The sequence below is a fragment of the Ammospiza caudacuta genome, chromosome 6 (genome assembly GCF_027887145.1).
Source record: "Ammospiza caudacuta isolate bAmmCau1 chromosome 6, bAmmCau1.pri, whole genome shotgun sequence".
NCBI classification, from domain to species: domain Eukaryota; kingdom Metazoa; phylum Chordata; class Aves; order Passeriformes; family Passerellidae; genus Ammospiza; species Ammospiza caudacuta.
In genome coordinates this window covers 10,942,624-11,013,324 of record NC_080598.1, presented here as the reverse complement: position 1 = coordinate 11,013,324, position 70,701 = coordinate 10,942,624, and the positions used below count along the sequence as shown (strand labels likewise).

Genomic DNA, 70,701 nt, shown 5'->3' with positions numbered 1-70,701 from the left:
TGAATCCAGGATTTATCCCGGGATGTACATAGCCCTAAGCAAAAATGGAAGAACAAAGAAAGGCAATAAAGTATCTCCCACAATGACAGTGACACATTTTCTTCCTAGAATCTGAGACATCTCCCTTCAGACCTACCTCAGCACAGGGGAAGACACAGAACAGAGCATCTTTGGGGAAAAGAAACATGGTGCACTTTTACTGGAGAGTTTTATGCAAGAGTAGGTGTAAGATATTTAAGTTAATTATTTAAATCTGTATATATTGTCACAAAATTTATTTATAGTTACTTTTTTTTTAAATTTTAATCTCTGGAAACAAAACAAACCTCCAACCCAAGGTCTTTCATTTCATGGTGCAACAGTAGAAGTCTTCTGCTTGGTGGTTTATTTAATTCAGCTGAGTTATCCCAGGTGTGCTGCTACCCCATGTCCTAAGCCAGGTGACATCCAATTCCGCTCTCCCAACGTTTTGCACTGTTTGTTTGTTGTTTATTGCTGTACAGGTGTGGGTTTGTTTCTTTGTGTGTTTGTTTGTTTGGGTTTTATGGTGGCTTTGTCCTCCCCGGAGCGTTTCCCAAGCCGCCGGTGGCTCCCGGCCGGGAGCAGGAGGTGCCAGGGTGGGATGCCAGGGTGGGATGGATGCCAGGGTGGGATGCCAGGTGCCAGCAGAGAGCCACACACAATGCCAACGATCCCCTGTGCTATTTGACTGCAGCAGGATCGCTTTACCCGGCACGGGAGCTGCGCAGCCACCCCGCAGAGCTGTTTTTAGATCCACCAGCGCTGAACTCTGAACTGCCCTGCAGCCCCTCTGCTCCTCCGAGAGGCTGAAATGCCTCTGCCGGGGCTGGGGATGGCGTTTTCTCTGCAGATAAACCATGGCCCTTAATGGGAGCTTTTATTTGGCACAATTGCTTGTCATCAGGCTAAAATATAACACCCATCCTTCCCTCAGCAAACGTGCTGTGGAATATGGGACAGTGAACCAGCTCTGCTTCACTCTAACCAAATTCCCTTTCTCATTTGGACACTATATTAATTTTTCAAATTGTGGGGAGCTCTATAACCTTCCAAAGTTTTCTACAAGGGAAGAGCATTCACTCTTTGTAGCAAAATACAAGCTCCGCATTCACTCTTTGTAGCAAACACAAGCTCCACAGAAAGAATTTAGATTGATGATGAGGAATTGAGGTTGGTTTGTGCTATTTATTGTTTTTGCTGCAGTATTTGGAAGGAGAAATATGCTGCTTTCTTTTTTTTTTTTTTTTCTGTCTCATTCCCTGACGAAGTTGATTAATTTCTACCTCACTAACTCTCAAAGCCAGTCTTGTAAAACAAGTGGGCAGGAAGGTGCCCACTTTCCTGCTTGGGCTTAAAGTTCTGGAGGAGGGCCTGGGAGAGCAATCATAATCCCAAATCTATCTTTTTTCCATATGTAGCCAAAAGTATTCAGGATAGAGTCGGTTGCATCCTATTTGAGCCTTGTCACGTTTGAGCTATCTTTACCCAGTGGTTTACTTTTAGTAAGGGTAATCATGGTGAAAATATTTGCAGGCAGCTGTCAGGCTGCAGTACTATATGGTGATGAAGTAATCCTATATTTTTCCTTATATATTTTGCAAGTGTAACTCATGTCTCTAACATGATGAAGGAAAAGATAGATTTGATTATAGAGGAATCACTAAAAGGATTCATGTGTCTTTGTTTTTTCCTTCTTTTTTTCCCCTCTTTTTTAATTTTTTATTTAAAAGATCCTTCACCTTTGGGGCATCAACATGTTAAGTGGGAACCAGGACTAACCACAATGTCTGATGACTTAGAGGATGTTTACAGATCATCTTCCAATCCAAATTAATTATTTCTGACTACACACAAATCTTTGATTCAGCTTTTTTCTTTTCCTCTTTACATTCCTACACAAAAGCCTTGGTTCCTTTGTAATGGTATAGACCTGCCTGTATCCTCTGCTTACACATGACCTTGAAGATAAACTCTATTCACCAAATTTCAGTAACATCAGAGCAGACCAGGACCAGACCTTAAGGCAGCTGCCCTTGTAGCAAAAATAACTAAGGAAAAGGAAATGTCATGCCTAATAGTTTTTAATTTTTGTTTTCAATGTAAAACTGGGAATTTTCTGTACTTTCTGTGTTTTCTATATGTGAGTAATCATTGTGTATTTATCACCACTACCTCTGACAACTGATGATTTTGTTCCAGATTTCAGATAGCAAAATCAGACCACAAAGGTTCTCTCTGGGAATGGTTCTTTGCCACTTTTCACTTCATTAAATCCACAACCAACCGCCTCACACGAGATATGTTCAGAGGTAGTTGTTGTAACTTTTAAATATTGTGATGCAACCTTGTTAACAATGTTACATGGTATGAGCTTTCACCATTTACCAGAATCTGTCTGTAGTTTTATACAGGTGCTGTTCAAGACTGTGGTGTATGTGCTGTGCACACTTAAATGCATAATAAATGATGAACGTTTACAATGCATGACACCCTGATACTGATTTTTAACTCTTTATAACAGAAGGCATCCAGCAAGGAAAGGAAGAAAAAAAATGCTATTTCACTTTCCCAAAGCCTGGGGAGCCTTTGCACCTCTGCCAGCTACTCCAGGACTGACAGCCTGGATTTCTTACTCAGCTAAAGTTCCCCCTGCCAAAGCTGGAAGCTGTCCAGGAAAGCTCAGCTCCAAGCTCAGTAACAGATATGCACTCTTGCATCTGCCACATGCTGCTGCTCTCACTGGTGTCCTTTCCCTGGTTATTAACAATGGCAGCATCCAAAATTAATGGTCAGGGACACAAACCAGCTGCAAGGTTTTTGTTGCTCATTGTTAACATTGCAAACAAGCCTGATTGCCTGGTTTTGGCTCCACTGAGCGCTGGTTGCTCTCTCTGCGAAGTGTGACAGCTCCTATGCAAGAAACCTGTTTGGTTTGGGATGGGATCTTTATAAACTGTGTTCATACTCAATACAAATGTACAGAAATCTGAAGTGCTGTGTGACATCATACGGTGAGATTAGGAAACATTTATTCATTGGAAGAGCAATCAAAGCTCCCAAGGGAAGTGGTGGAGTCACTGTCCCTGAAAGTGCCCAAAAAATGAGTAGATGTGGCGCCTTGTGCTGTGGTTTAGGGGACGTGGTGGTGTCTGGTCTAAGGTCGGACCTGATGATCTTGGAAGTTTTTTTCAGCCCTAATGACTCTGTGATTCTTTGGCACAACTTTTATTTGTAAATACTCACACAGGTGCACTTGCACACACATGTGCACATCATGTCCAATTCCCACGCTTTCAGTTTTACCCCTTCCCTATGACTAGGAAGGGTTTCACAATGGGACAGACAAAACTCAGCTCTGATTTTCCACACCCTGACAGCAAAGAGAATTTGTCCAGCTCAGTAAGGACCATGCAAAACAGAAATCCAGATCCCATCATACAGACTTCTCCACATCATTTCCTACTGAGTGATGCTCTTTTTTCTGCTCCTGGCAAGGGGAAGGCAATGGATGAGCTGGGAATGTCCAGTGCCCTCTCTCTGAACAAGGGCAATTTCTCTCTAAAGTTGTACAGGCTCTATAAATACGTGGCACAGGTGGAGTTTTTATAACTGCACAAGTATAGCTGCAGTGTATTTAATGCTGCTATGAATAGAGCCAGAATAAATAGGCAGGCAGACATAAGAATTTCTCATAATTAACTTTTTTGTTTACTACGTTCTAAAAAGAACAAACACAAATTTATCACTGCCAGGATGGCCAAAATTACAACAAAAAGTTGTCGCCAGGGCTAAAAAAATTTTGCAGCCTTGGGGATGAAATTTTATCAATTACAATTTTAAGACTGGAGATAAACCCCAAGGCTTGGCTGTTAGGAAGGTGAGACTTCAGGGCAGTAGCTTTGCAGGTTCACAGGACCTGGAGAACTGGTGCTGCGCATGTGTCCTACCCACAGGAAAACACAAGGGCCACCAGAGATGGAGCAGCTTGAGATGTCACAGAGGACTCTGGAGAAACTTTCCCCCTCTGGCATCACCCATTTTTAGCTTCAGTGCTAAGCCAGCTTTCATAGAACCATAGAATCATCATAGAATCACAGAATCATTGAATTATTGAGTCATGGAATTGTTTGGCTTTGAAGGGCTCTCAAAACCCACCTCATTCCAAACCCTCTGCCGTGGGCAGGGACACCTTCCACTAGACCATGCTGCTCAAAGCCACATCCAGCCTGCACTTGAACACTTCCAGGGATAAACTTTCCTCACATTACCCTTTGAGGCAGTAAAATCAAGGCATTAAAGGTAAAAATCAATTTTAACCCTCCAAAAGAAGGCACTGATGTGTCATGGGTTGCAACGTTTCTGAGACAACTGAAAGCATTGCCAAGGTTCCTGCCACCCACCAAACATTTACCTGCAAGGAACAACCCAAAACCTGTCCTGAGGATGGGTTCTGCCAGCCAGGCAGATTCCTCTCCACCCAGGGATGATCCAGCCTGTGGGATAACCAAAAAGGGAACCCCTGCACCGCGGAAAAGGACAGAGACTCCAACCCCATCCCTCCTTTGCAGCCTTGCCTGTTTTAACCAGCCCGTGCTGAGCATTTTGTGACTCACCCGCGACATGTCCCAAGCTGTCTGTATCTGATCTGCCCTAGTAAAAATCAGCATGACAAAACACTGCCTTGTATATAAATAGCCACGGGTTTTTCAGAGCGGTCACCGAGTTTATGGTGCCAGAGCGGGTTGTTCACACTTTACCACTTGGTTTCCACCGCAGCCTGTGAACTGACCAGGCAAGTGGCCAATTAAAGGCACTCTGCTAAGGGCTGAGGCGGCTTTTAATAATGACTAGTGAGCACCGCAGCGAGAGAGTTGAAAGGAATTCCCTCAAATGCTGTAGCTCACTTTATATGACACTATGCTGCTGCTTGCCAAGCACAGATGAGAACAGATTTTTAACGTGGAAAAGCCAGTGTGGAGTTAAAAAACAAAGCAAAACAACCCCACCAAAACAAAACCGCCCCAGTTCTCCTTCTACTAAATAATCTAAAAAGGGATGGCACAGTGCAAAATCGTCATGCCAAGCTGCTATCAGGAAATGCAACGTGCAAAAGAGGGACACAGCACAATTTCTGTTCCCTGTATATGAGTCATGAGTTCCAGACTTCAGACAAGAAACATTTCCCTGAACCGTCTGGTTTAAAAATCTGATTACTTAAAAATATCATCCAAGAAGTGTCTACCACATATTACTTAATGCAAAACAATGTTGCTTGCTTACATCACAATTTTCATCATGAGTTCCAAGGCCGGGTTGGATGGGGCTTGGAGCAGCCTGGGATAGTGGAAGGTGTCCCTGCCCATGGCAGGGGGTGGGATGAGATGGGCTTTGAGGTCACCTCCAACCCAAAGCATTCCATGATCCTGTGCTCCTGAGCACCACCCAGCCCAGCACCATCTCAGGGGCAGGGACACCTTCCACCATGCCAGGTTGCTCAGAGCCCCTTCCAACCTGGCCTTGGACGCTTCCAGGGATGGGGCAGCCACAGCTTCTCTGGGCAACCTGTGCCAGAGCCTCAGCATCCTCACAGGGAAGAATTTCTTCCCAGTATCCCATCTAACCCTGCCCTCTTTCCATTTAAAGCCATTCCTCCTCGTCCTGCCACCTTGTCCCCTTGTCCAACGTGCCTCTCCATCTCTTCCAAAGCCCCCTTAGGTACTGGAAGGGGCTCTAAGGTCTCCCTGGAACCTTCTCTTCTCCAAGGGGAGCAACAGCAAGGTCCAGCCTTTCCTTCCTGAATGCTCAACCAGATTCCACCAAGTGTGACGAGGATGGTGAGCACCCAAAACTTAAATCAGCTGTGGCTGTGTGGTGGGTATAAACATCTGACATTGACAAACACTAGAAAAAATTGTGCCAGGAAGGTTTGAACCTGGGCAGTTTACATTAATTCAACTTTTTGACACTAATATCCCTGTGCTTTTAGCTCCTTGTTTCCAAGCTGTCATAGTCTTCAAAATATGTTCATTAATACATCAAAATTTGCATGAAGACATGAAGATTCTGGGTCAGTCAGCTTGAGGCTGAACAAAACAAAATGAGGAACTGGTGCTCATTTATTGAACAGCCTCCATACTGGGCACTGAAAGAGGCAGGACTCCTGAAAAAAAAAAAAAAAAAAAAAAAGGTGGTGCATGACAGATTTTAGTTTCAAAGCAGGTTTAATTGAGTTTTTCTTAAATTCTGAGTGCTGGATTGACCTCGGGTAACTTCTAGTGTCATTCTCTGTGTGTACATGCAATTGCATTTTATTAGTAACCATACTATTTTATTGTGGGTAGATACAGGAGTACCCATCCTCTATGGCTCCCCAGGCTGTGTTGACCTCCACTATCGTTCATTCACACTGCTCCATATAGGTTAAAGAAAGTGATTTAGTGATGTTTGTACCAATTACCATATTCCAGACTCAAATTGGTTGCTAATCAGGTTACCTCTGAAGTACAAATCAGATCTTTATCAGCTTAAAGGTATTTGGCAAGTGTCAAAACCACTTGGTAAAGCTCGGTGCTTTCTGGGGAGCTACTATTTACATACTTTTTCATTATCTCTTCAGCCACATCTGTTTGCTTGCAGTGCCTTCAGGAAAGGTGTTTGTAGTGCTGGCTGGGGCCCATACAGCTGGGGAATGTCACTGAGGGGAAGGGTGCCTGGGAGAAGAAAGGGATGAGAAGCACCACGAGCATCCCTTAGAGACGGGAGAGATGCCAGCCTTTCCCCCAGTCCTGTGGGGATCGCTGTAAAGGAGATTAGAAGCAATGTCCAGCCATGCACCTCTGAGTGAGGGCTGCTTGGCAAGCTGGAGGGCTCACCCATGAGGAGCATTTTGGACCTTTTGGTGGACAAACCTTTTATAAAGTCTTTTTCTTGGCCAGATGGTAACCAGATCCCCTCTCTGATCCCTGTCTAGGGTGGGGATGGTCCCATGGCTGAGCAGCACAGTGGGATGGAGGCCCTTCTCAGGGCTCCTTCATCAGCAAGCCAAGGCTGCTCCAGAGCCTCCCCATGCCCTGTACCAACACTAAAACCCAGCCCTGTGATGGCCTTTTCCCATCTCAAGCCCCTCCTGGCCCCGTGGCAGGACAGCCCCAGCAGCCAGGAAAGACTCAGCTCCTCCACCAGGAATGAGTACCACTGCTCTGCCAGGCTGGGACACCTCTCTCCTCCTCCTCCTGCTGGAGGGAGGGAGACCACTGTGCTCCAGACCTGTCCCCTTTCTGGGAATGGGCATACACAGCCCCTCAGTGCTCACCTTCCATCCTGAATCGCGCTCCGAGGCACCCTGATGCTGCCGTGAGCAGGAGCTCAGCCACGAGGAGTTACACATTAACCGGGGCAGTTAGCTCCCTATCTCCCCTGTGTGCTCTCACTCTGGAGCCAGGGTGTCTTTCTGTCGGTGCCTTTCCTTCAATGAGCTCTGAGATAAGGGCTGATCTGCCCTGGGGTTACTCCCGTGTAACGACCCCAGGTGTCCTGCGGTGTGCTCTGGAACCTGGGCAGGAGCGACCTGCCAACAGCCAGAACTATAGCTGCAATTTATTACAGCTTCTCCACACCTCCTCGGCAAGATTACCTTGCTTTTTGCCGTGGTTGCGACCTTCCTCTGCCAGGGCAGGGTGACTGGTACTGCCTTTCCCCAGAAGCCCTGCCTGTGCCCAGCTTCCTCCTCACATTGAGCCCAGAAACATCCCCCATCCGAGCCAACACCCTTCCTTCTTCCACATCCTGTTCTGACACGTTTACACACTCCTCTTTTGATTTTCTACCACCTTTCCTGATGGTTTTCAGTTGCATTCTCTCTGATCGCCTCTCCCATTTTTTTCTACACCTTGAACTCTTTTGTGTAGATTTTATTCTGGAGACCTTATGCACCATGTTAAGGCCAAAGACAATCAAGGACAAAGACACTTAAGCTTTACCCAAGCACTGGCCTGGACCTGCCTGCTGGCCAGGCAGGGTCAGAAGAGCAGTGATGCAAACTCTGCCAACGTGGGAGCGACTCATACCTGCATCCAGCCCCGTGACTCAGATTTGTTCCTGCAGATGTTAATATGCATGGACTGCCTGCGATGTTCTTGTCAGGGTGGGTTTGTTTTCACAGAATCACAGGCTCATGAGATGGTTTGGGTTGGAAGGAACCTTTAGAGGTCATCCAGTCCAATGAGCAGGGACATCTTGAAGAAGGTCACGTTCCTCAAGGCCCTGTCGACCCTGACAGGAATGGAGCATCTACAGCCCCTCTGGGCAACCTGTGCCAGTGCTTCACCACCTTCATTTTAATGAAGTTGCTCCTCATATTTAGTCTGAATCTAGCTTGTTTAAGTTTACAACTCTTTGTTTCTGCTCTGGTCAGTATCTGTATCTGCCCTCAGTTTTCATCTTCTGCGTTAAATTCTCCTTTTCAGTTTAGCACAGAGCTTCTGACTTGCCCCTGTTTCATTTTGGCCCATGTATCTCCTTCCCCTCAGTCCTTTGCAGTTTCTCTCCCCACATCTCAGGGCTGCAGAGGTGACCAAGCCAATTTTGAGCCAAGCTCAGCCTGCCAGGAGTTCAACACATCCCTGTGAGGAGCAAGGGTGTACCAGTCACGAACCCTGATGGAAGGGGAACTAGAACACCCAGTGTCTGCTTACTAGCCAGAAGGGCATAAAAACCAGGTTGTTCATGCTCTCTGATAAGCTATCAGATGTGATTCACTGGGCTGTATCTGTTTTAGCAATCACAGCATGGGCATTTCAGCACAGGGTTTTTCAGCATGCTTGGGGTGGTCAAGGAAAAGCACTTAAGTGCTTTAGAGATATGTAGTTGTAAATATAGCTGTGATAGTCTCATGCCCTGCAGAGGAGGCATGCCCCCATGGAATGATGACAGGAAAGTCATTATATCATATCTTTCATCAGAAACATACCTACATAGATGGCCACCTCACATGGCTTTGTGTTCAATAGGGATTGATAGTGATTGTGTGGGAAAGAATCTGATTGCTGCTGGAGTCAGATCTATAAATGGAAACCCAAGAAATCACAGAGTAAGATAAACTCTTACTACAAGGTCTTTGACCTTGAGGGTCATAAATTTAGCATCTTCTGCAAATCTTTAGAAATACGAGCCACATCCAAGGCAGTGATTTATTTTAAATGAATTCTTGATATTTACTTTGCTCATTTAAATATACATATAAACAGAGACACACAGTTTAAATTATTTAATGGGTATTGTAGCCATAAAATAACATTGACAAATAATTCATGGAGTTGATGTTGTGGATTAATGGTTCGTGAACAGCAAAGAATGTGACTTCATGGAATAAGATGATGCCATGTGATTATTCCTCAGAGCTTATTCAGTAAATGTTATGATTTTGGACTATATCTTAGTCCATATGGATTAAAGGAGTAAACACAAGCACAAAGGTTAATGTGATGAAAGTCTATCAAAATATTCCCTGAGGTTACAAACTCAGACATTTCATTTCAGTCTTGAGCTTTTACATTTTTTATTATCAAATAAATACCACAATGGCAATCTTCACATTAGAAATAAGACTGTAATTACCACACTTCTAAACAAAGTCCTCCTCTGCAACCTGGGTGACTCTAATAAAATCATTATCACATATCATTTGGATTTAATCAGGACCCTGGAAGCCTCAACTTACTCTTAGTCACAGGTGTGCAGCAAAATGAACAACAGGAAAAATAAATATATTTAAAGCACTTTGCCCATAAAGGCTGAAGAATCACTGAATACCCATTCAGGTAGATCTGGTGTAAAAAGGAACTCCTGGTATTCTGTGCTTGCAAGTCAGGTGAGAGTGAGGTAGTGACCTCACAGAATGAGGGAGGGCATCTGCTTGGAAGCATTATTAGTTTATTAAATTGTTAGTTTAAATCTCAGTTTCTAAATAAGTTATGCTCTTCTGCTTAATGATGACAGAAAATAAATAAGGCACTGAATGGCCCACACTGAATTAGAGTTTAATAGTCATGGAAACATTCTACTGTTATTGCCTTCTGACTCTGACAGAAAGGCAAGCAGATGCAGAAATAAGGACCAGATATACATTTATTAAAAAGCTGTGGGTGCTCATGTGGATGTCAGAGCTGCAGACTGAAAGTCACCACATTCCCTTCCCCTTGTGACATAAATCTGAGGTTCCTTTCCATCAGATTTCTGGAAGATGACGCAGTATAAATTTGCATTTATTCATTGTTTGCACTCTCCAGAAGTTAATTAAGAAAAATAAAGAAGCAAACATGCATTTGCCTTGCCAATTTGTTCTGATTCTATTCATAGGAGCACCAAACATGCTGTCCCCTTGAGTGTGCAGAGCCCTTTGCAGGTTTGGCAGGGACAGCTGGGCACTCACAGCACAGGGTGCTGCATTACCAGAATTACCTTTGCACGTGACCATCAATAAAAATATTTCTTTGTGTTGGTGGTGGGAGTGCACTGAAGGATACATTCCTTGATAAAAGGGAAGAGTGAATGAACCGGCAACCATAAATCCATGTTTAAGGCAGATGCAGCACAGGTTCTTTGTACAGGGTCACAAAAATGCAAACAGCCACAGCCCCGTGAATGTGTCTGTAGATGTAAATATACATACACCCACTTAAAAACACCTCTGCTACCTATCAACACCTATTCCTTTTTCACCTATGACATTTCACTGAAGTTTGCAGTTCACAGAATTTTTTCAAAATGGTGGCAAATCCACTCAATATTTCTGTTAAAGAAAATGTTAAAAACAAATCAGTGCTAATTCATTTTATATTTGACACAAGCACTCAAAAAATTGAGCTGTTCTAGAAGTCTGTATAGGGACACATAGCCTCAGGAGATTTTTGTGTCTTTCCCACAAAATTTCTGTAAATAAAATCCACTTGGAAGTTAGTGGAAATAAAAAGAAAGTCTAATACAGTTGGTTTTTTTAAGAAATAGAAGGCCACAACAATGTTGGTAATAAGATGATGCGCAACAAAGAATAGTCAGTGGTAAGAACACTCCTTTTTTTCCTGCTAAGGAGATTACAAGGTTATAATTTGTAAAATAAGCATATTCCTGTTAATTAAATTAAGGACTTGGGCTGCATAAGCAAATATCAATCACAGGAGAGAAAGAGAGAGAGGGATACTGAGTTTCACACATAATTTGTTTCTGGCTACTTAGCAGGGCTATGACAGACATTCGCTAAGTAGAAAGCAAACATTTACTATTTAGTTCTCCTTTGCAGCTAACACCTACAAGCCTTTATTAGCAAAAGCCTCCTTTGGCAGAGAGGATGGTTTGTTGTGAAAATTTTTCCCTGTGATGGCTTTAAGGGAGCATTTGCTGCAAATTCGAAGATGTGACAGCACCGATTAATTAACAAACATACTCTTATGCTTTTATACCTTGTAAGTGGCAGAACAGTTTATCTTGCAGCCCTGATTCAGGTTTACTGGAATGCGTAGGGATCCTTCCACTGCCTTCACTGAAGTCAAGCCCTAAATCAGATGCTGGGAAGGAAATATATCCATGTCCCCCACCCCATGGGCGTTCATCTTGCTGGGATTACACCATTTCAGAGAAAACGGCAAAACGAGCCCTACACGGCCAGGGGAGGGGGAGCTCCTTTTGGGATTCATGGCTCCACAGCCCACTCTCAAACGTGCAGTCTCGGCACTCAGCAAGGGCCCTGGTCTGGGGCGGCATCAATGCCACTCTGTAAATGCCAGCTCCGAGTGGCACAGCCCAGAGACACAGGGGGGAATGCTGTGCCATGGCAGGGGCTGCAGGCTGCCAGGGCACCAGAAAACAACAAAGCCCCTTCAGCTGAGCTCCTGCAGGAATGTGCTCCCTGGAAGGAAAAGGAAAAGGAGGAGGGAGGACAGGCACACTGGGATGGGAACCGGCAGCTTGAAAACCTGGCTAAACAAGCATATGGCACTTTCCTCTTCTTTATGTTTCAAAAATTAGAAGAGAAAGTGTGAGATTCTTTCATTTATGTGTTTGCTTAAAAAAAAAAAAAATTGCAATGGGTAAGCAATGTAAAAAAAAAGTATTAAAGGTCTTATTTAGATGGAGATTTTAGATCACCCTGAGTACCACAGAGAGATGAGCTGATGAAATATTGTTGCACATTTTGCATATAAATAATGTTTTAATTGTCTAAGCGTCCATCCATTGTATTTTCTTTCCATCCTGGGGCAAATCCAATGGAGTAATTAACCACAAGGCTCTTGACCAAAGGATAGCAGAGTTGAGATGAGCTCAGGTGTGAATTCACTGAACTGATGTCTGGGATGTGACACTTCTTGACCAGCCTTAGTATCAGAGGAACAAAAGAGAGCAAATGTGATGCCCGCTTTCAAAAGGAGTCAAGGTAAGGCTATTAAAAAAATATTGAAGTCAGGAAATAATTAGCACTGGATACCTTGTTTGAAACCCTAATGGAAAAGAAAATACTGTAACCTTTGTTTCAAAAAGACCCACTAACAAATATTGCCCAAAGTTGAAGAATTACTCTGTACATTCCTTTTTGTCTTGTTCTGTAGTTATCTGTAGCCAGCTGCAACCAAATTGACATGATCCTGCACTAAACTCATCTTCAACCTGGCTCATTCCAGCCAAACTTAGGTCCTTGCAAATCTCCCCAGACTGACTCTTCCAGTTACAGCAAAACATCTGAAGTATGTTGAACACCGAGGTTCTGTATTTAACCAATCCCTAAATCAGATGGTTCTACATGAAACCCAACTGGAAATCAGGAAAACTGTCAATCTGAAAAATGATGTCCTGTGGAGTAAGCTCTAATGTTTAACACAGCAATCTTAAGACCTCAAACCTCTTGAGGCAGGGACCTGGCACCAGGCAGCAAGACCAAAACAGCATTTACCAGGCAAGAGGTGGCCAACTCTCTAAATCAAACAGTGTCTCAAATGCAATGGCATTTTTCCCCCAAGATTTAAAAAAGCAGCAATGGCCATTCCCACTTCTGGTGAGAACATGCATTTTGCCTTTGAGCTATGACACAAAATTATTTGCTTCTATAACTGAGTTTTTGAATGATAATGATGTTTTGTCACTCTTTCTATACACTGAAGTTGAGTTTAGAAGTAAAAGGTAATTAAATACAGGGGTAGAGAGACTGAAATTTGTAAGATTTTTGTCCACACCGATCCCAGCCCATCTCCTTTGATTTCCTCAGCTCTTTCATGGTGGGCTGTGGGCACCTGGCACCAGAGCCAAGCCTTCCTGTGCTCCTCAGTGGGGCTGGAATGGGCTTCCAAGGACAAATGCTGGACCATCCCTACAGCAACACAGCAGAACCTGCGGGGCCAGATTGCCGATTCTTTGAAGGTGAGGAGGAAATGAATGGCACCATCGCCAAAGCAAGGTAACAAGGTACAATTTGAGGCAGGCTGAGGAAGGAGAGTGGCCTTTAAGAGTGATGTGCATCCTGCTGGCCTTTTGTAGAGCCAGCTGTGAGGCCTGTGAGGTGGCAGCAAGGTGTGCAGGCTTCCAGATGTGCAGGTGCAAAGCCTGCAGACATCAAAAGCACTGATGTTCACCTCCATTACCTGAGCACCACCCTTCTGTACTTCAAAGGGAAACCAGCTGAACTTTCCCTGTAATCACCACCTTGTGACATCCCTTTAATGAACCAGATTGTACAGGACCTTCGTGTCAGCCACATAAAGAGGGTGCTGGCATTTTATTTTCCTCTGCTAGGATCCCTCCCAACCCTCTTCTTCCTGTGGGGAATTCACCCAGTTATCCTGCAACATCAAGAGGGAAAAGGCAGAGCCAACAAAGCCACCACAGGGTAGAGTGGGCAAAGCCACGGTCGTGAATTGGACATGCTGGAAGAAGGCCAGGCTGAAATCTCGGGATAAGGGGAAGCATGAGCTGACAAACTCTTTGCAAGTGCGAAGAGTGCATTTGGCATTTTGTAATTTGGAAGTGCATTTGGCAGTCTGTAATATGGTTATGCTGTTTTCTGGAGTTTAAGAAGTCACCTCTTCGCTCAGAGAGATTGGATGTACCATGGCAGCAACAAATAGGATTTAGTAAATTGCCCACAGAGATTTGATTACTTTGACTAATTAATAAACATGTGCTTGCTTGTTCAAACAGCAGTAAGTAGAAACTTTCCAATATGAACCCAGGTCTGTGACTGGTACCTGTCTCAAAGAGAAAAACTGCTGAAATTTCTCTCTTCAGGATGTGCACATACGTGGTATTTCCTCCTCTTCTGGATCCTTAACTTACACCCTGGCATTTCTGCCTTGGGTGAATAATCTGCACATTTAAAAAAGGCTCTGTGCTGTGCTTCTAAAGAGTGTCTGATCATCCACCCACAAAAACAGTATTTTTTCTCCAGGGTGTGCAGAGAAAATAGTATGGCCATTACATTTGTAATGGTCAGTAATGCAGCGGGTAAAAATATGTGAATGGGTGGCTCTATGTCACTTAATCTTTTCCTTTCTTACACTACAGTAGCAGAGAATCAAGAAGGGATGGAGTGTTTCTGTAGACAGGAGATTTAAGGCCCAAAAGAGCCTTAACAAAACCCACATGAGGTCTAACAAAAGTATTGAGAAAGTATCTTGTCCTGTGGTTCTGTGGTTGAGAAATTAATTTCGAATTAGCTCCTACTTGCTACAAATCATGCAGAAGGGAGGCTCACTCTTTAAACTCTGTTTCTTTATTCTGTAGTCCCTCAAGTAACTCAAAACTGTAAGCCAGCTGTAAACAGGGTATCTGTCCACAATATTTCTGAGATATGTGACCTGCCCCATGCCCCTGTTACGACTTAGAGCAATTTTCAATTTTCTCATTGGGAAAACTGTTATTTTCCCCATAGGGAATTCAGGGGTTTTGCCATAGATTTCATCTCTTTTGATCCACGTTTTGGTTTTGATTTTACCCAACAGCCTGCTTTGCATTGTTACTTTGCTAGCTTTCCCACAAGTAAATAATCTCAAGTCAGTGATAATCACCTCATTATTCCTTAGACCTACTCTTCAGAATCAGAGCAACACGGATCTAGATTTGGAATTTTTGCACCTGCTGTATGCCATAGGAAAAAAAACCAAAGTAGTTATTTAAGAAGACAGAAGATGGTGTGGGATATCCTGAATTATCCCATGAGGACCCGGCATCCACACTGGACATGGCTGGAGGGGGTTGCTTTGGGTAAGGTCTAACCTGGTCCCATGGACTCAGTGGCCACTGGGGCTAACACCATGTCAGGGGACGTCAGTGAGCACAAGCCCAGGCCTGGTTTATTCCAAAGAGAATTCAGCCCACATGCTCCAGTGCCACTTGCTCCTAAAAGCAAACTGAAGCTCGGCAAGGAGGGAAGTCTTTTCCTTCAAACCATTTATTTTGACTCCAGCTTAAATGATGCCAAAACAGAGCTTTTGTTTTCTGCTGCACAGAAACAAAATTCTAGTTTCACTGGGCTGTAGAGAGACTCCCCACAGTCACTCACATGAGCTGCTAACTGGAATAAGTCAATCCATCCTTACCTGTGAGGATCAGTCCTGAGAAGCAAAAGGTTATTTATTTTCTATATTTGGTCCTTGTGTTTTATTTTTTAACTACCACTTGAATGAGTAATAAAATCAGTTTACTTTTTTGCCTCCATTCATCTCCATGGTTAGGATCTCACCATGGAGAGGTGGCTACAGATCACTTCTTGCTCAGCATTAATATCAACATTACATAAACGCAATCTGATGAAATATTTAAGTTCTAAGCATTCCTTGAAAGTTGTGGAAAGAGGTAACATTTAGCTCTGTACAAGCAGCCACTGGCTGGCTCACAAACAAGCCAGCAGCAGCCATTTAAAGGACGTTGCAAAGCCTTTGGACAATGTGCATTTTATTAGGAAAAGGAAGCAATGAAGAATACACACAGCAGGAAAAACTAAACACAGTAACTGACCTTAATGTGGATAAAAATTGTGGCACGGGGAGAAATTCTGTTCCAGAAAGGTCATTCCTTTGCCTCTGCATTCCTCCCCCACATTTACATGCTGCTCGCTGGATTCATCAAAGGTCTTCATTATTCGCTCTCAGCACGCATGAAACAATCACTTTCAGATATAATGACCTAATTACTCAAACAAGACAAATGAAAAAAAAAAAAAAAAGGAGGCAGTTATTTACTTCAGACGTTAGCATTTAGCAGCTTTTCAGAAAAGCCATTTAAAGGACTCTGGTAGGGAGTTAAACCTGGAGAACCAGGATCATCTCAAAGGGTGGGGTTTGATGACTGCAGGCACTGGTGATGATTCTCAGCCATTGGGACTCAGGCTGTCCCAACTTAAACTCCTCTCCCTACCGACCAGGTAACCATGAGCTGCGCAACAAGGATGTTCTCCCCACCTTTCTCCCGCAGTTTCCTTGTGGTCAGAACCAGATCATCCTGCATGCCCAGGGACTACCGGGGGCTTTCGGTGACTTTGGGACCTCTACACAACATGTACACGAGCCAACGTTGCCTTTAGAGATAATTTCTCCTCCCTCTATGTGTTTTTCTACTTCCTGAGCAGCACAGAAATCAGATGCAACAAGAGAAAATTTTGGATTGAATATTGGTAAATGAAGGCATAACCAAGAGCATTTATTACTCAGACTTGCTGTGCCTGAAAAGAGACCCAGTCCAAAAGGTGGATCACAATGGTTCTTTATTTTGTGTTGTTCTGCAGAATGGAACAGTAGCAATGATACAATCGCTACCAGTAAATGCCCCAGTCAGGTAATGCCTCACTCATTTGGCACCCACATTTTTGCAGAAAAATAAAAAATAGATATCAGTTTGATGATGCTTATCAGTGCTGTGTCACTTACATAACCATATAAATTGTCTCAATTAAAAAGAGGTGATTTTGGGAACAAGAATCAGAGTATGAACTTTTGAGCCTCTATGCAATTTCTCCTAAAGATGTGAACTTTATTTGCTGTTCCAGTACCTCTGCAAGTGTGGGATATTCACCCAGTGTCAGGAAATGTTCCCAGATATAATGCTTGAGCCTGTTTTAATCAATATACACCATCCCAGTACCTCTGCAAGGGTGGGATATTCATCCAGAGAATTCATCAGGAAATGTTCCCAGATATTATGCTTGAGCCTGGTCCAATCAATATACACCATTACAGAGAGATCCAGCTCATTTCCTAATTGCTAAACATTTCACACAGAAGGTTTAAGCCCCAGTGGGATCATATGTGTCTGACCACAAATAATTGTGTGACACCAGAAGGTTTATTATCTCCTAGCAGGAATGAGAAGCATATTTCTTAATAGGTTCCCCACCCTGGGCAGTGCAAGCCTTCCTTTGAAGAGTGTCTCTATGGTAATTGATGTTAATGAGCAGCCGGCAGAGGAGAAACACTGGGTCACCAGGTAGGAAGCCCCCCAAGAGATAATCTAATTACTCTCCAAAACAAATTACTTTCAACCAAAACAAATTACTTTCAATCACTCTGCAACAGATAAGATCAGTGGAGGGGGCTCAAAGCTGATGACAGCTGGAGACTGAGGCTTCATGAGTTTATGGATTGATCGCTTTTCTCTTTGGTCCGTTTTGCTGAATGACAATGGAGTGACAGAAAACTGGAGCCAAGAACTGAGCTCCCTTTCATTTCATTCAGGACCTGCCAACTCTGTGCTCTTTGCTGGGTGGCTCATTGATCTGAAATTGGAAAAGCTGGAGCTGTGTGTGTCCACAGCTGTAATGGGAGCAAGACTCTCCAGAGGAATAAATATGCAGTCTGGGGGGCTACAAAACCCACTCCTTGTGCATTTTTTTATGTGAGGAATGGAAAACATGATATTGTTGCTTTTTTTTTCTGATCTCTTTTTTAAAGATATGAGGCAAAATGGAGCCTTCATTCTCATGAAGCCTCAACAGGACTAAACTACAAATATTAATTTAAATTGCAGCTCTACAGGGAACATAAGTGAGTCAGTTGGAGTGAGGATTGAATGATTAATCAGTGGGGTTTTATATCTGCTACTTGCTGTGCAAAGGGTTGTCATTGCTGCCTGTGTATGTGAGAAAATCTCATAAATTTGGCAATTACTGTCTCTTGAGAAAGGTGCTGGCATTGCCACTGGAGCCATGAATTGAAAGGGTTTCTGCAGGGATCAGTTACAGTTCTGCTGCTCTCGATGTCATTAGCATTGGCTGCTCCCTTCCTTCTGTTATCCAGCTGATGGAACATCTGCCTGGCTGAGTCCAAACCACACTGGTGGCAATCTGTGTCCTGATAGAGCAGGCAATGGGAAAAAGGGCATCTCCCTGCTTGCAGCAGCAGCTCTCCCTTGCAGCGAGGCTGCAGTGGCAGCGATCAGTAGCTGTTTTGTGACAGGCTTTATCTGCTGGAGGCCTCTGATAAAGAGCAATAGACAGGTCTCGGGGAGCCTTTGCTATTGATTGAAACCTCGGTGCCCCACAGGGAGAGAAGTTTCCTCCCCTGCTCTGTAAACGTTCTGAACTAGGTTGAATTCTGAATTAACTGGGGTGTGTGTGTGCGGTGTGCGATTGTCTTTACAGCCCCCTTGGCAAAGGCAATGCCCAAATCCACAGATCCACAACCCAGAGTGGATGAACTGCATGCTGAGCCGCCATGCGAAAGAGCCACTCCACCTTTCCATCCCCAGCAAATCTGTCTGCTTTGCTTACTTCAGCAACTGAGGGCTCTCTGCCTCTGGTCGTGCAAGGATCTTCCTGCTGCCTCCAGACATGAAAGAGCCAGAGGCAATGGGGCTCTCACTTTCACCTTGAAATGTTCAAGGAGCTTTGTTTCCAGAAAAAGGAAAACAAGTTGAAAATGTGTTTGACATAAAAATATTTAGCATTTTAAAATGGTAAAATAGAATTTTTCTGACCGTTATATGTCTGATTACAGTTGTAAGTGTACACAAAAAACATTTAGTTTAATTCTGCTTCTTATAGCAAGTCAACGTACAGAACACACAATAACCAGATAGTGGAGGATTCTACGTTCCTTCCCATATTTGTGATGTTTAGGTAGATGTTTAGGTTTAAATACCTTGTGGTAATGCAGATATTTCCTTTTACCTTCCAGTGGTGTTTCAGATTTTATGTCTTGCTGAAACAAGTTATTTAATGAAGCTGAACTACTTTTGGAGTAAAACATCCATTACTCACTCGTTTCCTCACTAGTCAGATGTGTAAAATCTAAGTAAACTTGAATTACTTTCTAAAGACCATGCAGGCTCTTTCCATGCTGATTTGTTCTGCTTCTCTTACTTTCAAATGGCCTTTTAATTGGCCATTAAAGTAGGAAATTATGGCTGATTAGGATCAATCCAAATGCAATGCTTTGGATGGACTGGCTATTTGAATGCCATTCTTTTAGATCCCGTGTCATTTCTGCTTTGTCAGCTAAAGGTCACTTTTAGCTGCATTGGCAGGATGCTTCAGTAACCTCTGCCCTTCAGTTCTTGACCCCAAATGTGCCACAGCCATGTTTGGTGGCAGCAAAGGGGACCAGTTGCAATAAGGAACATCAGAGAAAGTTACTCCGTTTCCCAATTCATAACAAATTGTGCAGCTACACCCAGGCTATGCTTTATGCTCCATTTCAGATGAAAATTACTTACAATGACCTCCAAGAGGAAGAACAGTTTATTAATAATCTTCCTCTCTCTTGAGCAAAGCCATTGTAAAACTTCCTACCGGGTTGTCACTAAAGTTAAGGAGTGAATCTGGAGGTCTTCTGAGAAAGGAGGCAAAATACCATTGCACTTTTTAATTCCATGTACTAAACAGATTTTGGAGTAGCTGCATGAGAATTTTGTTTTTTCTAAGATATTTCTCCAGAGTTTTAGGCCTATGGTATGAGCTGGAGTGAAAGGTTAGATATCTGTTGACTCAGATGAATGGTTTTGCTTTCCAGAAGCTGAGGATATGCCTGTGTGCAAAATATTAACAGTCTTAAATGATCAGGAAACTTTGTACTAGTTTTGGGGTTTACATTTGTTCAGAATGTTTCATAAAGAGCTTCACAGTTTCAGTCCTTCCTGCAGTATCATCATAATCAAAGGTGATGACAGCAGGTCAGTAAGCACTCATGGGCTGAATTTGATAATCATTTACATGTCTTAACAATTTATACAGTTCTGTTGGTGCCTTGGAGTTTTTAGTAGTGATAAGCAGCAGTGTAGATGAAATATAGACAGCAAGAAAACTCTGAGACTTAGCTGGCTTCCTTAACTCCCTTTCTACCTCTTTTACTTCACAATATGGGAAATTTTTGTAATGTGTTCAGCACACATTCATTTTTCTCTGATCTTCATCAAGTATTTGAAGCCCAAATAAGAAAAAAAAAAAAAAAAAAGAAAAAAAAAAAGAAAAAACTATCCAAAGTGGGAATTCCCCAGACAGGGATTCTTACCTTTCACATCCTTCAGTCTTAACAGGGATGAGCCACCCAGAGCTAATGTGTGTAGGGACAATCTGTCCCTGTAGGCTGCTGTGATTATTGGCATCACATAAGCCATAACAATTCTCCCACCACTTCTCAGTCAAGCCTAACTGATTCTAGCTAGAACACCACTTAGATGGTCATGAACATAATAAATACCTACAGTGATGTAACTCATTATCATCTTCATGACTAGAAGACTTTGGAGTATCAATTTTACAACAAAACAGGATTATTATAATAGGTGTTTTTGAGAAAACATCTGCCTTTAATCAAAGGTACAATCACATTTCTGAGGTGGTTTAACTTCAAGGGAAAGGAGGGATTCAGTGTCTCACCAAAGAGACAGGCAGAGCTAAACCCCTTTCATACCTCTCCTTCTTACCTCTGACTCCCAAAAAATCATCACCTGAGCACCCCTGGATCAGTGTCCCTCTTAACAATGCACCTCCAGTGAAAGTCAGACCTCTGTGGGACAAATTCATCCCACATTTCACTCAGTGAAATTGTTCTGGGGTCAGGTTTGTTTTAACGGGCCTGTATTGGTCTTGTTGCCAAAGTCTTTGCAAGTCCTGGCTTCCTACTATGCTTTTCAGGGGTGATTTTGTGGGAATTGTCACTATATCAGGCTGAATAAAACCACCTGATTAATTCTGTCCAGATGTGTTTGTACAGGACCACAGGTCCAAGTATGCACTCTTGCAAGTTTGAAGCATTTCTGGTATATCTTCTTCTACTGTTCTCTGTCTATTAAAGGAAAAATATTTCCAGTGAAGCTGGAACTTGTCATGCAGACAGCATTATTTAGTCACTGTCAGGAAAAGAATACAGGTAAATGCTGCAAGGATACCACATTTGACTGAGAAGCTGATGGTCTAGAGTCACCCTCTTCTAGAAAAGCTTCCCTTATGGCTTCCAGGAACACGTTGTGTAAACAAAGTCCAGGGGCATTACTCCCTAGGTCAAGCTGGAAATCAAAATATAATTTGTTGGCAAATAAACCTGCAATTATTCATTTCTGTTGCAGGACGAAGATCTGCTCAAAACATAAGAAAAAACATAAGAAAAACACAGCTTTTGTTGGTTTAGTGCTGGAGAATCACAGTACCAAATATGATCCCATAAAATCAGTAAGGTTTCTTCTATAGGAGAATTATGAAGGATTTGATAGCACACAGAAAAGATGGGGTGGATGAGATACCTCTAAAACATGAAATAATGGCTTGCAGTGATGACAAAAAAAAAAAAAAAGTATTTAGGCTATTTGAAGCTGGTGGGAATTTTGTGAGCTTTAGAGCAGACCTAACCAGAAGATATCATTTGACTGTGCAAGCTCCAAGTCAATTCCAGGCTCAGTATTGCTCTCTGGAATGCATTGACTGATAGCAATAGCTGAGGAAGCATTAGATAACAGAATGGTGAGAGATATTTGAAATTGGTTGTCTGGCTGTGCTCCTTGGAAAGAACCAGCAACAACACACACCAATTACAGTAGCAAAAATCTCCCCAGCATGTTGACCTTCCTTAGCAGAGCAGTTTTAGAAGCAGAACCCCTCTGGAAGTGGATCATTTGGAAATCTATGAGTCTCTCATGCACTTGAATCCTACAAATTCACTGAGGACTGTGGTATCAGGGAAGAGGCTCAGTGAGTGCTCGTCCCATCCTATGACATCCTGTCAGTGGGTGCACGCAGCGGGAGCTGTGGAATCTCAATTCTGCACTCATTCACAGCCCGGGGAGAAATATTGTCACCTCCATGCCTCTTGGATTGCAGAAGCAGCTGGGAAGCAGAGCAGTCCCTGACATATGGTGGAGTAACCTCTCCTTCTTAGGCAGATTTTTCAACTGGTGCTGCGCTGATAAGGCTCTTTATAGAACAAGCTCGTGCTCGAGTAGCTGCGTATCGCAGTGTCCTGTGTCTTCACTTCTGCCTTCCCTCATTCTCCTGACATATTCTTCTCCACCAGAAGCAAGAGAAAAGGCTAGACTGCTCTGCTGGCTCTCTGCCATGGGTAAAATAATTTTCTTTTCTCTGTCACTTCTGGGATGACTGGCAGGAACCACAGCAGAAACCAGAAACCGGCGGCATTAGCACTGACATCTCCAGCCCTGCCTGGAACCTCACTGCCCTCAGAGTATTTGCAGCCTCTGTAACTCTCCCACCTCTGACTTCAGAGAAAAGAGGGGAAGACTGACAGATCTCTTCACAAAAGTAATATTAGATCACACTGGTGCAATCCCAACTCCAAAATCTGTAGGAGATCCCAAAGACAGCCCAAAGGAAGCAGAAAGTCTTCAATGTTTCTGTGGTATTTCCCTCTTCCTTCAGTGACTCGTACAACCAAAGCTTTCACCATCATATTCCAAAGACATTCCGTAACTGAGAAAATGTCTCTTCATCCTAAACACCTCCAGTTTATCACATTTTTGACCCTCACTCAGCCTTGAGTGACTCACCTATATAATTCTTTGATCTCCACCACCAAGTAGCCTGCTATGACCAACTTTGACTCATGGGTGGTTCTTGCCCTATTTCCTCACCAATTTTTGTGGCCACCTTCCTTAGTTTCTTTTCAGTTGGTTTCAATCATGTCATTATCCAGTATGGTACAAGCCCTCTGTTACCTCTGTGGTGTGTTCCGGGATCTCTGGATGTTTGACTTTTAATTATAGCTAATTTTATTCTTCCAAAACACATTCACTTCATTATTGCTGAAATCTGGACTTCTCGTTCTGCAGAAATTGCACTGGGACATTGGAAAGTGCAGTGGAAATAAATGATCCTTTGCAACAGGTGAAAACGCTTTTGCGAATTGTGAACTGTTTAGTTAGGAGGTATTTTTGTTCTATAAGACTTTCTGCCTGGGTTTTTGGTTGTTTTTCCTATCCTCATAAAAGCAGAAAATCTAACACTACCAGGTTTCCTTGTTGCAGGAAGCAGGTCCAGCACTGGAAGTGAATGTGGAATTTACCCTACAATACATTTGTTCTGCAACCATATACTTTTTCCTGCAAATGCATTTGTAGGAACATGCAAAGGCATGTGCCTTTTTTATTGAACTTTGAGAAAACATGTCAATAAATGATAAAGTCCAGTGACACAGACAGGAACTGAAATTAAAATAATGTGTTGCAACTCTTGCATTTTGAATTCAGTGACATTCACTAGCTCATTTATCTCTAGCTAAAAATAAGTTATCTTCAGTTTCTAGCTAAAAATAAGTTACCTGAATCTGAGTTAATAATCTAGGCTTCTTTTTTTTCTTTACAGAGGCAATAAGAAATTGAATACTTCTACTTGAATAAGAAAATGAATACTTCCTGGGTATATTCAACCCATATTTCAGCAGCTGTTTTGTGATAGGATTGGCACCATTCAGTCTAGTTAAGTGTTTGCAGACACTTACCTCTGTCAGGGACTACAGGGGGACTTGGACAAATTATTTAGGTTGGAACCTTCCCCTAACAAGAAAGGCCATTCTTAGTTAAGAGCTTAATGTTTGTTTTAATTTGATAAGACACGAACCCTTTAACATCAGCCTGTGCAACATCAGCAACAGCAACAGTGAAAATAATTTTTAAAGGCTCTCCTTCAATTCTTGGGAAATTCTCCTTTACAGCCAGCTTTTTCACTGATTTGAAATATCATTTAGTGCAAATGATTTGTCCTTTCTGCCTCAATTTTTGATCCTCACAGAGATGAATGAACAAGTTCCAAGCATCAATTCCTTACTGCTTGAAAGAAGCCTGAACTTCTTGATGAGGAAAAAAAAAACCTGTGATAATGATTGTTGCTCCCACTGCAGTACAGCAGAAGCAGTGGTCATAAACCAGCTTCTATTCACTGAGATGCACAGAAAAATTGAGCTAAAGGAGCCCTCCAGATTAATTTCAGACCATAACCTCCGCGTGTGTGGCGGGTGCTCAGTACCTTGAAGAATGCCAGGATGAGTTACATGCACAACTGCTGTGGGGCCCAGGGTTGCAGGGCAGGAACTGCCTTTGTAGCAGCCATGTAATAACATTGCAGAGGAAAAAAAGAATTAGGGACTTGCATGCCTTCGTATTATTTACTGGGCTTATAATACTGTGAACTTCCGTGATGTAAGGAAGACCAGAATTGGTAGGAAAGCCCACACATGATTTGGAGGATGCAGCAGGAGACATCTGACTGAGAAGTGGTCTTAATCCTTATTAATTGTTCAGCAATCATGCAGGGAAAACTAGGATCTTTTCTGGGTGTTTCAAACTGGTCACCAAAAAAATGCCCAAAGCTAATCAAAAGTTGTAGCTGCTTTTGAAGGGATTGATGAGATTCAATCCCTTGCTTCCAATGAGTTTGTTATGCAAGACCTTGATCATCAAAATACGGACTGATTGATGTCATTAATTCCAGTTAAATACACCTGAAATTGCACATGAAAATAAGTGCAAGACATAATCCTACAAGCCTCTGTATTTTTGTGTGGTTTGTCTGTGTGCTTATCCCCACTGAGCTAAGATTGCTTATGGGGCAAAGATTTTTGTGGGAGTGTTTGCAGGAGGGAGATGCAAGTGCAGGGTCAAAATGATGAAAGCGAACAAGAAGGAAAAGATAAAAACAGTATGACCGAAGCTTTGTGTTTCAGAGAAGATGGTCAGGAGGTGGGGTTAGGTCTTGTTGAATTGTCATTTATTGTCGGGGGGGGGGGGGGGGGGGATAATTTCTTTATGAAATTACCAGTTTTCTTTTTGGGAATCTAAGAAAATTCCTTCAATGATCACTTTGTATGTACAGCAGAAGAGTCGGCAGCAATCCCTTTAAATATGTCTGAGATACAAATACAGTGGAAAACCCCCAAATTTGTGTGTCGTCTTCTTTCCAGGGCCATTCTCTGAGCGAGCTCCCTGGGAGGAGCTCGCGTACAAAAAAAAAATCCATGCGCAGACCAGAAGAAAATTTCTGTTTGAAGCTTAAATCGGGCGATGCAGTTTAACTTCACCCAGAATTTTTTCCTCCCCAGTCTTTTTGTAAGAAGTGGGGACAAACAGGAGCTGGAGAGCGCCCCCAGAGCGGCTCCCCGAGGCGAGGCAGCCGCATCCCAGGGGCCAGGCTCCATCTAGTGACCCGGGCGGGGATGGCCGGGCGGGGATGCCGCCGGGAGCCGCGCCGGGACAGCCGCAGCCGCCGGTACCTGGCCGGACCGGGCTGCACCCGCGCCGGGACCGGGAGCGGCTGTCCCGCTCCCCTGGACAGGCGAGCCCAGGTTTAGGCAGCAACTCTTTTGATTTCTGCAAAGGGAAATGAAACACAGGACGGGCCAGGCCGAAGGCAGGGGCTGAGCCGCGGCGGGGAGCGGGGCAGCCTCCTGCCGCTGGGTGGGCTGGGTGCACACACGCCCACCCGCGCTCCCCGTCCCACATCGGGGCTGCGGGACGTGCAGTGCCCCGGGAGCGCGGCCGGACCCGGCAGGAGCGGAGAGCTCGGAGATGCGGAGGAAGCGACTTAGGGTGTCACCCGCTTAATATTTTCGGGGGAGTGACCGAAGGCGGCTATGAAATGGGCTCTATATGGGATGCGGCCGGATCGATGGAGCTGATAAGGGCGAGCTATAAAAGGCTGGGGGGCGGCTGCGGCCGCGCTACAGCCCCGAGGCGCCGCTCCGGGATGGGGCTGCGCCCCGCCGCGCTGGCGCTGCTCGCTCTGGCGGCCGCCGCCGCCTCCGCGCTGCCGCTGCCGCTGCCCGACGCCGGCCCGCACCTCAACTACGGCTGGGGAGAGCCCATCCGGCTGCGGCACCTCTACACCGCCAGCAAGCACGGCCTCTTCAGCTGCTTCCTGCGCATCGGCGCCGACGGCCGGGTGGACGCGGCCGGCAGCCAGAGCGCGCAGAGTGAGTGGCGGCGGCGGGCATGGCGACGGGGATGGGGACAGGGATGGGGCGGCGGGGGTGACACTGCTGTCCCCTCTCTCTGTCTGCCCGCAGGTCTGCTGGAGATCCGCGCCGTGGCCGTGCGCACCGTGGCCATCAAGGGCGTGCAGAGCTCCCGGTACCTGTGCATGGACGAGGCGGGGCGGCTGCACGGGCAGGTGAGACCAGCGATGCTGTCCCCGGGGGGGTTTTACACCCTGGAACAGCGGCGTGTTCTAATAACGGGGTAACAAAGCTTCTAATAACGGCGTGTTCTTATAACGGGGTAACAAAGCTTCCAGGTGTCCGCCGCAGTCCCTCCCCCAGCGCCTGTTCTCCCGAGGAGCTGCGGTTCTTGTCACCGTCGCTGTGGGGATTGTTAGAAGGCAGAAAGGAAATGTCGTTTAGAGAGTAAATGATGTTTTGCGTGTCCTCTGCCAAAACATACCGAAAGTACAGCCCAGGGCAAAATTGCATTTCGGTTTAAAATTCTCGTCGGTGGGAGACTGTGATTCTGCTGCAGGAATAGATTAAGCTCTGCCGTAGAGTATGAGTAATTCCTCACTGTTCAGGTCAGGTATTCTGGAAGAAAAAAGTTAAAAAGAGATTGCTCCTTTGGAGAAGAGTTGCAGCCAGCTGGCTGCCAGGCATACAATTCCCAGGAGCATGGGTTGCTACCTCTTAGGAAGCTGCAGACAGGAAAAGGCTTTTGAGGGAGAAAGGATGCTTCTCCACTGCCTCACTTCTGCCCTGCTATAACAGCACAGCTGCAGGACTCAGGGTTTGGAGAGTTACGTGCCCCTCTGATGCCACTAGATCAGCTTTTTCACTAGGCTTAGAAACTAGTCATTGACATAAACCCTAGTTTTTAAGGCAGGTGAATACATTCTTGACTATAGAATTTGACAAGTGCAGTTCAGATTTAGTCTGTACAGAAGCCTGAGTTTCAGAGTGATGGCTTTTCATGAAGCCACAGTAAAGATACAGCTTGATTCTTTTTTGATTACTCCAGCAAAATTTCTGCTGATTTTAATCAGGAAAGGACTTCTCAAAACTCCCGGTATCTTTAATAACAGCAACACTGATGTTTCTGAATGTGGATAAAATTAAGAATGCTGAACACAGAATTAAGTTTATCTTTCTGGATTTCATTGCTTGTCTGGGCTTAAATCAGTCGAGGCTGAGATGAGGTGCATAGGTTCAGATGATATGGCAGGTCAATTATTAGCTTTAATGTATATCCAAATACATTAATATAATTCTTTAATGTATATCCAAAACAAATCAGAACCTGGATTCTGCTCCCGTTGGAGCTACCAGCTGAACTTGAGCAATCACAGAATTTTAAAATGGTTTTCCTGTAGCACCATTTTGAAGGCATACACGTTGACTGGAACTGCATTTGTTTGTGTAGTGTATTAGATGCAGGCTGGAGTTTTATTCTGAAAACACAACAGCAAGTAGCTGTGCTGTTCCATCTCTGTGCTGGGGACACCTGCTGTCACCTCTGTGCTCACAGCCCAGGCAGGCAGCTCTGCAGGTAGATCTCAGCCTTATCAGCACCACGCTCAGGACTGGGAGAACAAAAGGGCAGACACGGTGTCTGGGGGCTGAACCTGTGCTCCTGCAACTTGGCCTGTTTTGACACTGGAAAAATGATGACGGGGGTTGGTTTTTGAATGTGCTGTGTGCTGTAGTCAGTAGTTTAGGGGAAATGCTGAATCTACTAGCATACTGTGATTCCTCCTGTGAAAAAAATCCCTCCTGTGGGGAAAAAAAAACCTGGAAATACTTTAAAAAGTCTGTCTGGTACTTGTTTAAAAAGACAGACTAGAGACAATCCCAGTGTAGTGAAGAGGGAAAGGTATAGCTGAGACACAGGGACTCAATCAATATCTGTTGTTTGTAGTGTGTACTTCTTGAGCAAGAACCTTTTTTATTTCATCATCCTTTTTAGTGAGGCTGAGCACTCATAAAGACAGCCAACAATCCAGCCCCAATTTTTTGTCATATAGACATATTTTTCTGAGATATAATGTGTGTGTGTAAGGATAAACATTGCACCATTTTATTTGAAGAAAACTTTCTTTAAAATTACTTTTTAAATTTAAAATGTGCTTTTGAAAGATAACCAAATGCACATCCTTAATTTTACTCCATGTTACTGAGGGTGTCTGAGAAAGGCCCAAAAATATTAAATATGCTCTCTGTTCAGACAGGCAGAACATTCATGTAAGGACACTTCTGTGTCTGCAGACTGAGACATAATCAGCAATTCTCTTTTATTGACCAAGGTTCAATCACCTGCAGTAGCTGAGACTGAAATAGCAACAGAGTTGTAAGAAGCACAACTCAAGTGCTGGTGTAAAGATCTAGAGAGGTCTGACCTGCTGATATGGGTTCAAGATACAAATATCATATATTATATTATACATACACACACACACACATATATATATATATATATTCGTATTTATAACTTAAGATGTTACAGGTATATAATATTTGTACAGGCCATTGCAAATGTAATCCTAGAAATTCATGCCTAAGAAAATACATTCTTCTCTACCAAGTCCTAACTTGTGCTGGCATTAATTCAACAGTTCTCATGTTAACAAGAAAATGACACTTTGTAAAAGGGTCCTTGGCAATTTCAGTAAATTCTGAGTGGAAAAAGGTGGAAATTACCTTTTAGCATTGTTTTACTGATTGGCCACGCTGCCTTTCTATCCTGAAGCCTTTGCACAGGCAGATCTCTAACAGAGCAGGAGTTATATACTTGGATTAGGACTTAAGACTGCAATTAAGGACAAATTCATCTAAATCTGCTCTGGCATCTGAGACTTTTTTCCCAGTGCTCAATCAGGATAAGTGTGGTGGCTGTGGAGAAGCACATCCCGGGATTCAAAGCTTATTTGATGGGATGGGCATGGAAAGAACTTCAGGGGTTATGGAATGGAATGGAATGGAATGGAATAGAATAGAATAGAATAGAATAGAATAGAATAGAATAGAATAGAATAGAATAGAATAGAATTAGGAATAGAATAGGAATATAACAGAATAGGACAGGGATAGGGATTGGGATTGGGAAAGCCAGGATACCACCACTGAGGGACTAGGACTTTTCCCATCCAAGGTTTGTTTTGTGGTTGAATACACCCAGCCTGGTGGGCATATTTATCATTCTCACTATTCCTTGCTTTTCAGCTCAGGTATTCCACTGAAGACTGTTCCTTTGAGGAGGAGATTCGCCCAGACGGCTACAACGTGTATCGATCAAAAAAACATGGAATATCAGTGTCTTTGAGCAGTGCGAAACAAAGACAGCAGTTCAAAGGGAAGGATTTCCTTCCCCTGTCTCACTTCTTGCCCATGATCAACACGGTGCCCATGGAGTCAGCAGACTTTGGTGAATATGGTGATTACAGCCAGGCCTTTGAGCCAGAGGCGTTCTCCTCGCCCCTGGAGACGGACAGCATGGATCCCTTTGGCATCGCCTCCAAACTGTCCCCAGTGAAGAGCCCCAGCTTCCAGAACTGACTGTGCTCCCACACACGTTTTCACAGAAATATTGAAGAGGACTGTAGGGTTTGTAGCTTTCTGTGTAGTGATATTTGGGAACTTTTTTGTGTGTTTGAGTATGGAGCCAGCCTCGTCCTTGTTGTACCTGCAAGAGATGAGTGCCTGTTCTATAGTCTAAAGAATTGCCTGTCCATAGTTTTGTTTGGAAAAGCAGGATTAAATGTGAAAACTTTAGCGACCTTACCAGAATTCCTCCATAGGTGGTGATAAAATAACTGTAATTTTTCTACACCAGCTACACTTCCACATATATTCACCTGTTATATCTGCTCATACAAGCAAATGCAGAAAACTTTTTCCTCTTCAGAGATCCCAACTCAAACACTTGGACCAAAACTAGATGAAGGAAAACATCCTACCAGATGTAACTTGAGTTAATGCTGCTTCTTTAAAGAGCTGCTAACAACATTCTGGGGAAGATCTCCTATGGAAAGCATACTGCTGAAAAAACAAATCTGCTTGTACATTGTGCTTTTTCTTCCCTTAGAAAATAAGAGAAGAAAGGGAAAAAATTCTCCCTTCCCTTACTGCTAAGAGATACTTTGGGAAACTTGATAATTGATTTCTTTTGTAGGCTAAATTATGTTCTCTGTGGCATCAGAATCACCCAGCAGAGAGTTCTCATCAAAATCAGTGAGGATTCAGTGTGCGGTTGGAAGGGTGCCCAGGGCTAGAATTGATGTTCATCAGGTAGGGGAATGAGCAGCTCAAATGAATGTTTAAATGAAGATTGTGTTGTATATAAGCATGTATATGTCATTAGCAAATAGAGAAGAACACTGAGAACGGATGTATAGGTCAAATCAGTTGTAAAATAGGTTTTTGTGTTCAACCTTTAACCACCAGGAATTCTTTCAAGTCACTTCCAGGCTTGATTCAGCATCCATGGGAATCAGTGGAGAGATGGTTTAGTGAGATAAAAGCTGCAGAACTGGGTCAGGATTCTCCTTGCAAGAAGGGATTGTGAGGACTTCTGGCCAAGGCACCCAATGTCTTCAAGTTCTGTTCTCCCTCTGAAAAGATTCAGTGAAGGAATAGCCAAGGTGAAGCCAAAGGGGAAAAAAAAAGGATGGTTCAGGGATTATACTTGTTTCCAAAGGTTCATTTATAAGAGAGATTTCTGTAACAAAAAAAAAAAAAAAAAAAAAAAAAAAAAAAAAAAAAAAAGAAAGAAAGAAAAGAAGAAAAAAAAAGCTTTACTGGAAATACCGGTGTTTTTCTGACCTAGCACTTCATTGCCAATGCAATATTTATAATTAATTTATTGAATACATACATCTGTTTATTTTGTTACTGTTATTTATGCTCAAGATTCTATTTATATACTTCTGAATATAGGTTATTTAGTTGTAACAAATCTTGTGCAGTTTTGTAATCAACAGAATTTTAGCCAACAATAGCCAATTTTTAAATAGCTGTAATTTTAGCTAATTTCAAAATTTCTGTGCATTATCATTAGTGTAATGTGTACATTTGCAATAAAAGAGAAAATCATCCTCAACACTGAAATCTGCTTGACTCTTCTGTCTCTCCACAAGTGCCACATCCACACATCTTTTAAATACCTCCAGAGATGGTGACTCAACCACTTCCCTTGACAAAAAAAATCCTCTGGGTAGAAGGCTGCTCCCATTTAAAAATGGGAACTATTCTAACCAGTGCTGCCAGGGAGAAAAGTGGTGTGAGTTTTGCCTGAAAAAGATGTCAGTTTCTGGCAGGAAAAGAGCCTGAATGTTTCCATTTGGAAATGCTGTGAGACACAGGAACAGCAGATTTCTTGGCCGGCAAACACCTCCCATAGTGTTTTCCCATTCTCTTTTGTGCTGAGCCACTGCCACACATCCGGAGGGCTCCTACTTCTCGTTTGGTGGAAGACGTAGTTCTGATTTCCAGGTTGTTTTATTCCAAAACTTTTCAGATTTCAGGGGGTTTCATTTCCAGTTTTGATCAGTCACTATATTTTCTTTGAACGCCTTTCAAAACCTTTCTTAAAAAAAAAAAAAAACAACAACAACAACAAACAAAACACAAAAAGCCAGGAAACAATATAAGAATGAACTTTTGAAGTTGGGGCAAGAAAAGAAAAATCACTTTTCTGCTAAAAACTTGCACAGATTTGACAGGAAGCATGGCAAATAATGGAGTTTGGAGGGTACACAGTTTGATTGACCCAGTGAGAGATTTTTTAAGTGGGTGTAACATTGTGAAAATTTCTCAAGGGTGCAAAGACAGGCAACCTTACATTTTGGGAACATCATCTTGAGCTCTCTTGTGACCCTATTTGCTGACACCTTTGGCTGACATTCTTCCAGCGGCAGCACGATGATTTTTCCGGCAACAGCACGGTTAGAGGTTGGTTCAATATTTATTCAGACAGAGGGAAGAATGCCAGGAGCTAAATTAACCCACACCACTTCCTGGAGAGCTCCAGTTTTCGTTGGAGTTTTCCCATCCCAGCTCTGACCAAACCTGGCTGTTTTGCTTATAAAATCTGACAAGATCTCGGCTTGAGGTTGGAGGATTGCTGGGAAACGCTTCCCCTGCCCTGCGACACCTGACTCGGTCAGGAGCCGGGCGTGCAAAACCTCCAAAAATCACCTTTGGTTCTGTGGGAATGTAAACACCAGCAGCAGCACCCATCAGCACACCCCATCCCCTGCCCATCAGAGCTGCTCAAAGGCAGGGGGACAATGGAGGTGCTTTCATTTGCAACAGAACATTTTACAGCCCCGAAACGTTTTTAAAGCTCAGGTGTCAAATGTCTCCTTGGGAAGTCTCAGCTGGAAGCTGTGATGTGCAAATACGAGTTGCTAGAGGAGCGGGAAAGGGATTACTGAGCGTCTTCATTTCCACTGGGAGGAAGTGTGAAAACCTATAAATCAATTCAAAGTCACAGTATCCATTTTACCTCTGCTCAAATAATTGAAACCCTGTTAGTGGATAATTTGGGGGCCACTCTTTCTACTCTGCCAGTGTACTTTTCATATGAACGGAGAGCAACTTGATAAATTAAATAAAAATTCCCCTTTTTCCCCCTCAAAAATATATGTATTCTAACAGCAGAGTGGTAGAATACTGTGACCAAGAGCCACATTTCATTAAGTCTCTGGAAAATAGAATACGTTAACTTTAAAACACGTGCTTGTAAATGAGTATACATGTTTCCTTTGACTGGTGTTGATCTGTAACAACTCCTAAGTATTTAAATAGAGCAGCCTAGAAGGACACACTACAGTTTGGGTGGGTAATAACACAAAAAATATTTATGTTTTAGAATCATAGACTGGTTTGGGTCGGAAGGGACTTCAAAGATCATTTAATTCCAGGGGCAGGGACACCTTTCCACGTTGCTCAGAGCCCCATCCAAACTGGCCTCGGACACTTCCCAGGGATGGCGCATCCACAGCTTCTCTGGGCAGCCTGTGCCAGGGCCGCACCACCCTCACAGGGAACAATTGTGGGGACACACCAAAAATACACTTCTTGAAAGCCACAGACACCAATGTTACATGAGAGAGATGTGCAAACTCTATCATTCCGTGACCAGCGACAGCAGCCGGGACGACGGCCTGGAGCTGCCTCAGGCTCAGGCTGGATACCGGGACAAGGCTCCTCACCCACAGCGAGCCGGGGCACTGGACCCGGCTCCGCACGGCAGGGCGGAACTCAGGGAGCGTCTGGACACCGCTTTGAGGCACAGGGTGGGATTTCTGGGAGGCACAGTGGGCTTTTTGGCACACTGGGCGGGATTTTTGGAACACTGGGTGGGATTTCTGGGACACCGACGTTTCCCCGCGGACGGCCGGGCCCGGGATCTGTGGCGGCGCTCGGGCGCCCCCTGGTGGCCGCACGCCATCGTAGCGTGTGGGGGCGTGGCTTACCATGGGGGGCGTGGTCTATGCTCATGAGCCACGCCCCCTCCCGCGCGCCGTCCGCTCCCGGCGTGCCCCGCGCCGCCATGGCCGACCTGTTCGATGGCATCGTGATGGCCGAGCAGAGGTGGGGGCACGGAGCCAGCCTGGAGCGGCCCCACAGCGGCTTCTCTACAGCACGGGGCTCCCCCGGCGCTCCGCTTCCCTCTGGGAGCTGCCAGGGGAGCGTCAGGGAAAGGAGGGCGAGCGCTGAGCCCGAGGAGGACGGCGGGGAAGATTCGCCTCCTTGCCCGTTCTGAGGGAGCGATCGGCGCGAACGACCTGGAGCTGAGGCGGGGAGGTTTGGGCTGGGTATTAGGGATGGGTTCTTCATGCAGGGGATGGTCGGACGCTGGGACAGGCTGCCAGGGGAATTGGTGTCCGCACACAGTGGGACCCACGCCGGCAGGCTGGGTTGATGGGCTGAGAGCAGCGGGGTGAGGGTCAGCAAGGCCGAGTGCCGGGTCCTTGGGCCGCCTCAGCCCTCTGCAGCCTTCCAGGGTAGCCGGAGAGTCCCTCCAAAGCATCCCAGAGGGAAAGGGCCTGGGGGTGCTGGCAGAGAGCTGCTGAACACGAGCCCAGGTGGCCAAGAAGGACGATGGCGTCCTGGCATTGTCAGCAGGAGCATGGCAGTGACCATCCCCCTGTTCTGGGCGCCGCTGAGGGCCCACATTGAATTGTGGGGTCAGTTGTGGGTCCCACGCTACAAGAAAGACTTTGAGGTGCTGGAGAGTGTCCAGAGAAGGGAATTGAGCTGGGGCAGGCTCTGGAGCACAAGTTGGATGAGAAGTGGCTGGGGAGGCTCAGCCTGGAGAAAAGGAGGCTCGGGGAGAGCCTTCTCTCTCTACAACTCCCTGACAGGAGCCCCCCATGTGGGGCCAGACTTCACTCCCTGGTTACAAGTGACAGGACAAAAAGAAGTGGCCTTGAGCTGCCCCAGAGGAGGTTTAAGTTGGACATAAGGAGGAATTTCTTCATGAAAAAGGTTGCCAGGCCTTGGAAGGGGCAGCCCAGGGAGCTGCTGGAGTCTCCACTTCGGGAGGTGCCCAAGGAGCAGCTGGATGTGACACTTAGGGCTCTGGGCTGCTTGACACAGTGATGATCATTCAAAAGTTGGACTGAATGATCTCAGAGGTCTTTCCCAACCAAAACAAGCCTGTGATTCTGGGATTTAAATTGATTTTCTGTGGTATTTCTACGATTTGGAGGCAATGCACGTTTCTGTTGCCAGGAGCCACTTGTGTGCAGTGTGACTGGACAGGAGATTAACCAAGCTGTGGTTGTGCACTCCCAGGTTCCACAGGGAGATTAACCAAGCTGTGGTTGTGCACTCCCAGGTTCCACGGGGAGATTAACCAAGCTGTGGTTGTGCACTCCCAGGTTCCACGGGGAGATTAACCAAGCTGTGGTTCTGCTCTCCCAGGTTCCATGGGGAGATTAACCAAGCTGTGGTTGTGCACTCCCAGGTTCCACAGGGAGATTAACCAGGCTGTGGTTCTGCACTCCCAGGTTCCACAGGGAGATTAACCAAGCTGTGGTTGTGCACTCCCAGGTTCCACGGGGAGATTAACCAGGCTGTGGTTGTGCTCTCCCAGGTTCCACGGGGAGATTAACCAAGCTGTGGTTGTGCACTCCCAGGTTCCATGGGGAGATTAACCAAGCTGTGGTTCTGCACTCCCAGGTTCCATGGGGAGATTAACCAAGCTGTGGTTCTGCACTCCCAGGTTCCACGGGGAGATTAACCAAGCTGTGGTTCTGCTCTCCCAGGTTCCACGGGGAGGGCTACCAGGAGGGGCTTGCAGAGGGCAGCCACGCTGGCATGGCTGAGGGCAGGAGGCACGGAGCACTGCACGGAGCCAGGATGGGCTCAGAGGTAAGTGGGGAAACTCTTCAGCACATGTCATGAGGAAATGACAGCCACACAGAAATTTCCAGGCTGAGGCCTGCTGTGTTTCACTGCTATGTCTGTGTCCAGGAGGACCCATAAAGCTGTTTTGAGCTGGAGAGCTCAGTAGATGCACTTGTGTTTTCTCAGCTTATTTGCTGCATGGAGCTTTGGTAATATTTTTTCCCAAATTTATGGCTAAAGGTTCTGCTGCCCCCCCAGTACCATCTGCTGTGGCCCAGCATAGGGAAAATCATGGAATCTGGAGCCACAGAGGCAGGTGTGTGTGTCTCCTGCACTCTTTGTGATTCTGTGAGGGTTTGTGGCACTGCTCCTCTTCTGCACAGCTGGATCAGTAACCATTCCTAGGAATTCAGGGGCTGGACACTGGTGGGGAGGCACCTCAGCTTGTCCCATATGTCTTCTCCAGTTTGTCACAGCTACAGGATGAGAATGCCAAACAGCAGTCGCCAGAGCTGGATGGTTTGTACAAAATGGTCCTGGACAAACCATAAGAGAGAATTCCTGTGATCTCCTCATACTGGGAAAGCTCTAGAGGGAGGCAGGATTAAACACATCAACTGAGAGGGTGGCTTGGGTTACCTTGTACTTGCCAGCCTTTCCAGCTTGGAAACACGTTTGTGTACCCAGGGTTGATTTTCCCAAAGAGTGAGACACAGTGTAGTGCTTTATTTTTGTTCCCCTGTCTATGCTCTGTGTCCTTTGTGGTTTTTTCTTTCCTTCATGACTCTTTAAAATTAATTTCAGATTGGCTGCTACCTTGGGTTTGCACTGACGTGGCACTGTCTGCTCCAGAAATGCACAGATCCAAAGAACAGGTGAGGTTAAAAAGGCTTAAAGTCATCTCACTGTGACTTCCATTCTTCTCTTCACATCTTTTTTTTCTGTCCCATTCTGATTAATCTGTCTGCCAGAATTGCCTTTTTGGTTGCATTTCTTTATTTTGCCCAGTCATGTAATCAATTTGTTGATTCTTGAATATTTTTCAACTTTGGACTGGTAAGTTGAAATGGAAGCCTTAAATCTGTCAGTTGTGCTTGATTCCCAATTTGGAATAATTCCTAGTTTGCATAATTTCTTATTGAAGAATATGGAACACACCTGACAGTGGGCTGAAAGTTGAATTAAAGAAGGATGGAGGGCTGGGTTTTGTGCTCTGGATTATTACATATCAGTGTAATTTTCATAGTGATACTGTTTCAAAAAACTCCTGTGTAAGGATCATTGTGTTTTCTTTTAATTAGATTAATTTTGTTTTTTCTAGCAAGAAGCTAAGGGCTCTGGATTCATTAATAGGGATGATTCAGAAATTCCCATATGAAGACCCCACTTATGATAAGCTGCAAGAAGATCTGGAAAAAATCAGAGGAAAATTTAAACAGGTTTGTAGGATTAAGTTGTAATTTTAGCACATAAATTAATTTTTGAGAAACTTTGTTTCTTAAGCCACTCCAAAGTTTTGTGGAGCAGTTATTATTCCCATTCTGCAATCATAGCAAAATACTAGAAGTGAAAATCCTTGACAGTTGCAAAATTTCCCAAGCAATAGCAAATGCAAAATAAAGGGGAAAAAAATCTTTAAAAAGCAAGTTGGAAATAATCTTTGACAATTTGAATTACAAGTGGGATCAGAAGAAGATAAATGGAGCAATTGGGAGTTTTGTTGAACATTCTTCTTGAAAAACAGACCCTTTGAACCACTTCTGTGTATTCCTTTTTAGGTTTGTTCAATGCTAAATATTCAGTCTGATTTTAGACTCGGTAATGAGAGATCTTCACTGACATTTTGAATGCAACAGATGAAGATAATTGTGGATGACCAAAGGAAAAAAAAAACATTAACAGAACTGGAAAACTGTCTATCTACTTTTGTATTAAAAAAAAATCAAAATAGTGAAGAGATGTTAAAGGGGAAGTGAAAAATCACTGGACTTGCAGTATTATTTAACATGTATTATCTCCAACTTTTATTTAGGATATTACACACACTAGTGTGTAAATCTGTTAAATAGAAATATTTGTTTTACTTCTTTGCTAGTCTTTTACTGATAATTCCTCAAAAGGAAAACAAGCATTTGCACACTTTCTTTGTTTAAAGGATGTCTGTAACTTAAAAATCTGTGTATGCAGATGATTCAGTTTACACAATGTGTACATGCTGTGGGTGAAGGAAAGTAAAATCAACTCCCTGCAGACTTTGCAGCAGGAAACATTTTTGTGGGGAGAAGATGGAATGACAAAGGAGATCAGAATGCAGAGGAGAAGGATGAAGATACCTGCTTAGAATATGGAATTTGCACCTGGATTTTCCAATAGTTTTGCAGACTGGTGGGAGAAGGAAGCAAACTCCACAAAATCCAACCACTTCCCTACAAGTTACCAGTTTAAATGATGGATGAGATGAACATGACTGCCAGGAGAGTTGTGATTCTCATTGACTATATTTATCAGTACCTCTCACACAGACCAGCTTTTTGTGTGCCAGCCTTGAAAAGTGACAACTTCAGTCTCATTCCAAACCGCTGGATGCTGCCAGCTGTGTTAGCTGAGAGGAGTGCCTGTAACAGGCTTTGCCTTGGGCTGCTGATGTCTTTGCATTCCAGTGAGGAATTCCAGAATTCCTTTTACCACCTGTACCCTGTGTGTGTCTGGCTCTGCCTGCATGGCATGGTTCAGCCTTACGAATTTGATATGAAATATGAAAATCAAAGACAGATTTGAGGTTTTTGGTTTGTTTAATTGTCTTACATGTGAATTTTGATTCCCCACAGGCAGTGTCAGAGCCATCTAGTGGATGTGTGGGATTGTAGGAGCTCACAAATACTTGTGTAGGTGAATTGGTTAAAATAGTACAGAGTGTACACACTCATGATGATTCTGATTATGTGGAGAATATAACACTGAGGCAGGAATGAATTTTTACTTGTTTCCTCATTTGCTAAAATGTCTGTAAAAGCAAGGGCAGGGTTGTGAGAGCTCCAGGTGGAGCATTGGTTTAATAGAAGTGTGTGACATGTGGGTGACAAGCCAAGGTGCTGCTCCAGAGATTGTATCAAACACAATTATTTTTGTTCAGCTCAGGAGAGAAAATGTCTCTGGCACTCAGGTGGTGACTCTATTTGGAAAATTGGTTTGGTGGCTAATTTTCTTGTATTGCTTTAGTTCTATTAAAAAAATACATAATAAATTATTATATAAATACATGAGTATGTACTATACTATAAGTATTGTATCAACCAGGGTTTTCAAGTTTGGGATATACCAAGTTTAGGGTTATCTATTAGGTCTTTATTCTTTTAAATTAGGTCTTTAATTAAGTTTCATTTGTGTGGACACACTGATGGAGTCTCTTCTTCCATGAGTCTGTGTTTTTCTGCATATCTTCTGTTTCACACCTTGTGGGCCTGATTTAGTTTATTAAATGAGGTACAATTCAAAATTCTGTTGGATGTGCAGTTGTGTGCTTTCTTCGGTGCCATTTTTTTTGTTTTCTGCAGTGATTTGTGGGGGTTTGTGTCACATTCAGTGCTGTGGCAGTGGAACATTCCCAGCATTCTGAAGAGGTGTTTTTAGGCCTGATTTACAGCTGAGGTTTTGGGTATGCCTGATTTATAGCCCAGGTTACATCAAGAATATTCATTTGTCTTTGTCATAGTGTCACAAAGACATAGAAAAACATGCAACCTTGTACATTATGATACTTGTTATTAATAAAGCAGGACACTGAGATTGTGGCTTGGTGCTGATTGTCCACAAAGTTTGAAATTTCGCAGAAGTAAGACTTCAGAATATATCTCTGTACTCATTCACCAGCCCTGCTTACAGCTCAGTAGTTAGGGAGGAATGTTTGAAACATTTCACTCACCAATTTCTGACTTGCCTGGACTGAGTTCTAGCTTGTTTTGTCTCTTTGTGATCATCTGTCAGCTGAGCCTGTGGAATATGGAATTTTATTAAAAGGTGGATACACAGCTCATTACTGCTAGCTGCTGAAGTCATGGCAATCCAGAAGAGTTGTAATTTTCCTTTCTGCAACGTGTGATGAGTGCAAGAAATAGTGAATTTTGAGGCAGCAGCAGAGAGGTAAACTTTGAATACCATTTGGTAAAGTTCCCAAGCACAATTCTTGTTCTGTCTTCATGAAGCAACTTCCTTTCCATTCCTTGTCAGCTGTACTAAAGGTGATAAATTCCAGCTTTGAGTGAATATCTATAATCAACAGAAACAAGTGAAATAAATCAGAAAAAAAAGAACCTGGGTATGCAATTGATTGCTTCAAAACCAGCCCTGTAGAGGTACTCTGGCTCATTTGAATCCTGATCTGTTTTTCTGAAACAAGGTTGTGATAATTTCAATGTGAAATTACACGTTGAGTTTTAATTTGCCACTAAATCAGTTTCAAGGTTTATGTAGGTTTTGGTTTTTGAAGAGATGCAAGAGAGAGTTTGAGCCTGCCCTGTGTTTATGAATGCTTATTTACACTTTGGCTGGAAATGCAACTTCTGCACTGGAATAAAGGGAAATCCATCTGTCAAAAGTCTGCCTGCACCCTAATATCCCAGTGTGCTTTAGAGTAAGAACTTAATATTTCTGGTATTGTTTTCAAATTCTTTCTATTCTTGGTGCCTTTTGAATAGTGCCCTTTGCAACTTCTTACAACCATGGCTTCTGGTCTAATTGCAGCTTAAAACTTCAGCTTTCATAGTTTGGCAAGTAACCATGAAGATTCTCATTTTACAGTCTGCCAGAGTTGTTTTTTTAATGGATAAAGTTGTGACAGTACACATTCCCACAGAAGTGGATGTATCACCAAGGAAAAAGGGGATTTGGGAGGTGTGAGAGGCGTTCAGCAGGTTCCCAGTTGCAAGTTGTGGTGTCTGGGACCGATGTGTAAAAGCCAACTGGAGCAAAGCACTGCTGAAGCACTTCAGTGTGTCCCAGGGTTTGGAACTGCAGGACCAGCCTAGCCTGGGGTGATAATAAAAATAACAATAAAAGCTCTGTGTGCTGTTTTGTTGGCTTGCACAGTCAGTTCGTTTGTAGCTGAATATCTGACATTGCACTGGGAATGCTCTCACCTTAATCACTGGAGTGTTTATTCTCTTAAGTGTGGTAATTAAATTTTTTCAGCATTTTTGGTGCTAGAATTCTGTAGTACTACTTGTCAAATGCTGCACTACTGTGTGGAAGGAGACGTGGTCACTAAGCTCATCTGAAATGTGGGAGACTTCCTAAATCCATGGAATATATGAAAAGTAAAAAAATCTCAGGCATTGTTTAACTCGATTCCAAAGCAGCTTGCTGCACAATGTTTTAAATTATTTTATGCTATTCTATAACCATAACTAATTGAGCACTAGTGCAGCATTCTGTGTATCTGCTTTTGGGGAGATTTCTGAATAGGAATGAGAAATGGCATAAACCTTTTGCCTTGGAAAAATTAGAAAGCTACACAATTCTAGTTGTGCAGAATTTATTAGGATGACATCTGAAATAGTGGCCTCCTGTCTGATAGAGTTTAACTGATGCTTGTTCCTAATAAAATCATGGAGTTTTATTTTAGCAAAATGTTCAGCAGAAAGGAGATTGATTATTCAGTCCCTGCATCCTGACTGTGCATCAGACAGAATCAACTCAGCATTTGTCACTGTTCCATTTCTGATTTTAACTCCCTGTTTTGCTGCTTTAGCTCAACACTTTTTAACTTTCAGCATCTTCAGGATTCTGGGGAATAATCAACACTGTGTGGAATCTTTCCTGATAGTAGGAACTGTGAGTCAGCAACCCTTTAATTTTTTTAGTTGCAGCCATTGTTCCAGCAGCAAGCTTTGCTGCTATTGTCCACTGTTTGTCCAGCTCACGTTTACTGGACTGTGGGAACGGATTAGGGTTTCATGGCTTTTTTTTTCTTCTTGCATAAACTCTTGATCAAAGACATTCCTTGGATGACAAAACACTGTATACTGTGTCACACAGCCCTGACCAGACTGCACGAACAGTAGTTTAAAAACACATGCCTACATTGTTCTCTAAACTGGCCTGTTTTTTTTTTTTTTTTTTGCCATGTATGTGCAGACATTGAATTTTTGAGACCCCATTTACCTCTGTTAAAAACACACACACATACAGAAGTTATTGTTAATAAGCACTTGACAGTTTCTGAAATACAAGTTAAAAAGCAAATTACTCTGAGACTAAGAGCAAGACAGAACAGAATGTCATTTCTTAGCAGAGCTAGGAGTTATATCTGCAGTGCATTTCCTTCTTGAGGAGACCTTGGTTGTGGGGCAGGTAGTCAAGGACACTGGAAATCTAAACCCACATGGATTGTGGCATCATTTATGTGTCACAGCCAGAACACCTGAGTAGGGTAGAGAATGATTGGAGCACAGTTTGGGACTGCATTAACCTCCTTCACCATAAGTACATTGTTAGAACCACATTTTGAGAACCTCGCTTTTTACAGTTTTATGTCTTGGTCTTCTTTTAAGCTCTCTTATGCATTAGGAGGAGGACAAATTTCAGAAAATTCCAGCATCATTATTCCTCAATGAGAAAAAAAGAAATGGTGTTAGCAAGCATGGAGACACTTTTTCAAGGAGCCTTGCCTTGTGATTTGCCTGAAATACTCCTTCAGCAGAAACATGGAGGAAAGGGATTCCTGAAGACATGTTGAGCAGTTTTACAGAGGGATTTAAAACCTTGGGAGGGCTGAATTGTGGTGTCTGGAGAGCTGTTTGTGAAGGAGAGAAATGATCCACAAACACGAGGCTTTGCATTGTCTGGCTCTGCAGCACTGTTGAGCACTGTCATGCAGAAGCGAAGGCAGATGAAACTTCTTTCCCTGACATTGGAATGTCATATCCATAAGGGAAGAACCCTTCTGATCCTTTGCAGTCCAAGGGTCTCCATGGAAAGAGAAACCTAAAAAATATGTGGCTAATGGATGTGTTTAAAAGGAATTAAATGGTCAGAGTGAGTGACTGAAATGGCTACAGAAATATTAAGTCAAACCCACAAAATAAACGTATTACATTTAGAAGAAATAATGTTTACTAATGAGTAAATCATTTATGATGTCTTCTGGAAATTTAACAGCATCCATTGGCTGAAGCTTTGCTCTTCATATTTAAAATAGCCAAATGTAAAGAACTTTGGTCTGTGGATGTTCAGGGAGGAAAGAAAGCTGTTCAAAAATAATGCCCTGTATTTGAACAATCTGGAGTGATACAATCTAATAAAGGGGAGAGATGAAACATCAAAAAGCTCAATTGCCCGTTGCAGACAGTTTGCCATCAGAGAGTGGCTCAGGACACCAGGTCACTGCCTCAGGCTGGCTCAGGGGTGCTGTCACAGTGCCCTGCTGGTGCTTTCGTGGGCCTTGGGTGAGGATCTGTCCCATCACATCCCAGCCACAAACGTGGTGGCTGTCACAGGAGACAGGGGGAATTAAGCCGTGTCACAGAGCTGCTGCCACGTGGGATGGATGAAACAAAACCACTCAGCAATGTAGAATCTAAAGCAGGGAAGGGCGAGTGCATGGCAATTTCCTTTCTGTGATGCACACACTACAAGCACGACTCAGAGCTCTAGACCTCTGTTCCCCACACGGTGCAGAGGAGGATTCCTTCTCTGGCCAGTCCGTGTGGCAGGTCCTGCCTTGGAGCTTGGCCCCTGCATGTGACAATTCCTCCTTTGGTCTTCACAGGCAGAAAGGAGGACAGGTCTAGGTAGGGCTCTGCAGGTGCTATAGGATCAGCAAGGAACTGTTTCTGGTTTCACTCTTAAATGTTTATGACAATCAAAAAGCAAATGGGTAACTTTTGCCTTCCTCCTGCATTTGGTCCTGCTTGGCCATAAAGAACAAAATCAGAAGTCTGGCAAATGTCCCATTATCAGTGCAATCCCACTGACTAGTTTGCATTCCCTTTCTCATCACTTTATTGGAATATGGTGTGGGACTCAGTCAGAAGACACATGGGAATCTATGCTGGCCATGCCAATGCAATTACTATGAGAAATTATATTTGTGGGATCATAAAAATACCTTGTTTGTCTGAAGAGATACATTTCTCATAAAATGATGCCAACAGGAATTCATTAAAATTCATTGAAATGCCATCATTTACAGCTTTACTGCCATTTTCCCATTGTAGGAATCTCAGAGTGTGTAGCTCACGTGCATGGATCATTCCTGTGACTCTTAAAAACAGCTCCAACCTTCTCTTTCTCCTTTATCTTCTGGAGTTTTCTATCACTTAAAATGCCAGCTGTGCTTGAATGCAAGTGGATTAATTTTTTTTTCATTTGCTAGTTCTTGTTTATTTTTTAATAAAGAGCATTTGAATTTGTGTTCATAAAAGGTCCAAGATTGTCAAATGGCCTGAATTCAGCAATGGAACTGGGAAGGTTTTTGGGAGATCTGTTGGAGGTTTTTCTTTGTACATGTCTCAATTTGACACAAAAACATACAGTAGTTATCCCTTTAATAAGCTACAACATAGTCTAGCTGAACATGCATATTTTTTACAGCCTATAGTAAATTGTTTTTCTTGCTACATTCTTGTCTTTCTGCCCTTTGCAATGTGAGTAATACTGTCATAGTTCACCCAGCATTCAAGTTTAGGAGTTTAGGAGAGATGATGTTCAGGAGAAGGAAAATGTAAATAACAGAGCTGACTATGTGGGCTTAAACCTACTTAAGTCACAAACACTTAGTCAGTTTAACAGCATTTATAAAAGAGATGGGAATGGCAAAACGCACTTAACACATTCAACCAAACACAGGTTTACATTTCTCACTGAATCACTGTAATGTTTTTATCAGCACAAGATTTTTGTCAGAAGTCGAGATCCCCGAAGTGTGTCCTCACTTGGTTTTCACACACTCGAGGTCAGAGAGATGAGCCATCAGCCATACAAAAGAAAGCTATTTGTTCTTTCTGGGCTTTTGGGGTTTTTTTATGCTGGGAAAAAGGAATCATTTTTGGCCCAGACCAATTTAAGCTTTTGCTTGATGTGTTTTTGAAGTCCCTGTGAGTTTAGTTCAGGTCATCTCTCAGTGTTTTACGCCTCCCAGTGTAACTCACCGTACAGAGGAGCTGCCCATTTCAAAAGGAACAAACCAGACCCCGTTTGTACTGGTTTTACTTCACCCACCTGACCTGGGATTTTGCAGCAGGCCGCACAGGCTTCAGGTTTCTGGCTGAAATGACTGGGAAACCACCGAGCTCACAGAGACTCATCTGGGATTCTTCTGATGCAGGTGGTTTCCCATCTAGTGGTAACTGCCCTGAAAGGAGCTTTTTCTGCACTAGACAACAATTAACACGTTAGAAGTTAGCTCTGCAGTTTCATTTTTCATTTCCTGTGCTGCACTTGCTGCACAGAATCAGTTGTAATGTGAAGTTTAGTCAGTGGGAAACTCAGAAGGCAAATACCAAATTTCTAATTTGTGGCAGAGAGGACAAGCACTTGGCCTTTTGCATAATTTTTTTAAGGAAATGCAGGATATATTTTACTGGATAAAAATTCACAGGATAATAATCAAATACATAGGTTATAAGCTTGACCATCTTCACTGAAAAGAAGCTGCTTCTGCTGTGTTCAGCTCTGAAAATAATAGTAATAATAATAGTAATAGTAATAATTGATAATGTGCAGCCCTTATTTTAAGAGATATTTTGGACTGTGTATTGGAACAGAGATTATAAATTTTTTTCTCATTTTATTTTGTATTAGTATCTAATTCCTGTCCTGGGTCCAGTTCTTTTTTTACATTCTTTTAGTTGGCTTTAATGTTTTTCAGGTTTATTCCATATTCTCTTAGCTGTAAAAGCTGTCTGAGGGAAGGCACAGAGAAGAAGGCAGCTTAACCAACTGGCTTTTAAAACCAACTGTCTTCTGTAAAGGTCTTGTGGGACACAAAACCTTCCCCTGATGAGAAAATACCAGCAAGCACTCTGTACCATCCAACACCTACTGTGTTTTACCCTTTATTCACATGAACCACCAAAGGCCATTTTACTATGACTAATTTCCTTTAATGTGAAAAAAATAAAGTCTTCAGGCAGGGGAAAAAAAAAAATTTGCTTCATTAAAAAGACACGTTGGTGTGACAGGCAGGCAGTTACCTACCCATGGCTCGAAACACCCACGGTTTCCTAAAATATCAACAAAAGGTCCTCAGCTTTTCAAATGTGTCAAACCTAGAAAATGTCACGTGCTTTACTCACAGCACCAGGGAGTTACAACCATTCAGCATTTTCAAGGCAGTTAAAGATAAATGTAAATTAAAAGACGACAACAGTTGGGTTTTACCAATTTTATTTCTAGACTTTAGATTTTTTTGCTGGAAACTTGTCTGTTACAGGTCTGTTGGTGAAAATGTGCATTTCAGACCAGTGATGCCAATAAGTACAATATAAAAATGTACAAATCTGAATTGCTTTTGCTTACTACAGATTGTTATAATAACGTGACAAATAAAGCATCTCTGTTGGCACGTGAACCCACTTATCTGGATTTGGCCTTTTTCAGTACATACAATATTTCAAAAAAAATTTGCAGTACACACTACCACTCAGTGTAACACATAATAAAACCAACAAGCACTAAACTCAAGAATCATGTTTGGTTCAGGGACACAGAGATGCCACAAACAGAAGTGTTTTATGAGGTAAGCAGTAAGAAATGTTCCTGAAATTTGGACAGAATGTATCCAGTCCTCCTGGGTCCTGCGACTGCTAGTAGCATTGCAATGCTTATTTATGCACTATGTAGGATCTTAACTGCATTTGCCTCAAAATGAGTTCTAATTCTGTTTTGGTTTAGCAGCATACAGGCAACAGCTAGATTATTCTTCAGCATACAACTCTGTTAGCTGGCTTATTTATGAGATTTACAGGCTTTTTTTAAATTAGCATTATGCTATAATTATTAAAAAAAAAAAAAAAAAAACAAACAAAAAAACCCTAGTATATCATAACAGATTAAACACACAAAATACTTAGAGTTCCAGAAGATAACCTATCATACCAAATGATGTGTCCTAGCTGAGGGAGAACCACATCAGGTGGCACACAAGAGTTATATTATACTGCACCTTTCATATATCAATGTGGCTAGTAACACAACTTAAAACTACTATGATAATAAACCCCAGATCAGACAAAGTATCCAGCTTTATAAAATGCATAACAAAAAACAAAAAAAAAAAAAAAAACACAAAAAAAAAAAAAAACAAATAAAAACAACCAACCCTTGACATAAATTGATCTTCTGAAATGTCTGCTAGTTTTTAAATTAATGCAGAGACCCATTCAGAGCAATGTTTGATGCATTTCTGTTTGCAGTAGAACTATGAGGCACTGTAAGAACATCAAAACCTGGTCTAGACACGGGTAACTGAAGTATGAGGTATTGTGAAACAGGAACCTTTTTTGGAATAGAGCAGTAATCACATTAAGTAAAAATTGATCACATAAAAAAATCTACAAAAAAAATGATGTCAATAATATAATTTTCTATGAGAAAATTAAAACCTATTACATGGCAGTATATGACATTGTATAACAAAAAAAAAAAAAAAAACTGATCCACAAAATAGCAGCAAAACACAATGACAAAGATACAGAAAAGCAATGTTAATTTTTTTTCAAACCATGCTGGGAATTTATCCATAGCAGCTCAATAAAAACGGAGCATCCACTCCTTTTCTTTTGTCTTTTTCTCTTTTTTTTATCTTTTGAATTTTTTATATTTTTTCCTTTTTTTGTTCTTTTTTGTTGTTGTTGTTGTTGTTGTTGTTTTTTACAATCAACACCTTAGCGGCAGTTTTCTCACATACATCTCACCATCACATTCTCCTCGAGCATCAACTTCAACAGCTATGTCCACGTCCCTTCAGCTACTTTCTAAAATAATAATAAAAAGATACATAGCCAAGATGTGCAAATTTTCTATTTGTAGCTAAATTAAAAAAAAAAAAAAAAACAACCAAAAATGGGGCATATTCTGGAATAAAAACTTCTTTCAAGTACTCCAATTTTCATATCTATTAACTATGGCGTTTTTCATGGTTAGACTGCTTTTGAAAATGTATAGGAAGGGGCCAAATAGACTGCCTGGTTTTGGGTTTGTTCTTTGAAGCGTGTCCTTTTTTTTTGCTTTAATAAGCTGGGTTAAAACTGCAACATCAAGGGTAGAAAGATTTTCTTTTTCAAAAGGGGCAATTGCATTAATTTACAAATCATACTGGCCTTACGAACATCCTCTGCAATAAATATTCTTTTTAGCCTTAACTATAAATTATATATTTTAGTGTTTAAAAACCTTCAGTTGTAAAAACATCTAGTGATAATCCTTAAAACTATGTGTCCTATATGTGAACCTTTAAGGCCCCTAATTTATAAAGATGAGTTGGCACCAAAGGATTCTAAACTCCAAACTTTTCTATAGAAAAGGAAAGGAAGATATCCTGGCAATTTGTGAATGCAATTTTCTCTCACTGGAACACAACCTTCGGAAAAAAAGAATCACCTCTCCTCTAACACCATAGTTAAATGCACTTGCTTTGCAATTCCAAGTTTGCCAACAAGCACTTTATATATTTCCAAACCATTCCATTAAAAATAACAAACAAACAAAAAAAAAATTCCCACACAATAAAAGAATGTATTTCCTATATCTAATGGACTGAAAGTGCTTTGAATGGAATGGTTTTAGAATATTACAAACAAACAAAAAAAAAAAAAAAAAAAAAAAAGACTGAACTGTGGATTGAACCTGACCATAATTAGGCTGAATATCTGTGGGGTCAGAACAGCATTTTTACACAGGTAACTACAAAAATAGGAAGATTACAAAAATATAATATATTATGTCACTATTTCGGTTTCTCTTTATAATAGGGTCCTGTATGAGTAGTACATTGGCCTTTCCCAACCACGCTAAGCTGGAACCCTACAAATGCCTCAATGCACAGGCAATCCACAGGCACAAAAAAAAAAAAAAAGATTAACATATAATAATGCTGCATACTAATATACACTAACTTATGGGTTACGTTAACCATTTATAAGGTGAAGAGGATAAAAAAAAAACCTAAGGAAATAAAATAAACATTTACAGATGAATTATAAAGTGACTAAATGCATAAGCAAGCAAGATACAGAAAAGCCTAGAACTGCGTTAAAGCTATGCTTTTTAAAGAAAAAGAATATTTCATTTACTATCTAAAAAAAAAAAAAAACACCCTCTTCTACTTTAAAAATGGTTGGTTGGTTTGTTTTATATGTAAGAAATCAAATCTAATACCTCCCCTGGAGACATTTTGTGTGTTAATGCCTATTTTTACAACATACAGACAAGAACACTTCAATATAAAAACTAGTTGATTATTATTGTATAAAATCCTCTATTTTTGTAGCACAAACCCCTGGGGGTAATGCAAATACTATTTTTTCTTTTTTTAAGACAGTTTTTGGGGTATTTTTTTGTTTATTTGTTTGTTTGAAGTCACAGATGGAAGGGAGACAGAGCGAGGAAAAAAATATAACAAGACTGGTTTTCCCTTCTGGTATAAAAACGTCCTGGAGAAAAGGGTTTCTGGGGGGGAGATCCTGACGCCGATTCCATCTCAGATGCCCTTTCTTTGTCTGCTTTTCTTGCCAAGCAAATCCATTTAGGAAGTCCTCTTTAAATGTTCACGTCTCGCACATCAGTAGGCGTGCAGGAGAGGTCTGCTTCGTCCTCTACAGTCTTTGTTTCTGAGGATACGTTGTGCTGCTGTGCCTGGCGTAGACTGGACTCCAGGAGGGACTCAATCTGTTCTTGGCAGGCTCGTAAACAATCCTGCAGGAGGGTGCAATGGAAAGGGGAAAAAAAGAGAGAGAGAGACCCAAGAGTCCTTTAGAAAGATCACAGGGTAAAATACTGGTTTCTTGACAAAGCAAGAGAAATGTCACCAGGTTATCTGGGAGAGCAGCAGGCTGGAAAGGAGGGTGGGAAGAGCAGAAGCACCCGACAGTGAAAGGACTGGCTGAGCAAGCCTGTTTTTTGCAGATTGTACCTTGCACTGCTGCTTCTCTGCCTGTGCTGTTTACAGCTCTCTACAAGCCCACTGCTCACAACTGTGATTTCTGCTTTTACCCCAGGAACCCTTCAGCAGTGGAGTTTGCTAGAAGCGATGCTCACCAATACTGACCTTCCTCCCAGGGCTAAATTCCAATGACAGAAATGCCATTTATATGTTGAGATTGCCTGCCAGCTGCTGCAATGTCCAGCTGTGGGCAGCTGATAAACTCCTAACCCTGAAAGCATCTCCAGAGATTGGACTGGACTGCCAGACCCCAAAAGGGAGAGGTCTCTCAGGAGCACCACAAAGCGCCTCCCTAACCATGCACTACCAAGCCCATCCAAGCTACCACATCCACCTGGAAATCTCAGCCAGGGTGAGACATTTTCCTCTCATTTCCGCTTGTGAGACATTTCCCCCTCACTTCCAAAGCGCCTTCTCCAAGCTGGATGTGCACACACTCCTCCTGAGGGTTCAGGAGGCTGCATAGGCCTCGCTGGGAATTTAAAAACTGCAAAGAACTAAGGAAGGTCCTGTCTGTGGTGGGGAAAGGCAACTTCCCCCAGGCATTATGCCACACCATGAGGAGAGATATCAGATTCCCAGCCAGCAGAATTGGAGAAGGCCTTTTAGCTCAACCTGCACAGCTTCCTGCAGGCTGTGGAGCCCTGTACACCCACTGCAGTGGCACAGAAATGGTGCCCTAAACAGCCCAAACAATCCCTCAGCATTTTGCCAAAACGCATCCAGTGTGCTGTTTACCCTTATCTTTATAACAAACACGGTAAGCTTTTCCCCCCAACATCTTTAACTCTGTGCATGAAGGACTTTGAAGTTTCCTTTCAGCATTGCCTTTTCTGATTTAACCTATGACATGTGTTAGCCCTTGCGGTGAACCCAGTCTTCCATGATAAATTGCCGTCAAAAGTGTTAGGATGTGCATGACTGAGAATGAATGTTGTTTTCCTGAGAGGGTGACCTGCCTGCTGTTTTCTTTATTTCCCAGTTTCAATTCTGCCTTCATTCAGAGGCTTCTTGTGTGATCTACCAGCTTTTCACTGATTTCACTACCACAAGAATCTCCTCTGCCACCAATAAGGGCACATGGCATTTGGGGTAAAATAAGATTAGAAACCCAAGCAAACAATTCTCTGCAAGTCCTTTCTGAGAGAGAGGGAGGTTAATCCTACCTCTAAGCAGATCAGACCATCAGTTACAGCTCACTGAAAACACATAACCTATGACCTTTCCTGGTTTAAAGCCTAGTGTAATATTTCCTCTTGACAGAGACACACAGCGTTTTAAATGACAAAAAGAAACGCCTCATATCCTAAAGTCATCATCATGCCTTTGGCTCCTGCATACCTCTGGCCTCCACAATAAGGTCTCTATGAAGTCCCTGCACCCAGCCCTCCTCCAGATATGATGGATCAATCCTGACTGTAAGGCTCCCCCTTGGACCACAGGCACAGTAAAGAGTCCACACCAGCTTTAGGTGATCCTGGCTTTACAAAGCCACCTCTGGGGATAATTCTCTTTTAGCACGTTCAGTGGCCCAAACTGAAAGCATTTTAATTTTTCAGAGCAGAATGAATCGTCTTGGGTTTTGTTTTAGGGGTTTTTTTTCAGGTGGGAGTACATTTCATGGTGAGTTTTGATGGGAACTTTGTGGGGATTTTTTTTAGTCCTGACCATTTGCATATATCGTGTTTGAGCTCTGAAAACTAAAACCATTCAAAAGAATTTCTATAAATACCTATTCTTCTCCCTCTGGAGTCCAGTTATGAATAATTACATAGGACTATGTAATTTAAAGGTACTTTTTGTCCAGAGATTTTTTTTCATTTAAAATTCTCAGAGTGCAGCACGCTGTAACTGTTTTTTTTTAAAAACAATCTTTACAATATATTATGAACAGACTGCCATAAGCTACAGTTGAATGAAAACTTTTTTTTTACTCTTTAAGGCATTTTGTCCATGTCTTATTAACATGGCTATTAGATAAATAGTTTGCCTGTAGGGATGCATTAGAGCTAGCAAAAAACAACTGCAAAACATAAAATTCACTGTGAACGACCTCACCAAAGCTGTTTTCATTCTCAGTACTTCCCAACACTGAAAAGCAAATACGAAACTTGTGCATTACTCTGATAACTTCTCCCAACAACTTTTCTGCTTCACTACCCAAATTTTCAATGCCCACAGTTTGTTCAAGGTCATAAACCCTTCCTGGATTAATTAAGCTCCTCAGTAAAAAAAAAAAAAAAAAAAAAAAAAAGAAAAGAAAAAAATAACTTGCTAGCTTAACTGATGTGGTCAAATACTTTTAAGACACAGTGGACATGATCAGGCTCCAGGGTCACACAGTAAAGGAAACAAACAACAACAAAAAAGGAACTGCCTGGAAATCCTTTGTTCCTGCCTGACCCATTGTGGATAACAAGCACATGTTTGAAGGTGCCTCTGAGAAGGGGCAGGCAGGAGGCAAATTCCAGTGCACGAACAGACAGCATGGAGACCCAATCTAATCTAGTTCAGCAAATTTCTGGCCTGGAAATGAATGTCAGGTAAAATTCCATCTGTTTGGATGATGGGGTCAAGAATAGAATGATGGAAGACAGCCCAAGACTTCTAATTGTGATTATCTGACTTCTAATTACCCCTGATCAAAGGCAAAATGGGAAATTGGACTCCTACCAACACATAAACATGAACCATAAAGGAATTCCAATCAGGTGATATTCATTTATTCATTTTATTTTAGATTCAGCTCTCTTTGAGACTGAAGGTAAAAAAGTGTAATTATGTAACCTGAAATCCAACAGACCTGTGCTCCAGCTAACAGATCATCAGGGGGAACACTAGCCCTGCTCTTAACATTCCAAGACTATCCAACATAAAACCTGTTCCCTGACAAGGGGAACCATCACTGGTTCCATACAAATCCTAGTGAAATGGGATAGCAGGAATGGCATTTGATACCATGGGTCACACAGACAGGAATTTTGGGAAAGTCTCCCTGCAGGGGAATCATGCTCTGTACGAAACCAAGCAGATTTCTCTCCCAGAACAGCTGCAGTGGAAGTTGTTGTTCCCTTATTCCATTCCAAACACAACAATATACCTGTGCATACACAGAACTTTGTGATGCTAATTTTCTGTAGCAATCCATACAAAAATCCTTATTTCTACCTAACACTTGAATATATTTAACACTGGAAGCTGGAGGGGAGGTACTCCCTTTTCAAGCTGTTAACCAAGTCCAGGTCAGATTGCGGCCTTGCAATGACTCAGGACAATTAAAATGAAATAATTTTTAAAAATCCTCTTTTCTTCCTAAAGCAACTTTGTTTTCTTTTTCAAGAGCTCTGTCATCAACTAAGTCAAGTCACATAAGGACAGGCAGTTGTTCTGCATGATGTGAGAGAATCCACTTCAGTGCCCAGTATCAGGAATGGTTAAATCATCTTGCTTGAATCAAGATGCTGCCTGGACAGACAGCAAGCATTTTCCCTCAGTACCTGCTTCAAACATCTCACCCTGGACAGAGGCCAACCACACACTGGAATTATCTGCATTGTTCACAAACTGACTAAAAGCACCACACGTGCGTACCAAACTGAGCAGCCCATTAGTTCAGCATTTCTTAGAGAATTCAGCATTTCAGGTGCTTAGGGCATTTAACACTTCCACACTGCATTACTTCAGCTGCAGTGAGGTAAGTGGCAAAAAGAACGTGCTCAATACTGAGGCACCGTTCAGGTAATAACATAAAATTACAAGCTGAGATACTGCATTTACAACAATTGTTTCACACAGTCTATATAAAGTAAAATATTCATTTGAGAATAATTAATTGCAATGAAATTGTTCAATCCCATCAACAAAGCCCAATTACACAAACCCAGTTTTGCGTGGCTGGACTGGGACATTTTTCTACGCATTTAAATTATTAACATGTAAAATAATTTAACAGCATCTCCAAGATTCTGCTCCTAACCACAGAGTTGTCTTTATTTGACTCATTGTCCGGCTCTTGGAGACCTCACAAGAACCTTTTTAAAGCATCCATTTATTGGTCTTCCACATTGTTACAAAACAAAGCTCAACTCTGCCCCAACTTCACACACCATTATGACATGGATCATTGACTTTAGGTCTTCCTTGTAGGCTCCCTTCCTGGCCCATTCACTCATGAAAGGTTTATTGCTCACTAGTTACTGATGTGCATCTCCTGGAAGCTGCAGAGCAAAATGAAGGGTCCTGAGAGGACCATCTACCTTGTCAGAAAGTCGTGGGACAAGCACTCATTCCAAAAAGGAATTCAATACCAGCTACTGTGAAGGTCCAGCACGTAATAAACCAAATTAGATCATTAGAACTCTTTTAAGAAGAGCTTTTTCACACCACTTGGCACAATAAAAGGCCTCAAGAATGGTCAAAGATAAGGTCAGAGTTACCACGAGGTCTCAGCAAACTGTTTCCTGGTCTTATTCCCCAAGTTTTGTTTTACAGGGGCTTCTGGTTTAATTACTCCCAGCCAAACATATCCTAAATTGGGGCAGGGCTTCCTCCTGTCCCAAACACCAGAGCTGGATGTGCCATTCCCAACTGGGCATCACAGATTATCACAGTGGGCATCACAACAGCCAAACAAGCAAGAGAACACATTGAGAACCCCCACTCTGAGGCTTGACCTCTCCCAAGATTTACTGTCAGATTAGCTCCCATGCAGCAAGCAGGCATTCATTCTTAAAAAACCCTTAATGCAGGAGATCAACCGAGAGGAAGAGTCACTTACCGGGTCACATTTGATAACTTGTGATAGGAAATGTGTGAGGCATTGATAGGAGAGGAAAGTGTTAGTGTTGCCCAGATGCAGGCCTTGCACAGCTGCTACCACGCTGCCAGCTGCGATCATGGAGGGTGGGTTTGAAATAAATTTAATATCTGTATGAAGAAAGGAGAGAAACAAAAAAAAAAAAAAAAAAAAAAAAAAAGAGAGAAAAAAAAGAAGACTGAAATGATTGCTTTAGGAGAAGCCTGTCCATACACATACACTCTTTGTACCAGCATGGCTTTCAGCTGCCAACTATTGCATCCAAAAAGGCAGTGAGAATGGTGAGCAGAAAGGTGCCTCCTGCTGTAAAACTCTTACAGGTCCAAACCTGCAAACACTTATCCACATGAGCAACTGCTCTGCAGAGTGGCCCTTCCTAGCACTGGGCCTGGGAGGCCATTCATCACTCGGAGGCACTTTTATCATAAGCAGGGCCCCCATTTGTCCAGGTTTAAATGCTTTGCTCCTGTGAATAATGCCATGGGGGTCAATGGCACTGCACATCTGAGAAAACCTGTTCACATCCTGCAGTGTTTTGCATGGTCAGACCCAAGGTGCACTCTAACAACGAGTCCTGGGCCCCTTCAATGCAGAAACTTTTGCTCTAACACGCAAAGGAATATTGCTTTAATGAACAACAACATCAACAAAAAGAAAGAAAAGAGAAAGACTGCTTAACCCTGTCAGGAGGCAGATAATCCATATTTAAATTAAGGTTTCATCTTAAAAATGCTTTGTCTCAACCTAGTCTCTTGTCAGTGGCTGCCATCCATCCTGGCAACAGGGATTTAATGTAAATGTGGCATAACTAAGTGACGGGGGTCCCAAGAATTGGCGGACAATCAGTTACATTCTGATGTGACACCATGCTGACAAGAGGCTGGGCCCCCTTCCAGACTGCATTGCTGTAGGTCTCTCCACAAAGCCACTCCCAGGATCCCTTAAGGGGCTATCTCTGCCATTTAGCATGTTTTGCCTTTGGGTTTGTTTGATTTGGTTTGGGTTTTTCTAGTTTGTTTTTTTTTTTTTTTTTTTTTTTTTTTTTTTTTTTTTTAATAATAATAATAGTCTACATTTTAATGATAAGGCTCTTTTCTGCTGAGCAAGAATGCATTTGATCTGTGGCAGTGAACACCTTGGTGGAGAATCAGGAACAAAGGAAGCAAGTGGCACAAGTCAAGGTCCAGTTTTGTGAGGGAGAAAGGGAAACACTGCAATGTACACCAGAACCTGAGATACATTCCTTCAGCTTTTATCAGAACACAACTTCCTCTGGGTTGGAAAAATATAAACCATCTGTCAAAGCCCTGAATGAAATCAAAGGAATGGACAGCTTAGAGGGCTCAGTGGAACTGTTTAAGTATTAAATCATGCATCTCCTTTATTATGATAAAATAACTTTTGTGTAAATGTTTTACCAGTGGAACTAAAGCCTTCAGGACTCCATGGAAGTCCTGGCTCTGAATCTGTTTATTCAGACACCTCTGACACTCCACTGTGGCCTTGACCAATACCCACCTTCAAAGGGGCATTTGGCCCAGCATCCTGCAAACCTCCAAAACTGAACTGATACATGAAATTCTGGCCAAGCTTTGGGGATGCACTGCCAGCGAAAAGGCAAGTCTGAGCTAAAGTCATCTCGTTTATGTTAAAATAAACACATCAAAATAAATTTGGCTTGCCCCTTTTTCCTAACATACCTGTTTCCAGGCAGATGTAAACACATCCACCTTCTAGCAAGCTGCTGTCATTCCCAAAAAAACTCCTAAAAGCTCTGCCATTCCAAAGCCAGTCCTGAACTGAAATAGTGACACAGAACTGCAGGTGGACTTTGGAAATGGGGGATTCCCAGCAGGGATCCCACCAGGATGGGGTTGCTCAGAGGGGTAGAGTGGCAGTGCCTTCCCGACACTGTTTACGATGCTCCACAAACGGGACATGACCAAAATGTGTCACTCTAATGAGCCTGTCCTGACAGGATCACGTTTGGGATTAATATTTGTGTTCTTCTTTTAAATGGAGCAGTAAACAAGAACATGAATTCGTAGTCACACCCTCATTCTTTCCAAGGTGGAAAAGTGATAATGAAGTTTAAATGACCAGTTTGTGTCTGTCCCTATAACCACTCCAGACAAGCAGCATGGACTGCCTTTTTGTTGCAACTCAACAAGGAATTATTTGTGGCAGAGGCCACTAATTTCAGCATATTAATCAGGGGGCCCCTCTCGCCTGTAATTGGATGCCCCCAAGTGAAGAGTGTGGCATCATTGTCAGCCTCCATCGCCTCATCTTGCGCTATTGAGCACTCAGGAACAAGGGGGCTTCGGTGAGATGAATTAGACCTGACACAGCCACAATGGGGTAGGGGGCCCCATCAATTGAAGCACACATCCCCAGTAGCCTATCTGAGACTTCATCCAAAAAGAATAAACAACTTCAGCGTTGTTAAAAAGAGAGAGAGGGAGAGAGAGAGGAGGGGGAGGAGAGAGAAGAATGCCAGCCACCCTGAAGGGAGGACAAAGCAGGCATATAGGCGCTGCAGCGCTTTAAAAAAAAATTCCTAACAAGGCGAGTCACCCCTTTTCCTTTTTAAATGGAGCAGCAATTCCATCCGTCTGGAGAGCTGGGGGCTATGAATGAAAATCTTTTCATTGAGGCAAATCAAAACTGTGAACATAAATCACTTGCTGCAAGATGCAACAGGTTCCAACTGGTCACATACCTTGAGACTTCCAATTTTATAAAGGCCGGAGAATGGGAGAATTGTAACGTGCTCATTTCAAAGGGAGATCCTTCTTTCTCCTTTGGAGAGGACCAAAGCAATAACAATAATAACAGCAATAATAATAATAATAATAATAATAATAATAATAATAATAATAATAATAATAACAAGCCTGGTATGTTTTGATAACCAGAGGAACATAATGAAATGCTGAAGCTCCAATATTTGTTGCTATTCATTGTTATGCTTGTATAGAGCTGCAGTTCTCCCTCAACACCGGTCTTAACTTGGGCCAAAAGAGGCCTGCTTCCTTTTGAGCTCTCCCTGCCTTGCTCTGCCATGCCAAAGTCCCATTCATTAAGCTCAATTATGTGTTAACTTCAAACAAGCCCTGGTAATTTTTTTTTTCTTTTCTCTTTTCTTTTTTTCTTTCTTTTTCGCTTTTTCTCCCAAACCTACCACAGCACAAAGGCATCCTTTGGTGAAAATGGATTTTTCAAAACCAAACCAAATCGAACAAATCCACTTCTGCTTCTACTAACCAGACAACTGGAGGGGGAGCCTAGGAGGAATTCCCCTCAACTTCACCTTGCAGTGCAACATTCTTTTTCTGGAGCAAACACATACACACTCATCTACAAACACTTCCACAGGCTTCACCTTGGTAAGCCAACTGGCCAAGGGTTTGTTTTCTAAACAAGGATTATTTTGCAGTGTCTTCACAGGAGAACCTCCTTTACAGAAGAGGACACAGGCAGAGGAGAGACTGCACTTGCCCCTGAGGCCACTTAAGCGAGTTGTCAGTGTCCCCAGTGGACTTTGGATCGGGCCCCACAGCATCCAGGCAGCACAAGGCATTTGCAGTCCATCTAGGTTCGTTTTGGCAAGGGGAAAATGCAGCACGACCCAGCAACAGCAAAGCAAAGTCCAGATGCTGCTTAAGCCACATGTGATCTTCACTAGCCAACAAAGAAGTCATGAGAAAAGCAAAAAGGTAGAGAAAGCCCTGATATCCAAAAATAACAATAAAAACACAGAGCCTAGTGGCAGCCTTCCTGAGTGCTCCTTCCCCAGGCAATATTCCCAGCTCCAGTAGGGAGCTGCAGAGGGCCCCAACTGGTGAGCTCAGCACTGTTTTTTTTAAAAGCTCAGTAAAACTCCCAGAACATGGTTCTCATTTACTGATCCATTCTCCAGCTGTGGTGTGCAGCAGTGTTAAATAAAGGCTCTGGATGTGCTTCCTAAAAGAAACATAACAACACCGACAGTAGATCAAAGTACTGGACTCTTAGCAAGTCTCCAACCTTTGAACTACTCTTGCTTTCATCCCTGTCATTGCCAACACAACAACCTAGGTTAAACATCCCCACATCCAAAGGGGAGCCCGGGTGGCTGTTCTTTTTAGCTCCAAACTTAGCAAATCATGCCTCCAGAGTCGCAGCAGCCTCGGATCTGGCAGAACCTGGCATGGAGGGACAACACTGGACTTTCCCAAAATGTTCCTGCCGGTGGTTTGAAGGTTGTGGTGCTCCCAGCACCAAGCATTACTCCAGGCAACCTCACCTACGAGCTGCCCCTTACGCTGATTTTAGACCCAAGATGAAGAGCAACGCCACTGTTTATAAACTTCTCTTTTATGGCTTGGTCGTTCTACTTTAAGGCCTCGCAGCTTGGCTGGTTCTGTGAAATAAAACTTTTTTTTTTTTTTTTTTTTTTAAACTTTGTGGGTTTTTTTTTTTTTTTTTTGTTCCTTCTGAGCTCCTGCCATCTTCCTTCCACTTTTTTCACACCAAATCCAGCCTCTGGAGAACAAGCCAGACGGCACTAGCGGGTGCCACCGGCCACGCGCGTCCGTCCCGCCGAGGTTTTGGAGCGTGGATACCACGGCTCCTGGGCGTCTTTGGAGGCTGGCCCTGCTCACGGCTCCAGCACAGCACGTGGTCACGAGGGTGCAGATGGCAGCGGCTCGGTCCTGTGCCAGGAAAAGCCTCCGTGCCGCGTGGCCCTCCTCCAATCCACCGGCCACCGAGGAGGGAAGGGAGGGGGGAAGAGGCAGCTTGAAGAGGGAAGGTTTAAAACCCCCACGCAGTGCCGTTCACAGGCAAAATCTCCCTCTGCCTCATCCTAGAGAATGAATCCACACAGGGAGGGATTCCCTGCACGGGCAGTGAGCCTTTTGCAGCACCCACATAAACCCGGTGTGGGGAGGCGAGGAAATCATGAAATCATGAAATCACACCGTGCTGAGCTACAGACAGTGATGGGGGGTCCCCCTCCCTGACATCCACACAAAACTCCCACTCAGAGGCGAAATATCTTCTGAAAATAAAAAAAAACTTACCTCTGGCAAAGTAATCCACCTTCTGCAAACAAGGGGCAATAATCGGGGCTTAAACTACCTCCCCGCAGCTCTGAGACCAACAGCTACGGGAAGCTTTACAAGCCAGGGGGTGGGCGCATGGTGTCGGGGAGCAACGCGCTTTGCGCAACGTGCAGGGCTCATACCTGTAGCGCACAGAGCCACAAAAGTCTGAGCATGTTTACGGATGATCTGCTTGGTGTCCTCTGCCAGAGGCATTTTAGTGAGGAAATGTTCAATGAAATCGTGTGGGGTCATTGCGGCCAGATTCCATTTCAGCTTATTCACCAGCAGCAGCTCCATTTGCTGCAAAGAGAAGAGAGAGGGACGGGAAAGGGGAAGGAGAGAAGCGGAAGGAGCAGGGGGTGGGGTGGGGGGAGCGTGGTTAGAGCCGCTCGCACACGGTGCTGCCGGGGCTCGGCGGCAGCAGCAGCAGCAGCAGCGGCAGCGCCGGGCCGGGAGCGGCACCGGGCCCCCCCGCGCCGGGGCAGCGCCCGCCGCGGCCGCCAGGGGGAGCCCGCGGGCCGCCCAGCGCCGGGCCGGCCGCCGGTGCCGCTCCCGCTCCCGATCCCATCCCGGCCCCATCCCGGCCCGCGCCGCATCCGCAGCTCCCGCCCGCCGCTTCCCAACGTGCGGCGTTGCCGTCATTTTCCCCTGCTTTTTTTTTTTTATACTTTTCTTAAATTTTTTGCATCGATTTTTTTTTTTTTTTTTTTATTCCTGAAGCGACTGAACGTGAAATTACCAGTAATTCGTCGGGTCTAATGGAGTTATCTGTATAAATGCACAGTTTTTCTGCGGTCAGAGGAATAGTTTCCTTCATTTTTGAAGCCACAAACATGCAGGTAGCTCCGAGCAATTGCAATCGGCTTTTCTTGAGGGGTTCGAACGACAAAAATCTGTCCAAATAATTCATAGCCAAGGGGAAAACTTCCTCTTCGCACTTCTGCTCCTCGCAAACCTGCAAGAAGGAGAGAGATCGTTGAAGAATAATTTAATTGAGGCGAAAGACAGGCTTGTCCCGCTGCTCTCGCCCTCCCTCCTCCCTCACCCCCAGGCTTTGAAGGGCAAGGTTGAAGGAGACGAGGAGGAAACGCAGTTGGGGGAAAATGGATAAATATGGGAAAAGCAGAGGCATCAAAGAAAACGAAAGTCACGAGTGACAAAGTGGGGGGAAATGTTGCGTTAGAAACCCGCAGGCGATTCATGGCAAAAGGGGAGGAGGGTAATCGAAGAAGAGGTCTGTGCCCAGTTTTTCAGCCCCTAAGAACAAATTTTTAAAAAGGGAAGAAGACGGAAAGCGGAGGAAAATGCTAACCCCCGTGGTCGGTAACGGGGTGCAGAGCCGGGCTCGACCCCGGGTTTATTTATTTCGCTTTTATTTTTTCATCTAATTTGCCGTTGTGCTGACGATTCCCCTCCGGTCGAGACACAAAGGTGGCGTCCAGCCTCATTTCCCCAGACGTCATCTTTTCAAAAAATATTTAAAAATATTTAAAAAATTATTCGACCTCTCAAAAAAGGCTGAAAATGAAGCGGCAGGGGTCCTTTACCGAGCCCCGTGCCTCTGGTGCTGCTGGGGGGCTCCAGGAGGATCCCCCGAAGTGAAATCCACCGCCTCCCTCTCTCGCCCTGCAGCACAGCCGGGCGCGACATTTCCCAGAGCAAGGCAGGGCGCTGCGGTTTCAAAAATTAATTAAAAATACATCGCGGGCACCCACGGCTTCCGAAAAGGCATGAAAATGTAGCCCAGCTCCTGGGGCTCCCTCTGGGACCCCCCCCAGACGTGTCTCGCCAGGGACCGGGCCCTTTCCAACTGTTTTTTCCCAGGCGACCTTGCCGCTTGCTGCCGCAGCACAAGCGTGCCTTTGAGGGGTGACCGCAGCTCCAGCCTGTCTTCAGGCTGAACAAAGAAACTTTCACCCTGCAGCTCCCCCCAGAAAGGCCGGAGCCCCTCGGGCCGGTCCCCCTGCCCGCAGCCCCAGCGGGGTCCCCCGGCCCCCGACCTTCCTCCCCCGGCCCCTTCCCCCGCTCCCCCCGCCACACACACACACACACACACCCTTGGCTTTGCTCCCCGGGACTTTCTTCGTTTTTCTCCCGATTAATAAACACTTTTTGCTTTGCAAATAAAAGAACAAAGATGGCGCATAATACTGGCACGGGCAGCCGCCTGCATACGTGTACAAGGATATTAATTTAAAATAAAAATCCCCCAGAAAACACGGGCTGGCAGCAGGGGCCGGCAGCGCGGCCGGGGGTTCGGCGGCCGGGCCGGAGCCGCTCCCCGCCGGGCCCGGGGAGCCCCGAGCCGGCTCTGCCCCGGCTCCGCCGAGCCCCGACGGCCGGGAAAGGCGCCGGGCACCCCCCGAGCCCCGGGGGCACCGGGCAGGGATGGGGGGGGGCTCATCCGCCGCCTCTCAGCGCCGGGAGCCGGCGGCCGCAGCGGGGACGCGGAGCCGGCGGCCGCCGCCACCTCGGGCCGCGTCCCCTCGCTCCACGCGGGCGTCTCCGAGGGCAGGCAACGTGTGCCGAGCCGGGAAAGCGATCCCGGGGGAAAGGCAGGGGGGCCGGGAGATGGGGCAGCGGCTCCCCCGGCTTAATTCGTTTCGGTGGCCGGAGGTTGCAAGGAAAAAAATGTCGCCGAAAGATACAAACCTCCAGCATCCAAGTGGCAACTATTTTCCTCATATATGGCAAGATTTCTTTCTGCACGCACTTGAAGTAGGAGACGGAGGGCGAGCAGGTCTCCTCCGCCTTGAGCATTGTCTGCAGCACCCTGTCATTGAGGAGGCTGGCATCCAGGTAGGCTCGTCGGATGGTCTCCACCTCGCAGCACAGCAGCTGATGTTCCATGTCTGCCTTCGTCGCCTCGAGTCAGTTCTCTGCAGCAGGACTGAGTCAGTCGCTCGCTCGCTCTCTCTCTCTTCCCCTTCCAGGAGTCCCTTGGATGCTGCTTCTGCTACTGCCGCTACAGCCCTCTGGAGGCTGAAAAACTTTCTAACTTCCAACAAAACTCTCCTGGTGTAGTCTCTGTGACGTTACTGTTGTTAAGCAGAGATCAAAGCACGAGAGAGAATGAGAAAGAGGGAGAGAGCCAAAAGCAAGGGGCAGAGCCCTAAAGCCATCCCATAGGCTTCAAGTCCTTCCCCTTTGCTTAGCTTATAGAGAGCAGGGTTTTAATGCAAATGAGACAAGGGCTCGCTTTCTTCAAGGGCAAGGCAGAAGTGGGGGAAACCCAAATTGTCTCTTCAGTGGATCATGCATAATTTTAAAAATGGAGCAAGTTCTGCACTGGGAGCCAAATGATGAATGGGGCTAAGGCCACACACAGACATCAGGGAGAGAAATGCAAGGAGACTTTGTATTATTTTACGGGGGCGCCAGGGAGGGGAGCAGAGTGGAGCAGCACCAGTGCCTCGCTGTTTGCTATCAATATTATTATTATTATTATTATTATTATTATTATTATTATTAGTGCTGTCACTGGCACGAAGCTGCCGTGCTGTCCTTTAAAAAGGTGCACTCCCAGCCTGAATGCCGACTCCTCTTTGTAGCTGGTCCCAAGGGAAAACCTTTCTCCCATTTCCTCAGCCCTTTTTTTCCCAGCCAGGATGGTTTTACCGCACACCAAATTTTTTAAACAATTGGGGTGCCCACCGCTCTGCCAAGATGGTTCTTTTCCCAACCTTTCTCTTTTTTTTTTCTTTTTTTCTTTTTTTTTTTTTTTTTTTTTTGTTTTTCCATTCACTTTAAAGGTTTCACCTTCCCAGAGGGGCACGGAGGTGGCAGGGGAGCTAATCCTGCACACTTGGGAAGGCCACACTCGGCACGCCACCCAGGAAAAATATCCCTGTGGAGCAGCACAATGGAGGCCAGGGCTCCCTCCAGCACCTCTGGGAACATGAGCTGGTGGGGAGGGAGGGAGGGAAGTGCTGGAGCCTGCAGGGGCATCATCTGCGTCTCCAGGACATTCTGTCCACTCGTGATGGGGCCCTGCTGTAAATAGCTCCCGCTCCCTGGCTGAGCCTCCTGTACCTGAGCTGCTTGGTGCTGTTTGTGTTAAAAAGGGGCATCTCTGAAAGCCTCACTTTGCCGGGGGCTGGCAGCACAGCTTGAGGCCTGCTGGGGAGCACTGGAGGTGAGGCTGATGCCTGGGAGAAGTGCCTTGTCCTGCCCCAAAGTGGTGTTGGGAGAAGCAGGAAGGCTGTAAATTGGGGTGCATGGATTAACCTCAGCCTCGGTGCTTTAGCATCACCTGGGTGTTGAATACCTGCCAGGGGTGCAACACTGATGGCAGAAACTCCAGCTAGTGGCAGGGGCTGCTGGCCATGGAGGACACAGCATCTCTCCTGCAGGGAGAGCAGTGCCAAAGATCACAGGGCATGTTGTTGCACAGTTGTGTGTTTATGTAATCTCTTTGCACGGACTGTCTGCCCATCTTTTCTCATTTACTCGTTTGCTTGACCATTTGTCTCCATTTTGTGTCCTCTGTCAGGAGGAGGAGGAGGAGGATGTTGGAGGCCCCGCGCTCTCAGTTCCCTTTGCACGCCACAGCCCATGGGGCGACTCTGGAGGGTCCCTCAGTGAGGAAGCTGTCCCCTGGCCCCCTGTCCATCCGTCTGTCTATTGTGCCTCACGCACAGGACTTCCACTTCTGTTTCCACAACTTTAGCTGGCCGGGAAGGTTTTAACATTAAATGAAGAAGCACGGAGCACCCCGCGCTCTTGGGTCGAAACGGGACGTGCCTCCATGCACATCCAGGGGGACCCTATTTAGTGCCAACCCTGCACCCCCAACACCTTTCTGGTGAGCAGGGCTGCATTCCCCTGGACCGCGCCAGCTCCTTCCTCCTGATCATTGTCTCCCGGCCCCGCTGCCCGGGCACACGGGTCCCGTGCTCCCGGTGCGTGCCGGTCGGAGCGGGCTCTCGGCGGAGCCCGTCCGCGCTCGGAGCACGCGGCCGCCGCTCCATTCATAAAAGCGGCGCGGCGGGGCGCGGGCAGCGCGGCGGGCGGGCGGTGCCGGCGGCGGCGGGCGGGGCTGGCGCGGGGCCCGGGGAGCCCCCGGGGGCGGCGCGGCCGCAGGAAGCGGCGGCGCGGGAGCCAATGGCGGCGCGGGGCTGTTACCGGGCGGGACGGGCAGATCTCGCCGCTCCCGCCGACACAAAGGGGACGGGCCGGGCGGCAGCGCCAGAGCCGGGCCGCCCCCGCTCGCCCCGGTGCGGGCAGCATCCCCGAGCCGCCGGCACCGCCCGCTGCTGCCTGCCCGGAGCCGCGGGGCGCGCTCCCTGCCGCCCGTCCTTGGATGCGGGATGATGCGGGATGGAGGATGCGGGATGCGGGATGCGGGATGCGGGCGCTTCCGCCGCTCTGGGCCCCGGGGGCTTCCGACGGCGCTTCCTTCCTGCCCGCTCTCCCTCCCCGGCTCTCTCTCTCTCCCCCTCGCTGCCTGGCGGCGCTCCCCTCCCCGCGGCGCTGGGCCCGGCCGCCGCCGCCACTTTCTCATGATGTCATCCCGCCCCCGCCGCTGCGCGCCGCCGCGCCCCGCCGCGGGAGCGCGCATTCCTGGCGTGCCGCCGCTGCCCCCGGAACGCCGCCGAGGAGGGCGGGAGGGCGGCCGCGAAAGGGAACACCTCCCCCCCAAAAATAAACCCGCTCCTGCTCCGGACTCCTCTGGACCCGAAAGAGAAGGAGCGGATGGAGAGGGTCCGGCAGATGGAGATGGGTCTGAGCAGTTCTCCTGAGACGAGAGGCTGAGAAAGACTGACTGCAAGGGCATCTCATCCGTGACTCCAAAAACCTCCAAGCGGTGCCAAGAGGAAGGTGCCAGCCTCTTCAGTGGGTGCCCAGCAGCAGGCTGAGGAGCAATGGCCCTAAACACAAAACACGAGAAGCGTCACCTCAATAACTTCTTCACAGCGAGGGTGGCAAAGCTCCGGGACAGCTGCCCAAGGAGGGCGGGGGTCTCCCTCTCTGGGGACATCCCAAACCCACCTGGAGGGGTTCAGTGTCTCTCTAGATACATCCCAAACCCACCTGGAGGGGTTCAGTGTCTCTAGATACATCCCAAACCCACCTGGAGGTGTTCAGTGTCTCTGTGGGGGCATCCCAAACCCACCTGGAGGGGTTCAGTGTCTCTGTGGGGACATCCCAAACCCACCTGGAGGTGTTCAGTGTCTCTAAATACATCCCAAACCCACCTGGAGGGGTTCAGTGTCTCTGTGGGGGCATCCCAAACCCACCTGGAGGGGTTCAGTGTCTCTCTGGGGACATCCCAAACCCACCTGGAGGGGTTCAGTGTCTCTCTGGGGACATCCCAAACCCACCTGGAGGGGTTCAGTGTCATCTGTGGTGCCCAAAACCCCAGAGCAGCCGTGGGGTTCCTCATTCCATGGAATCCCTCCGTGAAATGAGGAATTCGATGGAGCAAAGCTCACAGAGGTTTTCTGTAGGGGAACCATCCCCAAGCTGGGGATGCAAGGAGGATAGAGATGGTTGGAGGGACCTGAGATGAGGAGCTGTCACTGATGGGACCAAAAAAGCAGGGACAGACCCCGAGCTAATGGAATTCAGCCCAAATTTATACTGGGGGAGTAAGAAAACGCAAAAGGGGGGGGGGGGGGGAAAGAAGCAGGGAGCGAGGTTTTGTTTCTTTCTTTCAAGGAAAACCTCCTGTTAGGCCGTGCCAGAAGTGGGCCAGCGGGGGGAGAGGCGCCACAGGAAGCCTGGCAGAGAGTAACAAGGTGAAATAAACAATGTATTTAAGCACCAGCATCCCTAAAGCGAAAGTGTTTTAGAGTGAAGAATATTTTGATTCTGTACCCAGCAGCTACAGTTGCTGTTTTGCTCAGCTGGCAGTATGTTTTGGTAATATATCAGCATGAAAATGGCCAGCACAGACACCGGGGTTTGATATGGATATGTGAGGTAGGAAAAAGCACATATTGACCACACAGAGCATTTACATTTGATTTACAATGTAAAGAAACATTTTCTCTATTCCCTAGACTGGCACTCGCTCCTTGTCATCCCAGAGGCACATAAATAAAAAAATGCCGTTGGAAATTTGTTGTTGAATTGCTTATTTAGAAGGTTTTGAAGCACAATGTTATTTTTTGTCTTTAAAAAAAACAACAACCAAACAAGAAGAAACAGCAACAAAACCACAGGGAGATGCTTTGTAGCGATTTTAGGTGTAATTCCCCATAAATGGCAGTAAATCAGTGTGGATCATCACACCCACTGCAGAAGTGCTCTCTCAAAGGATGGTCTCTCATCCTTCCTGTTGAGTTAAAGTGAGGTGCTGTTGTTGGGCAGACCCTGGGAGCTGGGCTTGCTGTGGTCACTGCGAGATGTTTGCATCCCTCAGAGCATTCTGAGATCCTCAGCCCCCCTGCTCCTTCCTTGTAAAGTGGATTGGCGCCTCTCTGAAGGACAAGTGTTCTTGGAACCTTTAGGAAAAATCATTTGGCTCAGAACCAGGCCTAAAACACTCGGTTGTAGTTTTGACCTGAAGCGTAGATGACAAAAATGATAAATTTGCAAAACTCAGGCATTTGTCAGAGCGCATGAATTCAGTGGGAGAAATTCCACCAACTTCAAAGGGAGCAGGATTGAGCCCTTAATGTACAGCACTAATGACTGCAATCAAATAAACTCACTTTGCCCGGGCTTTCTACCACCTTTAGCCTCGTGTGTGTGTGTGTGTGTGTGTGTGTGTGTGTGTGTGTGTGCGTGCACTTTTCTGTGTGTGCCAAAGGAGTGGACTCGGGGTGCTGCCATTTCAAATCTGTAGCACTTGTGCTAGATTGGTGAAAATATAATTAATGGTGCAGGGTGACAAGATTTGGGGAATCTGCCGCACTTGTTTCCAGGAATCAGTAAAGGAAGTGAAGAATTGATAACCTTGAGGGGTGAGATGATAGTCTTAGCGAAGGCTTCAGAAATATTTATACTTAATTTGGGTTTTTTGTGGCAACTGGTGTTTTGTTATTTACTTGAGGTGCAGTCTGATTTGGTTAAAAATGAGTATGGAACAGCATATTTTTGGGGAAACACATAATCCTAGAATTACATCTTTGTATCCTATTTACTTTATATTCTTTTTGCTGTGTCTGGAACACTGCCCAGTGACAGCAGTAGCTGCTTTGTCCCCTCTGGTTGATGCTTTACCTGACTCACTCTACATTTAGTTACAGAAGAGGATGCAAGGTATGATAACAACCTCCTATTTAACTCAAGTGAATTTCATTATTGGCTAATTTTCATTTGTGTTTACATCATTGACCAGACTGCTCAGATTTGCAACCTTGGACTGTGAATGCTTTTCTTTTCAGAGAAGAAAAATATAATGAAGAATCATCTTTCTGACTGTGCATTCCATTTCAAAGGAATTAAAGTAAAAAAAAATTATGAAAATAAAATATGAATTTCAGTTTTGATCAGCAACTACATCAACCCAAAATACACACAAAGGTCTTCTGCAGCCACAAGCTGGTGGTGTCATGGTGTGAGTGCTGACCACAGAGTGCCTTGAAATGAACAGGTAATGTCCCAGAACACTGAGCTGGGAAAAAGGAGGGTCTGGAAAAAAGGAGCAGCTGCATTTTTTGCTTGAAATGCCCAATAAAGCTGTGCCCCCACTTTATCTCTCCTCTTTAAAATCTGTGTATACTTGGAGCATATTCCCTTCTCAACCGAAGTATTTCATCAAATCCCACCTTTGCTTTTGAGTTCAGGCTGAAGAAGGAAACTGGTTAAAAAAGCTGAACCCCCCAGCAGAATATTGTTATAAAAGCAGGAAATTTTCCTCAAGAAATTGCCAAGAATATTTTTTCTTACTTCTGCTGTAATCAAATGATGTAGCACAGTGACTTGCACTAATGGAAGTGAGGCTAAATTGTGAATGTTTTAGAAGCTAATTCAGGAAAAGACTGAAACATGTGCCTAAATTTAAATAAGTAAGTACACTGGAATTTACATGTGCCTAAAAAGTTAAATATATGTTTAAATACATTGCTAAACTGGAGCCTAAGGGTACGGTTTAAAGTTAAGTCTAAACTAGTCTAGACAGTAGCTGTTGCTGAAAGTGATTATTCTTCTCCTGGCTGATTTCTCTGAAATGCCCATCCTGGAGTAAAACCAATGCAGCTTGTTGACAATAACAGCTACTTCCTCAACGGCTTTGAAAAGCATCCATTTCTCATAAAAATGAAAGTAAAAGTCTCAGTTAATGCTAAAGTCTATGGAGATGGGCTGGAGTCAGCTTTTGTGCTCACACGCAGCCCCTGTTTGATTTCACAAGCTCCAGCCTGTTGGAGACAGAACAGAGGGGAGCAGTTCTCACACCGGCTGGGATGCTTTTATTTCCTGTGCTCCTGGGCTCCTCCATCCTGCCAGGGATACCCGGGGGGAAGGGAACAGCAGGGAAAATGTGTCAGTGAAACCAAACTGGCTGCAAATCAAGTGAGAGCAGACGGTGCTTTGAGGTGCTTGCCCCTCTCAGCAGGATGCAGGTGATGCTGGAATTTTGGGATGCTCACCCCTCAGTGGGATGCAGGAGGTGCTGGAGTTTTGGGATGCTCACCCCTCAGTGGGATGCAGGAGATGCTGGAATTTTGGGATGCTCACCCCTCAGTGGGATGCAGGAGGTGCTGGAGTTTTGGGATGCTCACCCCTCAGTGGGATGCAGAAGGTGCTGGAGTTTTGGGATGCTCACCCCTCTCACTGGTATGCAAGATATGATGGAGTTTTGGGATGCTCACCCCTCTGGTTGGGATGCAGGAGATGCTGGAATTTTGGGATGCTCACCCCTCTGGTTGGGATGCAGGAAATGCTGGAATTTTGGGATGCTCACCCCTCAGTGGGATGCAGGAGGTGCTGGAGTTTTGGGATGCTCACCCCTCTCAGCAGGATGCAGGAGGTGCTGGAGTTTTGGGATGCTCACCCCCGTCTCCTGAAATTCCTGACTGGAATTTTTCTGGAATAAAACCACACACAGAGTTTGAAGGGTGTTGGCCTGACACAAAGGCATGTGGCCTCTTGGAGAGGCTGAGGCTTCCTGGACCCAGCCCAAGAGGTCTGGGCTGGGGCAGATGATGCTCTCAGAGCTGTCTGTGTTCTAAAGGGTGGTGACAGCGCTCCTCAGTCTCTCACTGCACACACTGAAAGGCAGCAGAGGTCTGAGAAGCCCAGGCATCCTTCAGGCAGGTTTTCTGTGGAAGGACTTGGGGGCCTGTGGATTTCCTCCATGGACCATTTGTGCTGCTGCTCAGCACTTGGCTGCCTGCCTGCCTGTGAGGGCTTTGTGATTAGACCCCGAGAAAAAGATCTAGCAGGTTTTTAATCAAATGTTTCCATTGGCTTTAATATGTTGCACCCATCAGATTAGGGTCACTCAGCAGAACTCCAGCCTTCCACAACACAGTGTCCCATTTATCCTTGTCCCTGCCATGTGCCCAGCTCTGCTCTGCTGACGTTGGTTCTGGTTGTGCACTCCTGTTGTAGGGGGTGTTTTTGGGTGGGGGAGTGGTGCAATTAGCCTGGTTGAAGCAACTAGGCCAAGGAACATCAAGCAGTAAAATAAAGTCTTGATGACATATTTGAACTCTTGGAGACCATGGGTTATCTGATCTGCAAGGTCACTGCTATTCTCTGGGAAAGTTTTAAAGAATCTGCTCCTGTTTCAAGCTTAAAGGGCCCTTCTTGCATTGTAGGGCGCAGTTGGTGAGTGTTTTAGTCTATTTAGGACCTGTGTTTTTATTTCCTTTTCTTTTAACTGCTCATCAAAAGCAAACGGTATGGAATTAGTTTTAATGAACAGAAGGAAAAAGTGACTCCAGTAAGGTTCCTTCTGCCACCAGAACTGAATGA

General features: G+C 44.5%; 4 protein-coding genes across 4 annotated transcripts in view; 3 read left to right on the top strand and 1 right to left on the bottom strand.

Moving 5' to 3' along the window:
* FGF4 (fibroblast growth factor 4) overlaps positions 1-115 on the top strand; it is a 3,442-nt gene extending 3,327 nt beyond the window's left edge. Inside the window, exon 3 of the mRNA XM_058807764.1 lies at positions 1-115. This exon is cut by the window's left edge and continues 62 nt beyond it. Within this exon, the coding sequence (XP_058663747.1) occupies positions 1-115 (115 nt within the window).
* A 25,956-nt stretch (positions 116-26,071) lies between these two features.
* On the top strand, positions 26,072-29,966 carry FGF19 (fibroblast growth factor 19). Its single transcript, XM_058807793.1, has 3 exons — positions 26,072-26,405; positions 26,499-26,602; positions 29,634-29,966. The coding sequence occupies exons 1-3, from the start codon at positions 26,072-26,074 to the stop codon at positions 29,964-29,966; spliced, it is 771 nt and encodes a 256-aa protein (XP_058663776.1).
* Positions 29,967-33,966: 4,000 nt separating this feature from the next.
* LTO1 (LTO1 maturation factor of ABCE1) lies at positions 33,967-39,024 on the top strand. Its single transcript, XM_058807389.1, has 5 exons — positions 33,967-34,007; positions 35,687-35,792; positions 36,573-36,643; positions 37,090-37,207; positions 37,547-39,024. Exons 1-5 carry the CDS (start codon positions 33,967-33,969, stop codon positions 37,613-37,615), a joined length of 405 nt encoding a protein of 134 aa, XP_058663372.1. The 3' UTR covers positions 37,616-39,024.
* Positions 39,025-49,083: 10,059 nt separating this feature from the next.
* On the bottom strand, positions 49,084-62,758 carry CCND1 (cyclin D1). Its single transcript, XM_058806835.1, has 5 exons — positions 62,485-62,758; positions 60,572-60,787; positions 59,973-60,132; positions 54,704-54,852; positions 49,084-49,679 (listed from the first exon to the last, which is right to left on the bottom strand). Exons 1-5 carry the CDS (start codon positions 62,680-62,682, stop codon positions 49,524-49,526), a joined length of 879 nt encoding a protein of 292 aa, XP_058662818.1. The 5' UTR covers positions 62,683-62,758; the 3' UTR covers positions 49,084-49,523.
* Positions 62,759-70,701: the final 7,943 nt, after the last annotated feature.

Excerpts from the sequence above, each read along its gene's own strand:
- FGF19 (XM_058807793.1), top strand. The coding sequence starts at position 26,072 with ATGGGCTCTATATGGGATGCGGCCGGATCGATGGAGCTGATAAGGGCG. Across the intron at positions 26,406-26,498 it reads CGGCAGCCAGAGCGCGCAGA|GTCTGCTGGAGATCCGCGCC; the intron begins GTGAGTGGCGGC and ends GTCTGCCCGCAG. Across the intron at positions 26,603-29,633 it reads CGGGGCGGCTGCACGGGCAG|CTCAGGTATTCCACTGAAGA; the intron begins GTGAGACCAGCG and ends CTTGCTTTTCAG.
- LTO1 (XM_058807389.1), top strand. The coding sequence starts at position 33,967 with ATGGCCGACCTGTTCGATGGCATCGTGATGGCCGAGCAGAG. Across the intron at positions 36,644-37,089 it reads TGCACAGATCCAAAGAACAG|CAAGAAGCTAAGGGCTCTGG; the intron begins GTGAGGTTAAAA and ends TGTTTTTTCTAG. Across the intron at positions 37,208-37,546 it reads TCAGAGGAAAATTTAAACAG|GTTTGTTCAATGCTAAATAT; the intron begins GTTTGTAGGATT and ends ATTCCTTTTTAG.
- CCND1 (XM_058806835.1), bottom strand. The coding sequence starts at position 62,682 with ATGGAACATCAGCTGCTGTGCTGCGAGGTGGAGACCATCCGACGAGCC. Across the intron at positions 60,788-62,484 it reads TTGCCACTTGGATGCTGGAG|GTTTGCGAGGAGCAGAAGTG; the intron begins GTTTGTATCTTT and ends TCCTTCTTGCAG. Across the intron at positions 60,133-60,571 it reads TTAGACCCGACGAATTACTG|CAAATGGAGCTGCTGCTGGT; the intron begins GTAATTTCACGT and ends TTCTCTTTGCAG.